Source organism: Primulina huaijiensis, chromosome 6, assembly GCF_012295235.1.
Source record: "Primulina huaijiensis isolate GDHJ02 chromosome 6, ASM1229523v2, whole genome shotgun sequence".
NCBI classification, from domain to species: Eukaryota; Viridiplantae; Streptophyta; class Magnoliopsida; order Lamiales; family Gesneriaceae; genus Primulina; species Primulina huaijiensis.
The window spans coordinates 9,390,284-9,456,303 of record NC_133311.1 but is presented as its reverse complement, the minus strand read 5'-3'; the positions used below and the strand labels follow the sequence as shown (position 1 = coordinate 9,456,303).

General features: G+C 39.5%; 4 protein-coding genes across 4 annotated transcripts; 3 read left to right on the top strand and 1 right to left on the bottom strand.

Moving 5' to 3' along the window:
• Window positions 1-8,634: 8,634 nt before the first annotated feature.
• LOC140979070 (uncharacterized) lies at window positions 8,635-9,459 on the top strand. Its single transcript, XM_073444424.1, has one exon. The coding sequence runs from the start codon at window positions 8,635-8,637 to the stop codon at window positions 9,457-9,459; it is 825 nt and encodes a 274-aa protein (XP_073300525.1).
• A 63-nt stretch (window positions 9,460-9,522) lies between these two features.
• On the top strand, window positions 9,523-10,945 carry LOC140979068 (uncharacterized). Its single transcript, XM_073444423.1, has 3 exons — window positions 9,523-9,777; window positions 9,895-10,057; window positions 10,941-10,945. The coding sequence occupies exons 1-3, from the start codon at window positions 9,523-9,525 to the stop codon at window positions 10,943-10,945; spliced, it is 423 nt and encodes a 140-aa protein (XP_073300524.1).
• Window positions 10,946-27,151: 16,206 nt separating this feature from the next.
• LOC140979340 (uncharacterized) lies at window positions 27,152-39,092 on the top strand. Its single transcript, XM_073444693.1, has 12 exons — window positions 27,152-27,465; window positions 27,536-27,600; window positions 28,319-28,417; window positions 28,979-29,111; window positions 29,858-29,917; window positions 30,092-30,151; window positions 30,879-31,001; window positions 31,804-31,875; window positions 37,586-37,723; window positions 37,893-38,048; window positions 38,555-38,659; window positions 38,771-39,092. The coding sequence occupies exons 1-12, from the start codon at window positions 27,241-27,243 to the stop codon at window positions 38,804-38,806; spliced, it is 1,272 nt and encodes a 423-aa protein (XP_073300794.1). The 5' UTR covers window positions 27,152-27,240; the 3' UTR covers window positions 38,807-39,092.
• A 241-nt stretch (window positions 39,093-39,333) lies between these two features.
• Window positions 39,334-40,140, bottom strand: LOC140979569 (protein RALF-like 19). The gene has a single exon (XM_073445023.1). It carries the CDS (start codon window positions 39,927-39,929, stop codon window positions 39,585-39,587), a length of 345 nt encoding a protein of 114 aa, XP_073301124.1. The 5' UTR covers window positions 39,930-40,140; the 3' UTR covers window positions 39,334-39,584.
• Between the last annotated feature and the right edge of the window lie 25,880 nt (window positions 40,141-66,020).

Sequence of the window (66,020 nt, the reverse complement as noted above, 5' to 3'; positions counted from 1 at the left end):
TTATATATTTATATAGTTATATATATAATCATAGGTACCATATATAAAATATCGGTGAATTCGGTATTTTCTATAGTGGGAACTATATTATATTAGGTGTGTGTTTAAATATTTAATTTTCTTGGAACCATTATTTATGGTGGTTTCCTTTGTTTTACTTTTAGTTAAACAATATTGCATAAACCAAGAATAAATCCTCGAGCCTTGACAAAATTTATAATTTGTAAACTTCGTTCTTGCATTTGGTAATCTATAAATTAATAAATTTAAACTTAAAATAACCTTTCTGTGGATCGATCTCGTACTTACGAAATTTATTACTTGCAGACAACCTACACTTGGGTGAATTATAATTTAAGTAGTAGCACTAGTGTGTGTAAAAGTCGGCTTGTGTGGTGTTTTGAAACACCTAGGAGTCCTTTTTATAAATTTAATTGGTATACTAATGAGCTTTGGTTTTGGGTCTCTAAATATAGGAGAAATTAGGCCTACTCAATTTAGTTAAATTGAGCCCAATAACTCTTATTTATTTAAAACATAAAAGTTTATAAAAAAATTTTTCAAAAATAATAATTTTGATCTTTTAAAAACTTTTCGTTTGCTCAAAACAGGCATCCCGAGTACAATCTTGCTCGACTTGTAAAATAATTCGAACTCTGTTATTTTTAGAAAAATTAAATCATTTTTAATCATGTTAAGAAGCCTTGAAAATATTTAATGAAAAATATTTATTATTGTCTTGGTCGTCCCCGGTCTCATTTCCCCTACCTATTATCGAATATTCGGGTAAAATCCTTCAGTTTCATGAAATCATGTCATATAATTGTTTAATCATGCAATCATACTTTTAATCATTTAATAAATATCATGTAAGCATTTAAAATCAATTTAATTCAAATAATTTGCATACATGTGGTTTACGTAGGTTTGGTTTTTCGGACATTACAACTGCAGAGCATGCCTTTACCCGGACACCTAAGTTGCAGCAGCATCCCAGGCTTTGATAGCCGCCTACCATGAAAAGACTTTCTTCTTTAAGGCCACTTTACGGACAACCTTTATCTTTTCTTCAATCGCCCTCTCATCGGCCTTTTTTTTTCAAAGGACTTCTGCTGAAACGTCCACTACTTTTTAACTTTAAAATCCTACTAATTTTTTTTTAAATCTTCGAAATTCATGTACCAAAAATACTTAACATTTCCATAAATCAAAATAATTTAACAATTCAAATTTCATGTGCATAAAAATCCTAAATCGTTAATTAGAAAATTTCAACTTCAACCTTTAACATGATCAAACTAACTTCAAAATAAAGTATAAAAATATCTAATAAATTATTAACAAAATCTTTTAAAACTTTGACTATCAAGCTAATGCGGAAAATAAAGTCCCTCGGGAGTGTACTGCCAGACTCGATCAACTCAAGCGTCAGCGCCTCCCTCAATATCATCATCACCTACAGCATTCAAACCTAGTGATTCTAATGACTCAACACGTTCTAAACAGGAGTAACAATTAATACATATACAAGGACATGCATTAAAATCATACTTTTATTTAAAATAACTTGTAAGAATGAATAAATCGTAAATCGTAAAATCGTAAAGCTTTCAATCATTTATCATTTTGGGGGAAGTTTGATCCTTGAAGGTGACTAGAATTTATCTTCTGGTCAACTGATCAGTCTTAGCTCACCATTGGGCATGGCGACGGGCACTAGACACCGAAGTAAAATGGAAATACGATCGTTGGGCTCTTGGGCCTTCTACCGTAAACGGGCTCCATCTGGGGCATTCTCCCTCACGATATTCTAAAAAATCATATATCATATCCTTTATGTCACAGTCAATTCACATCCTTCAATATATTTTTCTTTTCTTTTTAATCATAAAATATCGTGTCCTTTCCACATTTGTAAAATAACATTTTTAACAGTAAAAATTGCACAGTTATACCATAAATCTTGAAATTCCATTATTTCATCATAAACATTTCAAAATATCATTTAGCATGCATTATGATTCTTTGGGACACTGCCAGACCTTTTGTACAACCCGGGATGCAAAATGACCATTTTACCCTTGAACTCAAAAATTCCCGATTTTGGCTTTTTCTTACTTTTATTGACTCGAGCCTATGTCAAATCATCGTATAAGCTTAAATTTGTCCTCTAATATTTTTCTTAGACGTAAACCCGAGTCTTTCGATTTAATAACTTAATGACTAAATCATGAAGCGTTTTTAACCCGAATAAATTCAAAATTTAATATTTTTTTCCCAAATATTAAACATAAACTTTTCATCTCTGACACCTTAAAATACACCCATAAGAATTTCTTAGACGTAAAATTAAGCTCCTTAACTAATTTCTCAATTCATTTTAAAATTTAACCGTATGCCCCGGTTTTAACCCGAATCCACTCAAAACTTAATCAAACTTTATCAAAATTGAACCATAGCTTATTAACACCTAACTATACCTTATGCAACCCAAATCAAACCATTTAAGACCATCGGAATAGCTTAGAACGCCTACAGAATTCTCTGCACAATTGATCAAACCCTAGCCCAAGCCAACTTTCAATCCATCGAGCCTAGCCATTAACCATCATATCTAGACCCTATGTACCAATTCTAGGACCTAGAGTGAACCCTTAGAACTCTACAGGACCAGCCTATACAGGCCTAGCACTTGCAACCTTAAACCCGCGCCCCTACAAGCCTTAAGAACAAAGTGACGTGCAACCTTTATCCTCCCTTTTCAGCCCTTGCACAGCCCATATAGGACCATTAATAGACCCTATGAGGACACATGAACATGTCCCTACAGCAGCTAACAGCCTGCTTCTTCCTAGGACAAAAAACACAAACCCTAGTTTCTAAAAACCCAATTTTTGTTCAGCTCTTGCATCCCTATTGTCCAGCCCTTAAACATGCATCTATGAACCCTTAAATATGTTGAAAATCGTCCCTTCCCATAGCCCTATCATGGAAGCCCCTTTGTGCATCATAAGCATGATTTTCAATGCATGAAAATCAAAGTTTTAAGATGCACAAGCCATAAAAACGAAAATAAAAGGAGGGTTTCATATATTTCATGCAAACGTGATTAAACACACGTAATATGATTTGAATGGTGTAAAAAGAAGGTTTAAAAACGTACCTTTGCATTTTAGAACGCTCGAATATGCGATCGTCGGCGTGGGGTGCGAAGAAGAATGAACGGGCTACGAAAACTCCTCGTTTCCTCCTCTCCTAGTTTTCAAAAATTCAGTGTGTGTTGTATGTGTTGTGTTTGGCTGATAGGGGCCTCCAAAGCCTAGGTTTTCTATTTTATAGATTTTTATTTGCATGTTAATGGGCTTGGGTTTTGGGCCTTTGAGTTTAGAATCAATTGTGTCTACAAATCCTATGTAAATTAGGCCTAATAACACCTATTTAATTGAAAAAATAAAAGTTTATAAAAATTAGTTTTCAAAAATAATAATTTTGATCTTTTAAAAATCCCTCTTTTGCCCAAAATCTGCTTCCCGGATAAAATCAAGCTCCTCTTGTAAAATAATTTGAACTCTATTATTTTTAGAAAACATTATTCATATTTATTTTATCTTGGTCGTCTCCGGTCTCCTTCCCCGAGCCTATTATCGAATATTCGGGTAAAATCTACAGGTTTCATAAAATCATGCAATTAGACCCTTAATCATATAATATGCATCATGTAAGCATTTAAAATCAATTAAATAAAATAATTATGTCATTGACTTCATTCGCATGCATGTAGTTTACGTAGGTTGACTTTTGGACGATACATCTGCATTTCGAGGTCACATGCAAAAGACAAAGAAAGCATAAATAACCTTACATAAAATTGAAACTCAAGAAGGGGATACATTTAGAATTACCAGGTTGGGAACATAAGCTGCAGAACTCGCTATATCGCCCTGTCCGTAGGGTCCTCAGCCTGGTCACTTAACCCACATGCCACTAAATTATATGTTGAGATAAGCAGGGAATAGGAAAATTTCTGCTCTTCCACAAGCTCTTGACTCCAGAGATAGGGCTCCTGAGTCTTATAGTTATTAGGAAGCTCGGGTTGGACAAGTATCTTGGGGAGAAAGCCAACAAGGCATTTCGGAAAGATAGTTGATTGAAGAAGTAGCGTCCTTTCCATCCCTTCAGAGAAGAAGAGATGTCATCTAGGAATTGATTATTCAGACGGGCAAATAAAGAGAAGACATTATCTCCAAATTGACACGAATAGAAGTAATGAAGAATCAGGGGACTGATTAGGAGATTGTGCATTTTGAAGATGACATAGGCCGAGGCCATTATCCGGTAAGAGTTGAGGTGAAGTTGGTTTACATGAATCCAAAAAAAAAACGGGCCACCTTGAAGTAAAAAGAGGGGATCGGAAATTGAAAGCCACTGCGGACCTGATCCTGAAAGAATGTTTAAAAACCTTCCGGAGGTCGATCAACCTTGTCTGAAGGCCCAGAGATAAGGATGAAATAAGAGGAGGGGATAGACCCAGGGACTCAGAGGTCCTCATCGGCCCTTGGACGCAGAGTACTTGCCATGGTAGAGAACCATGGGGCACTCGAGGTGTTAGGCTGGGATTGACTGGGAGCCTGGGCCTTGCCTTTACCTTTTTTTAGAACCCGGGAAGCCCCAGCATCTAGGTGAGTGGTTTTTTATTTTTTGGTTTTTTTAAGGGGGAATGCTAAAACAGGTTTTTTAAAGGTGGCGGAGGAGTTAGGGGGGAGAATAGGAGCACACTGTCGCAAACTCATACTCAGATAAGTCACACACGTTCGCTCTGAAGGTAGAGGAAGTTGAATTTGACATATTGACATAAGAAATAAGGGAACCTACGATGATAAGGAGAAGAAGTCGGACGGAGGACGCGGGGATTGCTAGAGAAGGAGCAGGAATTGCTGGAAACTCAAAGAATTATGCAAAAAAAATATGAAATGGGGTGAAATGCTCGATATTTTTTTTTGAGAAGAACATAATCTCAACCGTTGATCTCAAGAGTAAATGGACGATTGAGATGTGCTTTGGAAGTTGTGTCGGGTATTCGAAAAGATAGGCTCAGAATACGCATTGATGCCTGTTGATCTCCAGCATGCTCGAGAAAAAATCAATCTAAATAGATATAATCATCCTACTAAACTCGACCCAATTTACCTAATCGATTTGATACCCCATGGATGGGCCTACTACCCCTAGCCCATCCCTAGCCCAAATAGAAGACAGGCCCATCAAGAGCCCATTTATTCTTCTATAAATACCAGATTTGAGTGTTTAATTCATTCATTCACTATATTATTTTTTAGTAGCACCCTTAGCTGCTCTCCACTTATATCCTCAGTGTATGACTTGACCGTCGGAGGGACTATGCCGAGACACCCTCCTGGCCCCCTTTTGACCGTCTTATTCGTGATTTCAAGCTCAGAACAATTTCAAAACATGCGCCTGGACTTTTGACACTTGCTAGAATCGGACCCTAAATTTCTGTGAGTGTCACTTGGCACCGTCTGTGGGAATCTGAGTTGAGACGTAGAGATGGTACGGAGGAGAGGGAGCAAAAGAGTTAACTCAGCATCATCGCATCCTCAGATGGGACCCAAACAGTCTCATGCTGAGGTGAGGAAGGACGAGCTGCGTCTGGAGATGAGGCAGGAACAAACCCGTCAGGAGACAAGAACTGAACAACCTCGTCATGAGCCCAGGGCCGAGCAACCCCATCCCAATGAGAATGTGGGGAACTTGACCCTGGAATAGTTGGGCCAATTTATCACTATGACAATGGATGAGGCCATGAAGAGGAAACAAGAATCTATATTTGCTGAGGAGTAGGCCACTCGCCAGGAGCGAGAGGAAAATGCCGAGGGCCACCAGAGAAGGGTTGAAGAGACACAGACCCTCCAAAGTGGGGAAATTAGTGAGATGGGGGAGATTTGGAAGGAAATACGGATGTTGAGGCAACAGGTGGGAACCAGAGCGCTGGCCCCCAAGAGAGGAAGTCCATTTTCACTAGCCATTTTGGAAGAAGGGCTTCCTCCAAATTTCCGACAGTCGAATGTGGGAGAATACGACGAACATATTGACCCCGAGGAACACTTGGGGAGGTTTGAGAATGCGGCCTTGTTACATCAGTACTCAGATGGGGTCAAGTGCAGGGTGTTTTTGGGCACGCTGGTGAGGTCAGCTCAACAATGGTTTAACACCTTGCAGCCTAATTCCATATAGTCTTTTGAGGATTTTTCTACAGCTTTCTTGCACCGATTCGCTAGCAGTAAGAGGCACCAAAAAAATATTTGAGCCTATTCGTGGTAAATAAGCAAGAAGCTGAAACTTTGTGAGAGTTCGTTCACCGTTTCAACAACGCAGCGCTAGAGATACCAGCGGCCACTCCATGATAAGGGACTTTACTCAGGGACTAAGACGAGGGGAGTTTTTAAGTCATTAGTCTAGAAGCCTTCGTCAAGCTATGATGACCTGTTAGCTCGGGTGGAGAAGTATTTAAATTTGGAAGATGCCCAACGGTATATAAGGATGGAGCACCGGCCAGGAGGAAGTAGGGTGGAGGGAACGGAAAGAGGTGGTAAGAAGAGAGGTGTGGGTGAGAGATAGGAGGATAAAGTTAGAAGTAGAGGACAATTTTCATCTCATGTTCCTCTGAATAGGAATCGTGATAAGGTGATGGAGGTGAGTGAGTCAGAGGAGAAGCGAGAGAAGTCACCAAGGGTTGAGGGCAACGCTAGATTGCCTCCGCGAGACAGAAGAGAAGGATCCTCATCCGGGAGTGGACCGTGATCTTGCCCATCCCCGAGGCGAGGTCGAGGTCCTCCATGGATAAACCAAAGGGTCGACGAGCAGAGAAGAGAGGGTCGAGGTCAAGATGTCCCTCGGGAGCTTGTCGAACCAAGGAGGGGAGTGAATGAGGACAATCACCCTACGAGAAGAATGATTCATATGATCTCGAGGGGTGCCACTGATGGAGATTCCTGGAGAGCTCGGAAAGCACATGGGAGAAGGTTGGAGAACGTCGAAATATCTAAGCGTGCGGACTTACCCCAGGATCCTGTCATCAGGTTTGGGCCGGAAGACCTCCGAGGCGTTGTGGCTCCACATAATGATTCCTTGGTGGTGACAGCCACAGTTGCCAATTATGACGTGGCACGGATCTTTATTGATAATGGAAGCTCCGTGAATACCTTGTTCAAGAGCACTTTGGATCAGATGAAGGTGGAGGGATTTGAGTTTGAGCCAATCTCTACTCCTCTATATGGGTTTGCACGACATGCCATCCCGCCGCTGGGTCAGATTGTCCTTCCTCTATCTTTGAGATTGTTATCCTTTGCCCCGAATAGATCGGTTGGTGGACTCCACGGCTGGACATCAATATCTGTGCATGTTGGATGCTTATCAGTGGTGCCACCAAATCCCCTTGGCTGTGGAGGACCAAGACAAAGTGAGTTTTATCACATTTGAAAGGACTTTTTGTTACGTGGCCATGCCCTTCGGACTCAAAAATTCCGGAGCCACGTATCAACGATTGATGGATAGAGTATTTTTTGAGCAGGTTGGAAGGAATATCGAAGTGCACGTGGACGACATCATGGTAAAGTCGAAGGACACAACCCAGCTCATACCTGATTTGGTGGAGACATTTTCCACCCTCAAGTCCTATGGACTGAAGTTGAACCCTCAGAAGTGTGTCTTTGGGGTGAGGGGCGGGAAGTTTTTGGGTTACATGGTGATAGAGAGGGGGATTGAGGCTAACCCCGAGAAGGTTTGAGCTATTCAAGACATGGTTTCTCCTCGAGGACTCAATGATGTGCAAAAGTTAACAGAGAGGACTGCTGCGCTAGCAAGGTTTATCTCGAGATCTATTAACAGAAGCTTACCGTTCTTCTGGAATTTGCGAAAGGTGAAAAAATTTGAATGGGATCCGGATTGTGAGAAAGCTTTCGGAGAGTTGAAGAAGTGCCTTGCTGAGCTGCCTGTCCTGGCCGAACCGACAGCAGGTGAGCCTTTGTTGGTATATCTATCTGCCACCGAGGGAGCTGTGAGTTCGGTCCTTGTCAAGCTAGAGGGATCAACTCAACAGCCAGTCTATTATGTCTCGCATGCACTCAAGGGGGCAGAGACAAGATACTCAGGGTTGGAAAAATTGGCTTTGGCCTTAGTGATGACAGCGAGACGTTTGAGATCCTACTTCATATCTCATCCAATTGTGGTGCTCAGCAACAGTCCCTTGGGGAGGATCTTAACTCATTCAGATATGTCTGGCAGTTTTGTTAAGTGGACTACTGAGCTGGGAGAGTATGACATCCAGTATGAGCCGAGAACAGCTATTAAAGCACAAACTTTAGCCGATTTTCTGGCTGAGACCGTGCATCAGGAGAATGAGGACCCTTGGAAAGTGTATGTGGATGGTTCCTCATCAAAGGATGGCAGTGGGGTGGGAGTAGTACTGATTTAGCCAGCTGGGGAGGAGGTGAAGTTAGCGGTAAGGTTGGACTTTCGAGCATCCAACAATGAGACAGAGTATGAGGCTGTGTTGGCAGGACTTCGAGCAGCCAGAAACGTGGGAGCTACCCGGGTACTTATTTTTCTGACTCACAGATGGTATCACAACAGATGAAGGAAATATATGATGTGAAAGATGAAAAAATTATTGAGTATGCTCAAGAAGTAGACAGAGTCAGAGAGAAATTCACAGAAATTACGTTTGAACAGATTCCCAGGAAAGAAAATGAAAAGGCGAATACTCTAGCCAAAATGGCTGGAACATTGGGAAGTTGGAAGACTAGGGATGTGGTATTCCAAGTCGAACTTACACCTCACACAAGTTCTCCTGCAGTTGAACAAGAGGAGGAGGATTGGAGGACTGGCATAATTGATTATTTGAAAAAGGGAAAGCTTCCCGATAACCCTCGCGAAGCTCGTAAGTTGAAGATAAAGTGTTCGCGTTATGTGATAGTCGAAGAAGTGTTGTACCGAAGGCCTTTTGTAGGGCCTCTTCTTCGGTGCTTGAGTTATCAAGAGGCTGATCATGTGCTCCGGGAAGTTCATGAAGGTTTTTGTGGAAATCACCTGGGAGCTTATGCTTTGGCTAGGAAAGTGTTGCTTGCGGGTTACTGTTGGCCCTCAGTGTTGCATGATGCCCAAGATCTAGTAATGTCCTGCGATAGTTGTCAACATCATGCTCGGTTGCATCACCAGCCGGCCGCGCTGATGAAGACTATTCTAGCTGCTTGTCCATTTGACCAGTGTGGAATCGATATTGTGGGGCATTTCCCTATAGCTCCTGCTCAGAGGAAGTTCCTATTGGTAGCAGTTGACTATTTTTCAAAATGGGTGGAAGCAGAGCCTTTGGCTAGGATCACTGAGAATGAAGTCCTGAAGTTCTTGTGGAAAAATATAGTGTGCAGATATGGGGTGCCTTGAAGACTGATATCTGATAATGGAAGACAATTCTAAGGAGCTAGGATCCAAGCCTGGTGTAAAGAGATGAAAATCCAACAAGTCTTTACATATGTAGCTTACCCGCAGAGTAATGGGCAGGTGGAGGTGAATAATCGGACGCTGGTGCAGGGTCTGAAAGTTCGACTTGGCAATGCTAAGGTAAATTGGGTGGACGAGCTACCAAGTGTCTTATGGGCGTACCGAACCACTCCGAGACAAGGAACTAAAGAAACTCCTTTCAGTTTGGTCTATGGTAATGAGGCAGTGCTCCCAGCTGAGATTGGATTGGAATCGGCAAGGGTAAGGTTTTAAGATGAAGACAACGGTGCGAGACGGGCCACTGACCTTGACCTTTTGGAAAAAAAGAGAGAGGCCGCAAGCATTCACATGGAAACTTATAAAGACCGCATTGCACAGTCTTATCATTGGAGGGTCATTCTGAGAAGCTTCCAGGTAGGCGACTTGGTCATGAGGAAGGTGCAAGAAGAGCAGAGAGAAAAGTTGGACCCAAAGTGGGAGGGTCCTTTCAAAGTGATCGAGAGGCTGAGCTCTGGAGCCTATAACTTGGAGACTGCGCAAGGCAAGTGTAATGCCCGAGATTTAATTACTGTAATCAGAAGTGGGTTAGTTAACAGTATTGAGATTGTAGGAGCTCGAGTGGGGTAGTCGGGCGTCGATACATCATAAGACTAATCGTCTCGTACAGAACCTTTGGTGCCCGAGCGGTAGAAAAAGACAGCCCGAGCGTCAGTTCTGAACACGGTTAGTACTTGGACAGAATGTCTGGCGCCCGAGCGACAGAAAATTACCGCCCGAGCGCCAGTGTGTCACAACTTGAGTACTCAGGAAGAAGGTTCCGCGCCCGAGCGGTAAATTGTGACTGCCCGAGCGCCGCCTAATATGCATGAAAATAAGACAAGTGTCCTTGCCATCCAATTTAAAGCCAAAATCTTCATTTCATTTCCTTCAGACTTTCGGCAAGAATCGAGAACAACATTCAGAGCAATTCTCATATTTCTTCTTTGCCTAAACTTGTGATTTGTGCAAGATCCAGCCGTTAGCATTTCAATCCGAGTTTGGTACTACGTTTCTATCGACAAGAGCTTCAACAGGACGTAAGTTTTCTGATGTTTTAATATGATATGAAAATATGATATTGAAGGAATCAGATATAATGGATATATGGTGTTCTTGATATGTTAGACATTGTATAATTGAAAACGGATTGAAGAACGGATACCGTATGAAATTGTTATGAATTTCAGAACTGATTTGATTGAGATTATACGGATTTGGTATCAGATTAGATTATGGATTGAGGTTATGAGAGTATATGATGTTGTGATATTGACTCGATTGATGATTGAGTTGTCGGTATATTGAAATGACAACGTTACAATGTCGAAATGTACTGTACATGGAATGATATATTGATATTGTACCTATTTGATACGTTGTTTCAGATTGATATTGACAGCTTTGAATTCCAGACTTCGACTTCATCAGATCGACAAGAGAAAGGTATAAATCAATGTTAACCGGGAGCTCGACTTGGGTCAGACAAGACTTGAGTTTCCCTAAATCACATAATTGTATGTTATTGGTTTCAGACCTTTATATTGTTTGAATGAGTATGCTTAGTCTATTGATTTATAGAAAAGCAGAAAATAGCAGATAGCTATTGAGTGAAAGTCACTCACAGAGGTGCCAGATTATGACAGAGTAGTCACTGGCCCATTGCACATTGTCAGAATAGGCATTGACGGATATGCTAAGTCTATGGCGGATATGCCAAGACACTGGATATTTGATTTATATCGATGTTGCTTAGGAGTGGATCGATTCCTATCGCTAAAATTCATTATACGTGTTAATATCCAGGAGCCGAGATCCCGAGAATAGAGATGAGTCGAGTCTGAAATGACGAGTCAAAGAGTTTTATCTGTATTCACTAATGTGACATAAATTATGATTCATGTTCTTTGATACATGGTTTATGCTTTTACATATGATTTTATGTATTGTATTGATTCATTGTTTATACTGGGATTTTATTCTCACCGGAGTTATCCGGCTGTTGTCATGTTTGTATGTGTGCATGATAACAGGTGGGACAGTATCAGGGTCAAGAAGAGGATGAGAGAAAGGACAAGTTAGCGTGGTGATCCGGATCAGAAGTAGTTAAGTTTCAGCACTTGATATATAGTAGTTGAACCCTAGTTTCGTTTGTTGTATGTTGTACAACACTTGTACTTTTATACTGATATGTATAATAGACTGATTCCATTACGTCCCACATTTAAAAAAAAATTTAGACCCTGTTTATCTTAATTGATTGAATTATTCCCAAAGAATAATTAAGAAATGAATTAACGTCCGGGTCCCCACAGCAAGTGGTATCAGAGCAGTAGGTTCCTGAAATTAAACTAGAACAGAGCAGGTGGTCTAGAACTGTAGGTTCTGTAGACTGAAATAGAAGCTAGTGAGCAAGGTAGATTGAGTTTTCTTTCCTGCTTTTGATTGCTAGTATGATTATTGCTTTTATTATTACATGGTTACCTGATTATCTGATTTGATTGGTAAACTGTATTACTTGAGAATGAATCAGAACCGATTCTTGATCAGCAGTAAGATGATCGGAAGGGGGACTGAACTGAAACAGATTTGTGTTATTTGGTTACTAATCCTTTTGATAATCAGATATGCCTCCCCGAAGAGTACAAGAACAGGGCCGTACTTCGGCTAATCCGATGGATGTTACAGCAACTCCGATGGAAACGCTACTGAAGAGATTTCAGTCGTTTAAACCGCCAACCCTGAAAGGAACAGATAGTTCTGTTGACTGTGAGTGTTGGTTAGATGACATTGAGATGCTGGTTGATTCGTTGGATTACACTGATGAGCGCCAAGTCAAACTGATTGGACACCAATTGCATGATGTTGCAAAGAATTGGTGGATCACGACAAAGAGAGCTTTGGAGCATCGAGGTACGAATATCACTTGGAATGTCTTTAAAACTGAGTTCTATCAGAGATTTTTTCCAGTGTCGTACAGGAAAGACAAAGGGGCAGAGTTTGCGAATTTGAGACAGGGTCAGTTGAATATTGAAGAATATGTGGCCAAATTCTCTACATTGCTCTGATTTGCTCCTCATGTTGCCGAGAATGATGAAGCTGTTGCTGATCAGTTCATCAATGGCCCGAATCCCGAGATTTTTACATTGGCGAACACAGGGTGACCGAATAACTTTGTTGATGCTCTGAACAGAGCAAAAAGAGCTTAAGCTGGTCTGATGAGACAGAAAGGAGCTTCGTATGTTCCTACAGCACCGAGACCACAACAACCACCTCCCAGATATGAGAGTGGCAGCAGCAGTGGTGGGAAGAAGGATTATCTGAAAGCTAGAGGAAAACAGTTTAAGAAGTCTGGCAAGAGTTCTTCTAGCTCCAGTGGTTCACGACAGAGCCAGAGTTATACCGGAGTTTACTGCAGAACCTGCGGAGAGAGACATCCCACTGAGCAATGCCAAGGAGTGATTGGTAGTTGCCGTATCTGCAGACAGCAGGGACACTTTGCCAGATTTTGTCCACAGAGAGGTTCCCAAGGATCCCAGGGAGCAGAATCAGTTGGATCAGTGGCTCAGACTGATAGACGATCATCAGCTGTACATTCTTTCCAGCCACCACTATCCACCCAGTCACAGCAGAGGCCAGGAGGAAGCCAAACAGTTAGCCAACCTCCTAGACAGCAGGCCAGAGTATTTGCTTTGACAGAGGAGCAGGCTCAGGAAGCATCAGACGATGTTGTTGCAGGTAACTGTTCTTTATGTGGTTATCCTACTTATGTATTGATAGATACTGGTGCATCTCATACATTCATATCTGAGCGATTTGCATTGAGTCATGCATTACCTGTTGAGTCTTTATCTGCTGTAGTGTCTGTTTCTTCTCCGTTGGGGAAAGGTTTGATATCCGTGAATTCGATTAAACATTGTACACTGCAGTATGAAGGGCATGAGATTGAGTTAGATTGTATTGTGCTTGGGTTGTCTGATTTTGACTGTATTATCGGTATTGATATGTTGACCAAGTACAGAGCTACCGTTGATTGTTTCCTCAAGATTGTGAGATTCAGACCTGACATGGCTGACGAGTGGAAATTTTACGGTAAGGGTTCTAGATCTAGAATTCCTTTGATATCTGTTATGTCTATGACTTGATTGTTACAGAAAGGAGCAGAGGGGTTCCTTGTCTATTCAGTTGATTTACTGAAATCGAGTCCATCATTGGCGGACTTGCCAGTGGTGTGTGAATTTGCTGATGTCTTCCCAGATGAGATTTCGGGATTGCCTCCGATTCGAAAAATAGATTTCAGCATTGAATCGGTACCATGTACAACTCCGATTTCTAGAGCTCCGTACAGAATGGCACCAATTGAATTGAAAGAATTGAAAGATCAGTTGGAAGATTTACTGGCCAAGGGGTACATCAGACCGAGTGTTTCTCCTTGGGGTGCTCCAGTACTGTTTGTTAGGAAGAAGGATGGGTCAATGAGACTTTGCATTGACTATCGGCAACTGAACAAGGCTACTATAAAGAATAAATATCATTTGCCTCGTATTGATGATTTATTTGATCAGTTGCAAGGTTATTCTGTTTATTCCAAGATCGATCTGAGATCTGGATATCATCAGTTGAGAGTCAGAGATTCTGATATCTCGAAGACAGCATTCAGAACAAGGTATGGACATTATGAGTTTATTGTCATGCCGTTTGGTTTGACGAATGCTCCAACTGTTTTTATGGGTCTGATGAACCGTGTGTTTCAGAAGTATCTCGATGATTTCGGGATTATTTTTATCGATGATATTTTGATTTATTCGAAGAATATGATTGATCATGCTGAGCATCTGAGAATTGTGTTGAGAACATTGAGAACTGAGAAATTGTATGCAAAATTGTCGAAATGTGAATTCTGGTTGAGACAGGTTGTATTTCTGGGTCACATCATATCCGGAGATGGTATATCAGTTGATCCCAGTAAGGTTGAGGCAGTGATCAGTTGGCCGAGACCGACATCAGTACCAGAGATTCGCAGTTTTATGGGTTTGGCCGGGTATTACCGTCGATTTATTCAAGATTTCTCCAGTATTGCTAAACCGATTACGCAATTGACTCAGAAGAACTCTCCATTTTTGTGGTCTGAAGACTGTGAGTCCAGTTTTCTTGAGTTCAAGAAAAGACTGACTAGTGCACCGATCTTGACTATTCCATCAGGTACTGGTGATTTTATTGTGTATTGTGATGCTTCTCACAGAGGATTGGGATGTGTTTCGATGCAGCGGGGACAAGTCATTGCCTATGCTTCGAGACAGTTGAAACCACATGAAACTCGCTATCCAATTCATGATCTTGAATTGGCAGCTATTGTATTTGCACTGAAGATATGGCGGCACTACCTCTACGGTGAGAAGTTTGATATTTATTCTGATCACAAAAGTTTGAAATATCTGTTTTCGCAGTCAGAATTGAATATGAGACAGAGAAGATGGCTTGATTTGCTGAAAGACTTTGATTGTGAAATCAAATATTATCCGGGAAATTCGAATGCAGCAGCTGATGCACGGAGTCGAAAGGTGTGTTCTTTATCCTTATCGACGATAGGTGTTTCCAATTTGATAGAAGATTGCTGTTTGTCTGGATTGATATTTGAGACAGATCATAGACCATTGAGATTATATGTTGTTCAAGTCGAACCAGAGCTGATTTTGAGAATTAAAGCGGCTCAGAAAGTTGATCAGAATGTGCAGAATTCTATATCGATGGTCAGAGAAGGGCATCGATCAGAATATCAGGTATGTGACAATGTACTGTATGTGAATAATCGATTGGTTGTGCCAGATGTTTCAGAGTTGAGACAACATATATTGTCAGAAGCGCATAGCAGTCGATTTAGTATTCATCTTGGTGGCAGAAAGATGTATAATGACTTGAAAAGACAATTCTGGTGGAAACAAATGAAAGCTGATATTACAGAGTTTGTATCCAGATGTCTGAATTGCCAGCAGGTGAAAGCAGAAAGAAAGAAACCAGGAGGTCTACTGCAGAGTTTGTCTATTCCTGAATAGAAATGGGATCACATTTCCATGGATTTTGTGACGTAGTTACCGAGATCCTCCCGAGATTGTGATGCGATTTGGGTTGTGATTGACCGATTAACCAAATCCGCATGTTTTATTTCATACAAGATGACGTATCGACATGACTAGATGGCTGAGATCTATGTCAGAGAAGTGGTCAAATTGCACGGAGTGCCGAAGTCGATCATATCAGACCGTGATCCTCGGTTTACTTCGCACTTTTGGCAGAGTTTACAGCAGGCTCTTGGTACGAAGTTGCATCTGAGTACCGCATATCATCCACAGACCGACGGACAGTCAGAGCGGACTATTCAGACACTGGAGGATATGCTAAAAGCTGTAGTGCTTGACTTTAGCACTAGTTGGCAAGATTCATTGCCACTTTGTGAGTTTTCGTTCAACAACAGCTATCAGACGAGTATTGAGATGGCACCGTTTGAAGCGTTGTACGGAAAGAAGTGTAGATCCCCTCTGTATTGGGATGATATCTCTGAGGTACCTAAGATTGGACCTGATATGATCAGATATGACTGAAAAAGTGAAGCTGATTCAGAAGAGAACCGTTGGTATTTGAGGCTGGAGACCGAGTATTCTTGAAGATTTCACCTTTCAGAGGAGTTGTCAGATTTGGCAAGAAAGGAAAGTTGTCTCCACGTTATATTGGGGCGTATGAGATTCTCGAGAAGATAGGATATCGTGCCTATCGTCTCGCATTACCGCCTTCTTTATCTGGAATACATGATGTCTTCCATGTATCTTTATTGCGGAAGTACATTCCCGATGCTTCACATGTTCTTCAACCAGATGAGGCAGAACTAGACGAGACTCTAAGTTTTTTTGAAAAGCCGATCCAGATTCTTGATCGCAAAGAAAAGCAGCTCAGAACAAAGACTATTCCGCTTGTGAAAATTCAGTGGTATCGTCATGGCATTGAAGAAGCAACTTGGGAAACTGAATCAAATATGAGACAGAAATTCCCAGCATTATTTCATTGATGTGAGTTTTCGATTCAGCTTTTGTTATACATTTCTTTCTGATATGATTTGATTGCCTGTGATTTCGGGGACGAAATCGTATCTTAAGGAGGGAGAAATGTAATGCCCGAGATTTAATTACTGTAATCAGAAGTGGATTAGTTAACAGTATTGAGATTGTAGGAGCTCGAGTGGGGTAGCCGGGCGTCGATACATCATAAGACTAATCGTCTCGTACAGAACCTTTGGCGCCCGAGCGGTAGAAAAGGACCGCCCGAGCGCCAGTGCTGAACACAGTTAGTACATGGACAGAATGTCTGGCGCCCGAGCGGCAGAAAATTACCGCCCGAGCGCCAGTGTGTCACAACTTGAGTCCTCGGGCAGAAGGTTCCGCGCCCGAGCGGTAAATTGTGACTGCCCGAGCGCCGCCTGATATGCATGAAAATAAGACAAGTGTCCTTGCCATGCAACTTAAAGCCAAAATCTTCATTTCATTTCCTTCAAACTTTCGGCAAGAATCGAGAAAAACATTCAGAGCAATTCTCATATTTCTTCTATGCCTAAACTTGTGACTTGTGCAACATCCAGCCGTTAGCATTTCAATCCGAGTTTGGTACTACAATTCTATCGACAAGAGCTTCAACATGATGTAAGTTTTCTGATGTTTTGATATGATATGAAAATATGATATTGAAGGAATCAGATATAATGGATATATGGTGTTCTTGATATGTTAGACATTGTATAATTGAAAACGGATTGAAGAACGGATACCGTATGAAATTGTTATGAATTTCAGAACTGATTTGATTGAGATTATACGGATTTGATATCATATTAGATTATGGATTGAGGTTATGAGAGTATATGATGTTGTGATATTGACTCGATTGATGATTGAGTTGTCGGTATATCGAAATGACAACGTTAGAATGTCGAAATATACTGTACATGGAATGATATATTGATACTGAACCTATTTGATACGTTGTTTCAGATTGATATTGACTTCTTTGAATTCCAGACTTCGACTTCATCAGATCGACAAGAGAAAGGTATAAATTAATGTTAACCGGGAGATCGACTTGGGTCAGACTTGACTTGAGTTTCCCTAAATCACATACTTGTATGTTATTGGTTTCATACCTTTATATTGTTTGAATGAGTATGCTTAGTCTATTGATTTATAGAAAAGCAGAGAATAGCAGATAGCTATTGAGTGAAAGTCACTCACAGAGGTGCCAGATTATGACAGAGTAGTCACTGGCCCATTGCACATTGTCAGAATAGGCATTAGCGGATATGCTGAGTCTATGGCGGATATGCCAAGACACTGGATATTTGATTTATATCGATGTTGCTTAGGAGTGGATCGATTCCTATCGCTGAAATTCGATATATGTGTTAATATCCAGGAACTGGGATCCCGAGAATAGAGATGAGTCGAGTCTGAAATGACGAGTCAAAGAGTTTTATCTGTATTCACTAATGTGACATAAATTATGATTCATGTTCTTTGATACATGGTTTATGCTTTTACATATGATTTTATGTATTGTATTGATTCATTGTTTATACTGGGATTTTATTCTCACCGGAGTTATCCGGCTGTTGTCGTGTTTGTATGTGTACATGACAACAGGTGGGACAATATCAGGGTCAAGAAGAGGATGAGAGAAAGGACAAGTTAGCGTGGTGATCCGGATCAGAAGTAGTTAAGTTTCAGCACTTGATATATAGTAGTTGAACCCTAGTTTCGTTTGTTGTATGCTATACAACACTTGTACTTTTATACTGATGTGTATACTAGACTGATTCCAATACGTTTCGCATTTTAAAAAAAAAATTTAGACCCTGTTTATCTTAATTGATTGAATTATTCCCAAAGAATGATTAAGAAATGAATTAACGTCCGGGTCCCCACAGCAAGGCTTTGAAGAGGCCCTGGAATGATTATCATCTTAAGAAGTATCGTTCTTGATTCTATCGTTGATGTATTTTATTTTTCGAAATTTTCATATGTAATCAGTTGGAATTCAATAAAATCAAGTTCTTATTTTCAATTCATGAATAATGTTGTATTCTAAGGTTGATAAAATTTAAATTTTCCTACTAAGGCATCGCCTAGTAGAGGAGCAGCGTGCAGGAGAAGAATTAAATTTTCCTACTAAGGCATTGAATAGTAGAAGACCAGAGTGCAGGAGAAAATTAAATTTTCTTACTAAGACATCGCCTAGTAGAGGAGCATCGTGTAAGAGAAGAATTTAATTTACCTACTAAGGTATCGCATAGTAGAGGAGCAGAGTGTAGAAGAAAAATTAAATTTTCATACTAAGGTATCGCCGAGTAGAGGAGCAGCATGTAGGAGAAGAACTAAATTTTCCTACTAAGGCATCGCATAGTAAAGAAGTAGAGTGCAGGAGAAAAATTAAATTTTCTTGCTTAAGGTATGCCTAGAAGAAAAGAAAGAGAGGTGGAGATTTTATTTGCCATAGTGGTTTAATAATATCATAGATAAACTCAGAAGAAGCAGTAAATTCAAATGCAAAATACTCAATGTTGCATAAAGCGAGTTTCATACATGCCAAAAGTGCGCAAAAGAAAATAACCAAATATAAGCATCACAAAATCCATAGTTGCATAATATACAAAAAGTAAAGCAATGCAGTACGTGACAAATATAGCTTGAGGGCATACATCGTCTGCATGAATGAGAAAATAGCATAAATAAAAGAGCATGGTCTAGAGATCAGGAGAGAGACTCGCTACAAAGTCCTCAAGGCTGATGAAGTAAGTGGGAGCGCTGGCCCGAGGGTGGCCGTGAGCCTTGAAGAGGTGGACTGCACCCTCAAAACCCACCTCCAAGTAGTGAAAAGCTCTCGGGCAACAAATCTCGACGAATTCTTCAGATTTGATAAATTCTTCCTTAAATGAATATGCTTCTTTCGCATACTGCACTTTGGTATCTTTAAGCTCACAGCGCACTTGAGCTACTTCAGCTTGGAAAATCTTCGACTCCTTCTTCAGTTTCTGGATTTCCTTCGCCTGGTCATCTATCACTCGCTGAAGCTCCCCCTTCTCCTCCTCTACTTCTTTGTTCTTCTTTAAGAGCTCGTCGTATCGGGCCTGTAACTCTTAAAGCTCCCCAGCATGTGTCGTTTTTGCCTCGTCTAGGGTCGCCTGGAGTTGGTTGCGGAGAACCTCACCTTCACGTAAATTGCGGTGGGCATTGGACCTTATAATGTCAGCGCGCTCAGCTAACTTCCCAAGATACAGGATGCCCTGAATCAAAAAAAAAAAAAAAAGTAAGAGAACAAGAGAAATATCAATCATATATTGAATATCAAGTTAAAGTTGAAAGGAGAAGTATACCTCAGTGAGACTGCTGTATGTCCGGCGGGATAAATCAGACCATCCCAATGAACTCAAGAAAGTCGCATCTGTGGAGGAGGAGAGTTGAAATAACAGCTTCTGAGCTATGTGAGTAGGGCCTCGGCCCACGATACCTGACTCCGGGTATACAAAGGATGTATCCTCGGCCGAGAAGGATGCTCATCGTCTGATCCAGACGCCTATGAGGACGAGGTGATTGAGATCTTGGAGATCTTGCGCTTCCGTGCTTGCTGGGCCGGGATCAGTAGACGTCTTCTCTTTGCCAGATGGAGGATGGGATTCAGCCTGATGAGGTGGGGAGGAGGCTCGCTCCTGGGTAGAGGAGGATGAGCTTGCCTTCTTCAACTTTGCAGGGGTAGGCAAGCCAGCAGGTTTCGTCGCAGTGGTAGAGCACGTTCCCGTCATCCCTGTCTTGACTGCAGAGGCAACTGAGTTCTGGGGTACTGATGATGATCCCTCAGTCTTCTTCTTCGCAATCTCACGGAGAAATAGGGCATTCATAACTCTAATATCCGCAAGCAAAGACAATGAACCAGATGAGAATATTATCAAGGAACGTAATAAGCAAAAGAAAAACAAGAAACATGAAAGAATGAGAATATCTACCAGCATTCTCCTTCAGCTTAATTTTTGCTGGACTTAACCCGGCATTGCACTGGAGATCCTCTGATAAGAGTTGGGTAGCACTAAAGCATCGATCTCCTAATACTCTCATTATGCGCAGATATTCCTTATCTTTCTTGTAACCCTTGGAAAGCTTAAGCTTGTTGAAAGCAGGGTACCAATCCGTGAAACAAGTCAATTCTTTAGGGAGCTGAATAAAGAAGAAATATTTTTTCCAGTCTTTCACATGACTGGAGGCCCCATCAAAAAATTTATGGCTAGACCGGGAGGTCACGTAGAAAGGTCTTTCTTTCGACTTGGATAAGACTAAGAAATAGGAGAACTGTAACGCCCCGGATTCGACGATTGTCCTCACTGTACCAAGACGAGTCTTTCCAGCGTGCTTATGTCCTCACTCACACGCATCCTAGGAAACTTCCAGGAGGTCACCCATCCAAGAATTGCCCTGAAACGTCTGCCTTTCGTTTTCTTAAAATGTGCTAGAATTTTTTTTTTTAAACCTCCCTAGCATCGGCCGAACCACAAAAATTACATAAAATATTTTGGACATCATTTTAAAATAAACACAACTAACTATATATTTGAGAAATACAGCTCATACTATAATCTCTAAAAAATCACTCATAAATAAATAAAAGTCATAAAAATATTCTTAACATAACTTAAAATCATAAATAATAACTAGTGCGGAAAACTAGCGTCGGTCATCGGGTTATGTGCACCTTCAGTCCAGTCAGATCAACCACCAAGACCTCCATAAACATAATCATCATAATCACCTGCATCAATCACACCTAGTGAGTCTAAAGACTCAACACGTCATATCCTTGATAACAAGTAATACGTAATACAGTTCACATACAACAGTGAAAAATATTTGTACTTAAAATATCGTTTTTATGAAGATGCATAAACTTTAACCATAAACGTTTTCAAAAATATTTTCATGATGCATAAACTTTAAATAAAACATTTTCATAATGATGCATCCTCTTTGAACATAAACATTTTCATAAATCTTTTCATAAACATTTTCATATCAACATAAACATATTCATATTCATATCCATATACATATCCATATTCGTATCCAAATTCATATTCATGTTCATATTCATGTTCGTGTATGTTGAATTCAGATCGTGATTGTGACTCTTATTCTTAATCTTAATGGGCGATGGATCCATCTAAAGAAACCACAGTACTGGGCGGCGGGGGACACCAGCAACACTCTCACCGGTCAACTGGGCCCTGGCCAACGTATTAACATACCATGGCATTGGAAATACGATCGTCGGGGCTCCCTCTGGGGCCTTTTCCCATAAATGGGCTCCCTTTGGGGCCTTCTCCCCTCACGACATCTCCAATCATATTCATCATATTCGTATTCGTATCAACGGAAACACGATCGTCCGGCTCCCACTGGGACCATAACCCTCACGATATTTCCAACATATTGCAGTAGTCACAATCCCTTCACGTCCTTCAACATGTTATCATCACTTAATAAAAACATCATATAATATCATTTTTATTTTGAAACCAAGCATGCAACATGTCTTTTAAATGCCCATATTTAAATCATAAAATCATAGATATTTAAAATTCATAACTTAACATATTAAAAATCATAAACATCCATAAACATTTTAAAATAAACATTTTAACATCGTAAATGTTTGAAATAAACATTTAAAATAAACATTTTAGCATATTAAATCATAAAACATTAAACATATTATCTTAAAAATCCATAAACAATTAAAATTGACATATTAACATATAAACATCCATAATCATTGAAAATAATCATATTAGCATATAGAATAGCATTTAGGACACTGCCATGACGTTTACTAATTTCTAGGTGGTAAAAAGATCGTTTTACTCCTGGATGTAAAATTTTTCATTTTTGATATTTTCTTAATTTCATTGACTCTAACATATCCCAAATAATTATTTAAGCTTAAACCTAATTTTTCATTATTTTATAAAGCTTAAAAATAGGCTTTTCAATTAACTCGTTAATTAGTGTTCCGTGCGGCGATTAAATCCCGATTAAATCCAAAACTCGTTATTTTGATCCCATATTTTTAACATAACCTTTTTATGATTTAATCTACCCTTCCAAGTCATTAACCGCCCTCTTGAACCCATGAATCTATTTTTTGTTCTTAAAATCTCGTTTTTGACACCTTATCGAACACACTGAGCCATCTTATAATTTACTCGAGCCACACCCAAGCCACCTTGAGCCAAAACCTAGCCAACCCATCTAGGGACCCTACTGTGCAAGCCCAGCCCGTAAAACCACCCATGGCCCGCTCAAAAACTTGCTGGACAGAAGACCCATTTGCATGTGCTGTGTGTGCGTGAGTTCCCTTGAACCATAGGACTCCCACCTAGTCTAGGACCCTTCCATCCCTTAACCATTTGGCCCCTCATGACCTTAACCTCCCCTGGACCACGCCCAGACCCAGCCCAGGCCAACCCAGCCCCTTGAACTCGCGCCCGAAGCACTGCACCGGATTTCATGCAGCTTGGCCGAGAATCACACTTATACTAGGACTCTAAGTTTTCTTGCGTAGCCTCTTAACCAACGAACCAGCCCTTGAACCAGCCCCTCAAGCATCTTCTTAGGACCCTAATGACTTGACCTAGCCCAGCCCGAAGCCCCCAGACCGAGCCCCTTAATCATCTGTACGCTGCTGCACCCAATGGCACATCTTGTGCTGGTGTGCGCGGGTCGAGTCCTAGCTTGCTAGGACTCCTCCCTAGCCCCTTGGCTCGAGTCCTAGCATGTCTAGGACTCTTCCCTTGACCCTACCACGTCCCTAGCCAGGCCATGGTCCCAACCGAACCGAGGCCAAGCCCTTAACTCCCAAAAACCGAACCTTACAACCACCATCCAGAAAGTTGGCCCCAGCTTGTTCTCTCGTGCATGTGCAGCCTGTTTGTGCGTGTCCTATGCCCTTAAACTCATGTAAAACATGCCTTTTATCATCCTAATTCATGGCAGCCCCTTTGACAATATAACAAACATGTTTTTGGGTGGAAAATCAAGAGTTTAGAACACATATATGCATAGTTACGAAAATTGTGAATTTTGTGACTTGTTTTCATGCAAAAATTCATTAAATAAAATACTATGATGTGATAGATGTTTGAAGGAAAGAATATGGCGTGCCTTTGCGTTGTATACGCTCGAAAATCCGTTGACGACGAAGAACGGAACACAACCTTGGCTTGTTCTCCCTTGGACCCCTTCGAATTTCTTCAAAAATTGTGGTGCCGTGTGTGATGTATGGTGTGAGGGGTGGGGACAGTGTTTTTATATAGATAAAATGGTTAATTAGTTTATTAATTAGGCTTAGGCCTATTAAGCCATTAAATTAAGCCCATTAGTCTAATTAGGATTCAAATAAAAATATCCACAAGGTTTTGGTAAAAATAAATTTGTGAATTTATTAGTCGGGTTGCCAAAAAGCTCGTATTTTTCTTGAAAAACCAACACCGATAAAATTTACGTCTCGGCGTATAAAATCACCTCAAACCCCATAGTTTCAAAAATACTAAAAAAACAACACCCATAATTTAAATAATTAAAAACAATTATTTAATAAAAACATTTTACAATTTTTCAGCCCTCGGTCTCCGTTCCTTGATCGCAACTCGAATAAACTTTAAAAATATATTTTAAACATGCGAATATGCACAACATAATTAATTAATGCAATTAAAACATTTAATTAAAATACAAAAGAATTTAATAATTGCATGCACGTTGTTTGCGTGGACCTTAAAATTTTCGGGGCGTTACATGCCCCAAGTCAAGCACGCTTAACTTTCGAGTTTTTATGTGATGAGCTATCGAAAAGAAGATGCACCTTCTTGATATGAGTAGCACCTATCAAGTCTTTTAAGCCCTCTTCAACTGCACAGTCACATACCTGCACAGTTTCGGAATCCCTCTCCTTCCGGTGTAAGATCCGTTAATTCATGTTCCTTCCGCCTAGAAGCCTGCCAGGAGCCACTCCGTGCAACCTCATGGCACCGGTGATCACCCCTTGCCCTTTTCGGCCCCGGGCCTCACATGCCCACCAGCTTCCGCTTGGCTCATCCCCGAACCACACCGTACTAGGAGAGGTCGGCTCTGATACCAATTGGAACGCCCCGGATTCGACGACTGTCCTCACTGTACCCAGACGAATCTTTCCAGCGTGCTTATGTCGTCATTCACACACACCCTAGGAAACTTCCCAGGAGGTCGGTAACCCATCCCAGAATGGCCCCAAGTCAAGCACGCTTAACTTTCGAGTTCTTATGTGATGAGCTACCGAAAAGAAAATGCATCTTCTTGATATGAATAGTACCTATCAAATCTTTTAAGCCCTCTTCAACTGCCCAGTCCAATACCTGCACAGTTTCGGAATCCCTCTCCTTCCGGTGTAAGATCGGTTCATTCATGTTCCCTCCATCTAGAAGCCTGCCAGGAGCCGCTCATTGTCCGTGCAACCTCATGGCACCGGCGATCACCCCTCGCCCTCTTCGGTCCCGGGCCTCACAAGAACTTGGTGCAATTCAGAGGAAGGTCTATGGCCCGGAATAACACGACGAAGCAGCATATCGAGCGGAAAGCGTTGGGAGTGAGTAAACCTAGATGCACCTCGTAATAATTGCTCAACTCCTGGAGAAATTCACATAAGGGAAAACAAAAACCTGCATCGAAATGGTGTTTGAAGAAAGTAAGTAATCCTGGGGAGCTAGATATGGTCGGTCCTCTGGGCTAGGAATGATAATATGGTGCGAGGAAGGAATATGCCACAAAGTCATAAGTTTTGACTCGCTAGTAGGAGGAATGTGGGATGAAAAGTGACCGTATCATAAGTTGTCTGCGTTAGATATATTTATCTGTTGGGTCACATGACGAACTTCTTTACCAAGACGGCTATGGGTGGTGACTTCCTCCTCATGAGAGTCAAGGGTAAATTCAGGATCTTCTACGGAAGTCCTACTCTCGCTAGACCCGCTAGATCTCTCGGAATCTCTTGAAGAACTAGACTCGGACGTGGAAGAAGACATAAGTGTTGAGGATAATCAAATAAATAGAGGAGAAAACTAACACGAAGGAAGCTTGAGGAAATACTCGAGAGAAAAGACTAAGGGAACGAGCGTGTACAAGCAGGGCGTCTGGGACACTTGTGCGGGCGAGGGCGCGTCGAGCATGCGCGCCGGGCGAGCGTGCGCCCTCGGGCAAGCGTGCAAACTCGTGCGAGGGGCGAGCTGGCGGTGAGGCGGTGCGCTGTACGTGAGGGCGTGCCAGGCAAGCGTGATGCGCCCAGGGGAGAGCGCTTCGGTAGAGCGAGCGTGGCGCGTGCTCAGGCGAGAAGCTGTACGCGGGGGCGAGCATGCGAGTAGGGCGTCTAGGGCGCTCGTGTGGGGCGATGGCGTGCAGGGCGAGCGTGCGCATTCGGGCGAGGGGCGAGCTGTTGGAGAGGCGGCGCCTTGTACGCAGGGGCGCTCATGCGGGGTGAGGGCGCGGGGCGAGCGTGATGCACGCTGGGGCGAGCGCTTCGGCGAGGGCGAGGCGCGCAGTGGTCGGGGAGGGCAAGGGTGCTAGCACGGGGTGAGGAGGAGACGATGAGGGCGAGTGTGCTAGCGCGGGGCGAGGAGGAGATGGCGAGGCGAGGGTGATGGTGAGGCTGGGCGCCGTCGAGGCAAGCGCTGTTATGGTAGCGCTGTGAAGGGATGTGGCGTGTGTGAGGGTGTGGCGAGGTGGAGCGATGGCTTGCGCGGGTGACGACGAGGTGGTGATGAGCAGCGCTAGGGTTGACGCGCAGGTGAGGCGTGGGCGGGGGAGAGCTGGTGAATAAGTTGAAGAGGAAATTCTGTATGGGTGAAATGAGAATGAAGTGAGGAGGGAACCTATATTTATAGGGAAAGTTCAGACCAAATATTTGCTTTCAAAGCAGGATTACGATGTGATTTGTTTCCAAATTTTTGGAAACTGACGAGCGGCAGGGAGAAAATACACAACTCGCGCCCGATGAACCGAGGACAACACAAGTAATCGAACTTCGAACCTACGATTCAGTTCGACTCGGGAAGGGGAGACTGGTGATACCCTATGGTTGGGCCTACTACCCCTGGCCCATCCCTAGCCCAAATAGAAGACAGGCCCATCAAGGGCTCATATATTCTCTTATAAATACAAATTTTGAGTGTTTAATTCATTCACTATATTATTTTTCAGTAGTACCCTTAGCTGCTCTCCACTTATATCCTCAGTCTCTCACTTGAGCGTCGGAGGGGCTACGCCGGGACACCCTCCTGGCTTCTTTTTGACGGTCTTATTCGTGATTTCAGGCTTATGACAATTTCGAAACCTATGTCTGGACTAATGACACTTGATGGAATCGGACCTAAATATCACGTGAGGATCAGATATCATTTATGTTTTATTTTATGTTATTTGTTTTAGAAATGAAACAAAATATATTATTGTAATATATAGTGTGAGATACCGGTCGTTTGCTGAGTATATAAACCCCCATCATCCACCCGAGAATTATCCGCAGAAGGGCTCTTCCCCGTTTGACGGCCTGCAATTTCCCTTGAAATCGAGCTGAAACATGTCGAGAGGGCCAGACAAGCTGCTGAAGAGCATCAAACAATTCACCGACCTTCAATATAAGCATTTCACGCGCCATTATGCGCCGCAACTGATTGACATTCTTGATTTCCCTGTCAAGGTGGTGCTTTCACCTTTCACGCTCGCCTTCGGCATAGCTGGCTCTGCCCCTCGCGGGTTTGGCGTCCCAGAACTCATATCCAAGCTCTCTTACTCTGCCATTTTCGTATGTTGGCATCCCTTTGTTTCTTGTTACTATTGGGTACTCGTGTGTTCAGAAGGATGTGTTTTCTCAGGTTGTTGCGACTCTTGGAACTTATGATCTTGCGTTTGAGTTGGGAAAGAAGGTGTTGTGCCAAAGGTGATTTTTTTTTTATCGCCTGTAACTTTTGATGGCATGGTGTTGGGACTTCTCGTCTCACATTAGGGGTTAACGAAACATACCAAGTTAAATTTCACGAATTTAACATCGGGGCAATCATACAGGAAGTAAAAAATCTTTGATGTGGGTAAGTGGGAATACAGTTCTTTTGCCCTTTGCTCAGTTAGTTTCTACATTTTATTTGTTTCTATGTGTGATGTGGAAGAGAACTCTTTGGGTGTAAAACTTTGGAGGAAAAAAACATGTAAGATTGTCTATCCTTAACCCATACTCGTTGACACCTCTTAAGGTAAATAATCAGGAAAATAATTGCAATTATGGATCCATTGGACTAACGAATCACAAGGTTGAAAAGCAGACGAAGCCAGCTGAAAGTTTGAATTTTTTTTGAGAAGCTTATGTCCATTGATCATACATTGAGTTTCTCAAATTCGGTATATATTAGCTACTAGAATTTGGAGCTACTATCTTCTTGTTATAAACCCATTCCATTATGTATCTGGCTATTATATTTCCTACTTCAAAGTCCATATGCTTAAATCCTTCACATTTGAATTTTGTTGCACAGTTATTTGATGAAGTTCTAATTATGCTCTTAACTATTCATGTTTTTATGCTGAGCCGACTTTAAGGTTTAACATAATTGTCACGTCTAAAAGTTAGCTTCATAAATTGATGACCAGCGTTTGAAATGTAGGAATTGTCGGACATGCAATGGATGGCAGGCTATGCAATGTACCATGTGTAAAGGCTCAGGAACATTGCAGTTCCAAGTCAAAAATTATACTTTGAGAAGGTAGCCTATAATGCAATCAATACCCATCGGAGGGTATAATTATTGTACTTCTGAAATTTTTTTCAACCTTATTGCAATTGTTAAGGACCTGTGTTTTACCGTAAATTTTTTCAACCTTATTGCTCTCAACATTTTTAATGGGCATATGACTACATTCTTGACCTCTTTTCTTTCATTCTTTTATTTGGGTTTGTAGAATAATATGGAAAAGATTTTGTAAATATTTTATCAATTAGTTGTGATTTTGATATATTGTCAAATATTGTAAACATGGTATAATAATATTCTGATTTTTGTAAGATAATATATAGTCTTCCGATTTTGTGGGATTAGATTAGTTCATTGTACTCTATATAAGATGTAATTGTATCTATGAAATAAAACACAACAGTTATCTCCAAAAACCTTGTTTATTTCTGCAGGGGTGAAGGGCAGGGAGCAAAGCTGCCTGTTGCTACTTTATTATTATCATTATTATTATTATTTGTCATTTCTATGCTGTGACTTGTTTCCATATTTATGTGAAACTTTGGATTTGGTTTGGTATGAAAATTTCTGTAGTGGAGAGAAGGCAACAGCTGAAAGTATTGCTGATGCAATTACTGAGAATCGAGCTGAGTTGGTGCACCTTCCTTCGAGTGTTGATCTTAGTTTGCCATTGCCGTCTAAAGAATGCCCAAGTTGTAACGGATCAGTAAGAACTTTCAAATATACTTAAACAAGTATTCGTTAAGTTTTCCTAGTATCGCTGTTGTCGTAACATTACTCCTTTCTGTGTATAAATATGAAATTTAGAGTTTCATATTCTTGAATAATGTTGCTTTGGTAGAGTGGTTCTCTTTTTTATTGTTTACTAAAGAGATCATTTCAACCTTATTAGGTTCTTAAGAGATCATTTCAACCTTGTTAGGTTCTTAAGAGATCATTTAAACCTTGTTAGGCTCTTGTAATTCTTTGCTAACTCAGTTTTAAAATTTTGGGCATTATTGTTAGAGCCAAATTACTATGCTTGTTTGGTTTTGTGTTTACGAAAATGAGTGGTGTTGGAAATTGTTTGTCTCAGGAAATATAAATTTACTATGAATATCAATTAACGTGAGATTGTTTGGTAGTGGTGGGAGATCATAATAAAAATCACTTAAATTTTTTAATATTATGTTCTGGGTTGGAATTCAGACCATCATAGAGTATTTTTTGGGAAGTGATAAATTTTGTATTAAAAGTCTTTATCTTGTGGGGAAATGAATTAACATGTAAGAAAGTATTTGTTTTCATTTTGGGTGATGAAAAATGAGGATGAGAAATTTTTTTTAGAAAAAAGTGTATCTATTTGATGATTCTCCATGGATTTATTTCCTTGTGAGACTTTGCTGCCTAAGGTTTAGATACTATGAATAAGTGGGGTTTGATTATTTCACTAAGCACTTTGTTATTTTGTAGGGAGTGATGAAGTGCCCAGAATGCAATGGCAAGTCACCAATTAGGATCTCTGCTGATGATGTAAGATTTTTTTTGCACTATTTTCTTATTTTTATGGTGCTTTATTGAAGAAAAGCAATTTATGGCATCTGAGTTTTTAATGAATTGACATAATGTAAGATAGACTGCATGCTTATTTTGTCAGTCAGATTGGTAATAATTTGTGTTTATATGTGGCTCTTTAAATTTGTTCAGATCATGGAACCTCCATGGAGAGCATATAATATCTTGCGCAAGATGGACTATCCATATGAGGTCAGACTATTTTCGCTGTTCTCTTTTCTATGAATATGCAAGTTTTATTAGCTTATTGTTTACTTTTCTCTCGGTATGAGAAATCCATTTGAATTTTGGATGATATCAAACTGCAGTTTACTTACGGCTGTAGAGGTTGATTGTTATTCAATCTATCTGTCCTGCATTTCGCTGTTCTATGTTTTAAATTGCAGATGTCCTTTTTATTTGTTAATGAATCTGAAGCTATAGTTACTGCTGGTAAAATACTTGAATTTGGGACTTACTCTGTGGCACTTTTAGGCGCACAATCTTATACAAGATAAATTATTGCCGCAGTATGGTTTTTGTTCTCTGATTGATCGTGTAGAATTTCTTCATGGAGGAACAATGAAGGCCATGTTTTGTCTATTAATATTTTATAAGAAACAATGGAGCCTGATATACCTGTAAGATTGATGTGATATACTGTGTTTTTTTACTTAAAATCTTTAAATAACTTAGATGTAGACAAGTGGAGCAGAAGACAGTTAGAGAGAGATTAAAACAAAACAACAAGTAGATCCTTTTAAAAATTCAATTTGTAAGGGTGACCCCCGTCTGCATACATCAATATTTTATCTCTTTCACTCGACACATTCCTGGTAACTACCGCCTTTCTAATATATCTCAATTTTCTGTATTAATTGTTATTACCAAGTATCATCATGGAAAGTTTGTCTGAGATTTTGTTTGTTCCTTTGTGCAGCATATAATTGACAGTATGAAGGACCCAAGCATTGCTGCATTTTGGTTGATAACCTTGCCTCAGATTGTGGGAGGTATTGACTTTGATGATGATGTTAAGCAGAAAATATGGTGGCAATACAAGGTCCAAGTTCTAATTCGGTTCCTTCATTTATTTTACTTGGTTCTTATGTATAAATAATGTATCTCTTGCTCGCATAATGATCCAGATCTAGCATGATCAAGCTAATTGTGTGAGAATGAAACTTATTGTCTGATTAATAGTTCACAGTCCTGGACAGTCTTTGGCTAAACTGCAAGGAATTACAAGTGAATGTATTAAGAAGTTAAAAGAATCTTAAACAGGGAATGCATGTTAAAATTCTTATGATCTGGAACAAAACTTTATAATTTCCTGAAAATAGTTACATATTTCAAAACATGTAAAGTACAATGATCCTCTTTAAATCCCACTGAATTCTATTTTTGTTATTGTGGGCTTTCTCACCTCACCCAATTCTCTCCTAATCCTTGTTTGCTATGCTGCATCATATATTTTAAGAAATCCCTGTGTAAAATATAACTTGTTTTTCGACCACCAGGTACCAGAGTTATCATCTAGGTGTTATTCATGTGAGTGATAACATGTTTTCTTTCTTTTTCTTAATTTTTAATTTCAAAGATAACTTTGTCCATCTTTCCAAGCGCAGGGAAAATCTAGTAATGTTGTCACAAAATGCCTTTCATCTTGACTGATTATTTTTGGTGGACTATAATGTCAATTTGCTTCCTTATCCAGTATCCACTGTCAGGATTACCATTTTATGAAACCTTATAATTATCATGTGCTTAGACATCTCATTTGTTTGATGGATCTATGTTATAGGTTTTTAGTGTGTTTCATATGCGTTGCTTGATCATGTTCTATATATATTGTCATCACTTAGGAATCTATGCGGTATGATCAACTCCGAGATGCAGTGGCAAAACGAAAGCTAGGGTGGGAGTATTTGCAAGAGGTGGGATAATTTTCTTATATTCTTCTTTAAATTTGCAGTGTGCACACAAAATATGAAGCTCCTTGTTAGATGATTAAGCTTTGATTCATGAAATTCACAAAAGTGAAACTTGATACCATGGTTTCAGCTGCTTTCCCTGTTATATCAGCTATCATATTTGGCATGATTTTTGTACTGCTAACCATGGTATGGAGTTTTTTGGATGGCCTGGTATTAAATAACATCAGCAATGATATCCAAGTAAATCAAATAGGTGTGGGTAATATTACAATTTAAACACTGGTAAGCTGTACTGTTTCAATTTCCCCGTGGATTTATTTTGTTATTTATTTTAATTTTTCATTTAAACTGCCAACAAAGAAGATGTGGCAAATAACCATAATAGAGGTTGTTGAATCGGGTGCTGAAAATGTCCAGATCATATGTGAACCATATTCTTTGAAAATATGTTTTGGATAATTGTCAGCATGTTTTGGCAGACACATTTCAGCAACTCGAAATATAGATTAACTCTTTATTTCAAAATAATTAAATAAAGGGACAGAAAGGGGATGGACTTCAGAAATTGTAGCTTGTGCTACTGCAATTTCCATCTCTTCATAACCACCTGACTCATCCATTTTTAAAATTAAAAAAATAGCTCCTATTTTTCCACAATTATATATCAAAATTAAACCAAAGTATCATATTTTACTCTCTATTTTTGTAATCTCATTCTTTTAGGAATAGAAAGATTTCCTTATTATCCTTATTTTTTAGTGGAATTGATGATGCTACATTGAATTATCCTAGTGAATTCTTTACTAAGATCTATATTAATTTTTAGCATACGTGGATCTGAATTTGAAAAAAGTAAATGATGATATGAGCCTGAAATCTACCATTTGAGAATGAAATTGTGCTCCCTGCAGTCCCAAAGCGGCAAGTTAGTTGATTTATAAGTTGCAATGCTAAGTGTTGAATATTGATTATATTATTTATTTATCTCATTAGTATTTCCGATAGGAATGGATATCTTTATTTCTAGTCTTCTAAACTTAAATTAGATTAGATTAGATAAGTTCATTTAGGGAGGTTTGGTAGCATAATTCTCTATAAATCTGCCCTGCACTGTATATTTTTCATCTGTTAAGGAATATGATTTACGTCTCTTTATTTGCTCTATTTTTCTATTCTCGAAATGGTATGGAGAGCCAAACATCACCAATATCTAAATACGCCTCTTCTAATTCCTCTTCTTCCGTTAGCTCCAACACCAGCACCACACCGGTGCCGGCGGCCCATGGACGGGGGCGATGCCTCTCCTATGTCAATCACATGTCATAAATTAAATGGGTAAAACTTCCTCCAATGGTCACAACATATGATGATGTCCATCTATGAAAGAGGAAAAGATGAACTCTTATTGGAGGCATCAACATGGCCGGAATCCTATGACCCAAAATTCAAAGCATGGAAGTCAGAGAACAACTTGGTTATGTCATGGCCAATTAACTCCATGATAGGAGGAAATTTTCTTCTTTACGAATTTGGGAGGCAGTGCGAGATACTTACTCGTCCAGGGAAAACACAACAGAGCTCTCAACAGAGAGCCTTTTTCATGATCTACGACTGGGCGATTCTACGGTCACTGCCTATTTCACTACACTCACCCATCACTGGCAACATTTGGATTTGTTTGAAATTCATGCCTAGAAGAGTCCCACTGATGAGCAGGGATACAAATCCATTGTTGAACAGAAACGTATGTTTAAATTCCTATTGGGCCTCAACAGTAATCTCGATGAAATAAGGGAGATGATTCTTGCCAATTGCCCAGCCTTCGGGCAGCCTTCTCTGATGTTCGTCAAGAAAAAGCAGTAGGAAAGTAATGTTGGGTCCTTCCCTCAGTGCCTCTAATCCCGTCGATGGTTCCGGCCTGGTCACTCACCGTCCTCTTAAACAGAAGAGGCTATGCCACCCACTGGTGTGGGTGGTCCACAAAGATCCCAAAATTATGGGAAGCCTCGGAAAGGGCGCCTTTGGTGCGAAAAGTTCAAGACACCAAGCCATAATATCGACCCTTGCTGGAAGATTCACGAGAAGCTTGCTAACTTGAAACCATCTCCAGATAGGTGTGCACATGCTGCTATGAATGATACTGCTTCATCCGATCCTCCATTTACAAAGGACCAACTTGATGTGCTTCACAAGTTGTTTGGTCAAACTTCATCCACCTCGAGCCCCTTGATTATTAGTACAGGTACTGCTGCCCATTGATGTGATTTTCTTTTTGCTTTGCTTTCACATAGAGATTTAGGCACATCATGGATAATCGACTCTGGTGAGTCAGACCACAATACTGGAAATTTCACATTTTTTGCATCCTAAAGTATGTTTCGGGGCACTCTATCTGTCTGAATAGCTAATGGGTCTTGCTCGAAGGTCTTTGGTTTGGGTCCTGTTCAACTTTCTCCGGATAATTGTTTAAAAATTGACTTATTTGTGCTGGACCTTAATTGCAATTTATTATCTATCAGTAAGCTCAATCTTGATCATCAGTGCACCTAGTGCTACATTTACGGTTGACTCTTGTATTTTTCAGAAACTAGCATCGGGGAGGTCGATTGGCTATGCCGAACATGTGTTGGACTGTTCTTCCTTAGGACGAAGGACGTCTCTAGAAATTAGGCCATGAATATTAACCGTCATTTGTCATCGAATTTTGTTTCTGCTTTTTAGTCAAATATAGTGAGATTCAGTTATGGCACTATCGGTTAGGGCATCCAAATTTTTTGTACCTTGAGAAATTGTTTCTATTTTTATTTAGTAATAAAAATTTACATATCCCGTCAAATCTCAAAACACACAGAATACCTTCACCCCACAATCATATATACCATCCAAACATTTCTCCCTCATCCACGGTGACATTTAGGGAGCTTCCAATGTAAAAAATATCACAGTTATGCGTCGTTTTATCTTGTTTGTGGATGACCATACTCACTTTTCTTTGGTATGTTTAGTGATACCTGGTCACCTATGGAATTGTTCACCAGAGCTCATATGTTGACACTTCTCAATAGAATGGGCTTCTGAATGTAGGAACCGCCACTTGCTTGAAGTTGCCAGATCCTTACTGTTTACCAACAATGCCCCTCGCTATTTCTAGGATGATGCAATTCTTACTGCAACATACCTCATTAATAGAATGCCATCTCCAGTCTTAAGGTACAAAACCCCCATATTCAATCACTTCTTGACTTTTATCTTGGCACACATCTACTTCCTAACATTTCTCTACGTTTTTGGGTGCTCCACATTTGTTCACTTTCACTCCCAAAACCTTTGCAAACGTAAGCCTAGAGCTGTCAAGTGCATTTTCCTTGGTTATGCTCCAAATCAGAAAGGGTATAGGTGTTATTCTCATGCAAATAAGCAATTTTCCACATCCATGTATGTTATCTTCTTCGAGATTGAGCCTTTTTATCCCAATTCCTCTCCTCAAGGGAAGAGCAGCAGAGTTGAACCTCAAAATTGGGAAACCATCAATCCCACTGTTACTTTATATGAACCATCTGGAGCTCCATGTCATCATGATCCTTCTTGTGAACCCGAGCACAACAACACACTTGATCCAACAACAAATAATGACCTCGATCAAACCCCTTCCAACGTGCCACTTTAGGTCTATTCTCGTAGGAAGTCACTTCAATCGAGGAGTCAACAGGATCTTGTACAAAACCATCCAGCCAATAGCTTCTCTGCGAGAACAATTAATGTACTACTGAACTTGACAACGACTCTCATGTATTTGAACACAATGATCTAGATGATAAGATCAATTGCACTAAAAAAGGAGCTATAACTTGTACAAAACATTCGATATGTAACTTTGTTATCTTTGAATATTTATCACTTGCATATCAAGTTTTTGCATCCAGGATAGATAAAGTTCAGATTCCATCTCCCATCGAAGAAGCCCTCCAAGACCCAAATTGGAAAGCCGGCACTCATGATGAAATACAGGCACTCGCAAAGAGCAACACTTAGGAGATCACCGAGCTTCCACAAGGAAAGAGTTGGATGCAAATGGATATTCACAATTAAACACAAAGCCGACGGAAATATTGAATGTTTGAAGCATGACTTGTAGCAAAAAGATACACAGTCTTATGGGATAAGAGACTTTTGCCCCTGTTGCTAGACTCAACACCATCCGAGTAACTCAACACCATCCGAGTACTTTTGTCAGTGGCAGCCAACTTAGGTTGGCCGTTGTATCAACTTGATGTGAAGAATTCATTCTAAATGGAGATCTCAAGGAACAAGTATATATGGATATTTCACTAGGATTTGAATCAAAAACAATGATCAACAAAGTGTGTAAGCTACGAAAGTCACTATATGGTCTCAAACAATCTCCTCGAGCTTGGTTTTACAAGTTCACCTCTGTTCTGAAAAGAGATGGATACACTCAGTGTCAGTCTGACCACACCCTGTTTGTTAAACAATCAGAAGGAGGTGAAATTACTGTGATCATTGCTTATGTTGATGATATTGTCCTTACAAGAAACAATGAGGATGAAATGGCTTGCATCAAAATTTTGCTCTCAAAAGAATTTGAGATGGATCTGGGACATTTAAAGTATTTTATGGGAGTGGAAGTAGCCAGATCAGCCTTTGGAATATCAATCTCTCAAAGAAAGTATGTACTATACCTCTTGAAGAAAACAAGTTTGCTGAGGTGCCGACCAATGGATCCAAACGTCACAATAGGGATGAGAAAGGATTGTCCTCAAGTTGACAATGGAAGATATCAACAATTAGTTGGCAAATTAATCTATTTGTCGCACATACGACCAGATATTGGATATGTTGTTAATGTTATGAGTGAATTTATGAATAATCCAACCGAAGAACACATAGAAGAATTTATCGGGTATCATGCTACCTAAAAAAGACTCCTGGGAAGGGATTACTATTCAGAAAAACATCAAACATGAATGTCAAGGCGTACAGTGATGCTGATTGGACAGGCTCCCAAAGTGTTAAATGCGCTACCTCTGGTTACTGTGCCTTTTTTGGGGGAATCTAGTCACCTGAAGGAGTAAGAAACAACCAATGGCGGCTAGTAGTAGTGCTGAAGCATAATACCTCACACTAGCTCATGGAATTTGAGAGGGAATGTGGCTTAAAAGACTTCTCAGTGAATTAAAATTGGAGGATGATCATCCCGTGGATCTAATGTGCGGCATGCAAAAATCCCGTCCACCATGATCGAACCAAACACGTTGAAGTAGACCAGCATTTTATAAGTGGGAAACCTGATAAGAAATAATTGAGCTTAGCTACATTTCTACTCGAATGCCGCTTGTAGACATCTTGACGAAAGCTCTTTATCGGCCGATCTTTGAAGACTCGAGCTCCAAGCTAGGCATGATCAACATATATAGTCCAACTTGAGGAGGAGTATTGAATATTGATTATGTTATTTATTTTTTTCATTAGTTGTTACTATAGGGGTAGTTGCTATAGGAATGGTTATCTTTATTTCTAGTCTTTTAAACTTTAATTATATTAGATTAGATAAGTTTATTTAGGGAGGTTTGGTAGGATAATTCTCTACAAATCTGCATTCTGTATTTTTCATTTGTTAAGGAAAAAGATTTACGCCTCTTTCTTCTTTGCCCTATTTCTCTATTCACAATGCTAAGATTGCTTTTTCCAGGCCTTGATCTGCATAGATCCCATTCGTGCCAAGGATGATCCTGTTATTGTGAAAAATGTTCCATACTTCAAGGCCAAAAAGGTATTGGAGACAGAAGTCATGAAACTTAATCCTCCATCACGGCCGCACAATTGGGGGGTATGTTTATCGATCCTTGATGTTTTTTTATGGTTCTAGTCCATGTATTTCCGTGTTTGTTTCAGCCTTGACAATTGGGCTCAAATCTTCTTTTACAAAGCTAGGCATGTCTATTTTAGAGCAAGGAAAATGAAAATATATATAAAAAAATTCCTTGATCATTTTGCAGGAATTGGATCTTCCACTAAATGAAGCTTCTTGGACAGAAGAAGACCTCAAAGATCCAAAAAAGCTCTATGAAAAGACCATTCTACTGAATGCGCAAAGGGAAATAGCCGATAAAATTTTGGATGGACAATGGGAAGCAAAATGGCGTGAGGAAAAGGTTGGTCTATTACTGAAAAGATTTGGTGCCCTCTGATGATGCTATTTCTAACAATGGAATTTTAAGTTCAATCAATTTCATAATGGCCTACGTGAAAATATTACACGCAAATCCATTTTTAAATTCTACATATAATATATCTTGTGTATCAATTTGCTCCATGTTCTTGTTTTGAATCTGGTCATGTCCAGCAAATTTGCTTCTTACTAGATCATGTATAATAGAAGGAATAGGTAAATCTAAAGATAAGATGTTTATCCACTCAATCTTTTGTCGTATTTGCTTGGTTTTCTTGGAAGGATAAAGAATAATGTTTCTCTGGTCAGAGATTTTTTATTGTAAATATCGTTTTTTCTGTTTCATCGGTCATTATTCTTCAGATGTCATGGCATGTTTTTCCTTCTTTTAAAAGCTTACCACGTGACAATGATTTTTTGGCTGTCATCGTTGCTTACCACGTGACAATGATTTTTTGGCTGTCCTCGTTGCACAACTATCATTTCCAGTTGAATGAGATGCTGAAAGAGAAAGTCGAGCCGTACTTACAAGACACAGACAAAACCATCCTCCCCCAGCCTATAGTTCTGCAATCACAGAACGAAGCCCAAAAGGTTACCTTCCTTCTCGTATCCATTACTCTACGTATGTTATGCTCATTGATAAACTGTATTGATACCGAAAAAGCATTCATGTAATGTAACTCTATTGTTAATCATCTGCAGAGGGATCAGCGCAGACGACGTTGGTGGCTATTTTGACCGTGTCTTAGCAGCAGATGATTGGTGCAAGTATACTTTACAAGGGCACCAGTCAACTTTAGGTCCCTTCGTGGTTCGTGTAAGATTGGCCGTGGCAAAATTTTCGTTCTAAAATTTTATTTCCAGCAAGAAGGCTGGTGTCCAGACTGAGATATACACAAGAAAAAAAACAAAAACACCATGCATGCTCCAATTGTTATGTTTGCTTCTCAGTTGTATTGATAATTAGGCATATGCAGCCGACTGAAAATTGAATAATTTGAACGGATTTAGAATTGTTATTTCAGTCATTTGAGAAAAAAAAAAAGAAAAAGGAAAAAACCATTGGTTCTGTCGATCATTTTGGTTTTAACTAAAATTTTCACCCCTATCAGTAATTTGCATCAAAAACTATTTGGCAATTGGTAGTGTTGGTGTTTTTTCTCGGGTAAACAGCACGTTTTTATATAAATGAATAGTATTACATTTATTTTATTTCATTAGCACATCATATAAAAAAAACACATATAGAAACAAAAAATGGATGATTAATTCCCAAAAAAAAAGGAACCAAGAATCAGCCTCCCCTTGTACTTTTATTCCTAGGAATGTCATATTAATTAATAAGTTCACATCCTAATTAATGATCATAAGAAGTTACTTGATCAAACACAAATATAAATAAATAAAGACAAACTAAATATATTTAACGTATATGTAATATGTATATCATGTCGTCCTTTAGTCCTGCATGAATCCTTGAATCATATCATCCATGCATTCATTTACCTACGTTCATTCAACGATTGTTCCTTGCGCAGTGAGTGGCCCTGGTGCAGCCACGCCTATAAGGGTTGGCTCGCTGGTGGCCTCGGCAGCTGCTATAGTAAGACGCGCCACGTCTGTTGCATGGCACTGTGTTCTTGTTCAAGGCTCCGTAGCTTATGTATCTGCTCTGCGCTAGCTGACGCCGAGCAGATTCCGAATCCATCATCAGCTCCTCGTCCATGTCCAAGGCGTCTGCCACCAGCCCATGTCCGTCGGTTTCCACATCGAACCCCAAGTCGACGGTGTATTCCTTGGAATGTGCAGCGATGGCGGCCAGGGATGCCAACAAGATAACAAGCCCGACCCGGAAAGCCATTCGAATGATTAGTTGATCTTGATTGAAGAATTCAGATGAGTTTAGGGATTTTCAGTTGAATTAATCTGTTTTATTTCGTTTGTTTTCTTCTCAGCCCGCCTGCGGAAAGGGGGGAGAGAGTGGAAGAATTTGTGTTGTTTGTATAGGAGTACCGGAGGAGAATATGAATGTTGAGTTTGTGGTTGTGGATTTAGGCGATTTGTGTAATGGGAAACTGGCAAAAGTTAATGGCCTGTTTTTTCCATGTATATTATGGGGCTTGGAGCAAATATAGGAAGTCGTGTGTTCGAATAACATAGGTTGAAAAATATTCATTAGTTTAAAGAAATATATCTCATTATTCATGGCAGAATAATGGGAAATTTAGGTATCCAAATTTTTTTTTACTCAAGTTTAAGGGCAAATAGCATTTAGTGCCATAAAACCCCGACAAGCGCATAACCCCTTACACAAAACTTTTAAACCACATGGCTAAAACCCCCTAAAAAATGGTGCAAATGTTCATTATTTTTGCCTCTTAGAGGCGTTCAAGTTGGTGAATCAGATAAGCGTTTGACTAATGTCATGAGTTCGATTCTTCCTATCAAAATTTTCTCGGACGAGTCTTTGGCACAAAGTTTACTCAGTGAGGTTTACGTGTCAAACGTGATTTGCAAGCTATTATGTTAATCTTCTAGTTTAAACATGCACATCGAAAAATAATGGTTACATGTTTCATCGTCATTAAAAAAAATGCTCCTTATTTTCGAAAATACGAGGCTTAAATAAATCTTTGATTTTATATGATGGATTTTATGTTTTTTTCGAAATATCATAAAATGAGCCCCTAATTTATTTCAAATATTAATCTATTAAATATTAATCGATGGTTTACAACCTAAGGTACTGCTTGATTTGTGTGATGAGATGAAAATGTGATATAACTAAGGATGATAGATATGAATAACTGGTGTAACGTCCCGAAAATTTGAAAGTCTACGTAAACCACATGCATGCAAGTTATTAAATTTTTTTTGTATTTTATTAAACTGTTTTAATACATTAAATGCATGTTTATTTCATGAATTTGTGTTTTAATTCATGATTTATTTAAAGTTTAATGCAATAGGATTTTAAGTTGTATTTTGCGCTCGAACGAGGAAAGGAGACCAGGGATATTCAGGAAAAATATTTTTATTGAATAATTATTTTTAATTATTTATTATGAGGTGTTTTTATGTATGATTTTTAAAAATGGGTCTTGGTTGGATATTTTTACCCGCCAAGTTATATTTTTAATCGGTACGCAATTTTTATCGATTCAGGTGACTTTTTGAGGGTCCGGGCAACATTTTCAATATGTTACTCATCTCATTTCCATGGTCAAATTGTCCCCAATATGTTAGTCCTCTAAGGGGTGAGGCCAGAACACGGTTTTATACCAACCGATGGGGGCCAGACAGAACATGGTTTTATACCCACCAATTGGGGCCAGACAGGATTACAATTCTCGTTCCATTTCAAATCAAGTTGTAACAGTGAAACACAGAATTCAGATTTACCAGACAGAACTTATCAGAGTTTCATATATCAGAATTTCTGACGGATTTAGCGGAATCAAAGAATTTCGAAGAACAGAAGAAAACATATAATCGATCAAAATTTTAAACAAAACAGACTGACTTTTTCCGAAAAAGGGGACACACATACAAGCATGTCATATTATTTATATGCAAGGTTTAAAATATAAGAATATACGTAACAAAAACCCACTTACCGAATTTGCAGATTTTTGTATAGAGTTTCCTCTTGAAAATCGAGCAGAACCTCGACGTAACCTCGGCAAATGCAGTCCTTGATCGATCAGCACTTCGACGTAGGATAGCAACCCTGGACTGCACAAAATTTCTTTCTTCTCCCTTGCTTGGCTTGGCCGAATTCTTGAGAGGTTTTTGGTGAAGGGTGAGGCCGAAACTTCAAGGCTTTTTGGAATGGTCTTTCTATCACCCTTGAGCACTATTTATAGAGAAATTTTTGTCTCCTTGCCTCCCCATGGCCGTCCCCTTGTGCTCCAAGAAATGGAGTAATGATGGTCAAAGCATACCAAACACCAAAGGCCATCTCTTGCATCATAATTGTGTCTTGATCTCCTAGCTTCTATCTTAGCTCATTTATGGATTATCTCAACGGTCATTTCTTGCATACTTAATTTGTCTTAACCTTTAGCTCATCCCTTAGCTTCTTCTTTGGTCATCTCAAAGGTAATTTCTTGCACTTTTAACTTGTCCAAGCCTTTAGCTCATCCTTTAGCTCCCTTTTTGGTCCTGTTAGGACAAGCTTGGTTGAGCTGCTTTGAGCTGAAAGATCGAGTCCTTGAGCTGGGGTTTTACTCCTCCAGTGATAACTCTTCGATGGATGTGACTACTTACAGCTTGGCCTCCCGTTGAGTTAATCTCCGAGATTTGAAGCCATTTCCTCAAGTTAAATTAGCTGAAATTTAAGTTAATGTTCAAGTTCATAGTTAGAATGAAAATTATTGGGCTTAAACTAAGCTAAATTTTAAGTTTGTATTTCTTACGTGATTTGCTTCGGATCGAATTTTTCGGGTTCTCACATCCCTCCCTCCTTATTGAATGTTTCGTCCCCGAAACTTGGATCAGCTTGAGCTTTGGAATAAATGAGGATATTGCGAGTGCATTTTCTCTTCAAGTTCCCGAGTGGCCTCCCTTTCAGTATGATTTGACCACTGCACTTTGCCATATGGGATTGTCCGGTGCCTCAACACTTGGTCTTTTGTGTCCACTATTTGGATAGAGACTTCTGCATATTTGAGTTCTTCGTTAAGGTGTCCTTCAATCATCAGTGGTGCAACTTTGAGTACATGACTGGGGTCTGGGACATATTTCCTCAGTTGCGAGATGTGAAAAACGTTGTGAATCCTGAACATTTCAAGTGGCAAAGCTAGACGGTAGGCTAAGGTTCCCACCTTTTCCAATATCTCGAACGGTCCTACATATCTCGGGTTTAACTTTTCGGATTTGCTGAACCAAACCACTCCTTTCATGGGAGTAACCTTGACATAAGCTTTTTCACCAATATCCAATTCCAACGGTCTTCTCTTTAAATCAGCCCAACTCTTTTGTCTATCTTGGGCTGCCTTGAGTCTTTCCCTGATTATGGCTATTTTGTCAACGATTAATTGAACAAGCTCTGGTCCAGCAACAGCCTTTTCTCCGACTTCATCCCAGTATAGAGGAGACCTACACTTTCGGCCATACAGAGCCTCATACGGAGCCATCTCGATGCTACTGTGATAGCTGTGGTTATAGGCGAATTCTATCAGGGTTAATTGTTTACTCCAGTTTCCAGTAAAATCTAGAGCACATGCCCTCAGCATGTCCTCGAGGGTTTGAATTGTTCTCTCGTTTTAGCCATCAGTTTGTGGATTATAAGCCGTACTGAAAGTTACTTTGGTTCCCATGGTCTTCTGAAAACTTTTCCAAAATCTTGATGCAAATCTTGGGTCTCTGTCAGACAGTATACTTACTGGGCCTCCGTGTAGTCTTACTATATTGTTCATATATAAGGTAGCTCACTTTTCCAAGTTGTAATTCATCCGTACTGGCAAGAAATGTGCAGACTTGGTCAACCTGTCAATGATTACCCAAATTCCATCGTGATCTTGCCTTGATCTTGGTAGTCCCACTACAAAATCCATGGAGATGTTATCCCACTTCCATTTTGGTATTTCCAATGGCTGTAAAAGTCCTCCAGGCCATTGGTGTTCTGCCTTGACTTGTTGACAGGTCATACATTTGGAAACAAAGACAGCTACGTCTTTCTTCATTCCGTTCCACCAGTAATTATTTTTCAGTTCTCTGTACATTTTGGTGCTTCTTGGATGTACTGAAAATCTTGATTTATGTGCCTCGGTCATCACCTCTTCTCGAATTCCATCGATATCGCGCACATACAACCGTCCTTTCATCAAAAGGATACCATTCTCATCCATTTGAAACTCTGGAACCTTTCCTTCTTGGATATGTTCTTTAATTTTAATGATAGAGGTGTCTTGACTCTGCTTTAATTTAATGGTTTCCCGAAGTCCTTGTTGCGCCGATAGTGAAGATAAACTCATTTTTCCAAAATTTCTTCGACTCCATGCATCTGCCACCTTATTCGCCTTACCCGGATGATAACTGATTACCAAATCATAATCTTTTAGAAGTTCCATCCACCTTCTTTGCCTCATATTTAATTCTTTTTGGGTGAAAATGTATTTGAGGCTCTGGTGATCAGTAAAAACTTCACATTTCACTCCACAAAGGCAGTGCCTCCAGATTTTAAGTGCAAATACCACTGCGGCTAACTCCAAGTCATGAGTGGGGTAATTTTGCTCGTAAGGTTTTAGTTGCCGGGAGGCATAAGCAATTACCTGACCTTCTTGTATAAGTACACACCCTAATCCTCCCTTTGACGCATAACTATATATAGTGAAATTCTTACCATCCGCGGAAAGAATTAGTACTGGTGTGGATGCAAGTTTTGTCTTCAGGGTTTAAAACTTCTTTCACATGCCTCATTCAAAATGAATTTCGAATTTTTCTGAGTAAGTTTGGTGAGTGGGATGGCTATCGAAGAAAATCCTTCCACAAATTTTCTATAATAGCCAGCTAAACCAAGAAAACTTCTTACTTCGGTTACTATTTTAGGTTGTGGCCAATCCTTGATGGCCTATACCTTCTTAGGGTCTACTGACACCCCAAATTCAGAAATTATATGTCCTAGAAACGCCACACTTTTCAGCCAGAATTCACACTTCTTGAATTTGGCATATAGTTCCTTTTCTCTCAGTGTTCGCAACGTGAGACGCAAATGTTCTCGGTGTTCTTCGATATCATCAATAAAAACAACCACAAACTTGTCGAGGTATGGTTTGAACACTCGATTCATCAGGTCCATGAATGCTGCAGGAACATTTGTTAGACCAAAAGGCATTACTGTAAATTTGTAATGTCCATATCTCGTCCTAAAAGCAGTTTTAAGGATATCCTCAGTTTTGACTTTCAGTTGATGATAACCAGATCTTAGATCGAGTTTTGAGAAAACTTTGGCTTCCTTTAACTGATAAAAAAGATCGTCTATTCTTGGGAGTGGGTATTTATTCTTTATGATGATCTTGTTTAACTCCCGGTAGTCAATACATAGCCTCATGCTTCCGTCTTTTTTCTTTACGAACAGCACTGGGGCTCTCCACGGAGATGCACTAGGGCGAATCTGCTTCTTGTCCAGTAATTCCTGAAGTTGTTCCTTTAACTCTTTTAATTCAGCTGGAGCCATTCGGTATGGTGCCTTTGAGATTGGTGCAGCACCAAGGAACAAATTGATTTCAAATTCTACTTCCCTATCGGGTACCTCTCCCGGTAATTCCTCGAGGAAAACATCTGGAAATTCTTGAACGATTGGTATATCCCCCAACTTTGGGACTTCTTCTTCTTTGATCTCAGTGATCATTGCCAGATAAATTTCTTCTCCCCCTTTTATGGCCTTCCAGGCTTGTGAGGCGGATAACAGAGATTTCCTTTCCTTGGATTTTCCGTGGTATATGACTTCCTCTTTAGTCGCAATCTGAAGTCTAATTTCTTTCTTTTGACAGTCCACCATGGCATGGTTTTTAGCTAACCAGTCCATTCCAAGAATGATGTCAAACTCAACCATATTGAGTTGAATCAATTCCACTTCAAAAGTTTGTTTGCTGATACCAATTTTACAGTTTCGATACATTTTGTGTGTCTCAATTATTTTACTCGCTGGTGTTGTCACTCTTAATGGTTCATTAAGAGTATCATGTTAAAGTTTAAGTTTCTTAGCAAATCTTCTAGACACAAACGAGTGTGTAGCACCACAATCAAACAAGTTATATGCAGGCATTTCATTGAGTAAAATAGTATCTGCCACCACTTCATTGGTGTTATCATCTTCCTCCTGGGTTATTGCGTACACCCGCGCATTAGTTTTGTTTTCCTTCGATTTGATGGGTCCCGTCCCTTTGTCTTTGTTGTCTGGGCAGTACTTAATCCGGTGACCCACTTTACCGCATTTGAAACACGCACCTGTTTTCCGATAACATTCTCCAATGTGCTTCTGTCGGCATGTATCGCACCACTTTCCTTCGATATTGCCAGCACTGTTGAAATTTACTCTTGGAGGTCCACTTGAATGATTCGAATTCTTGAATTTGGGACCATTTTGAGCAGATTGGCTGACCAATGGTCTCTTGTTCCTATTTTCCTCTTCACGGCGCTTGATATCTGTTTCCGCGCTCATCGCCGCGCCCATCAGATCAGCAAAATTATTCGGCTTGAATACTGTTAAAGCCGATTGAATCCGGCTGTTCAGTCCTTTCTTAAAGCGATGCATTTTCAATGTTTCGTCAGACATGATTGATGGGACATAAGTTCCCAGATCGTTAAATCTTGAAGTGTATTCCATCACAGTCATGTCTGGGGTCTGCTTGAAGTTTTCAAATTCGTTCAACTTCTGCAGACGAAACTCGGTTGGGTAGTATTGTTTCAAAAATTCTCTCTTGAAACTCTGCCATGTGATTTCTTCTACTTTAGCTAGAGATGGTGACACAGTTTCCCACCACTTTCGTGCTCTGTCTTCTAGAAACGGTGTGACAACTTCTACTCTCAATTCTTCAGGCACTTCCAGTAGGTGAAGTTGGGATTCGACATTTTTGAGCCAGTTATGACCGACTTCCGGGTCTGGGTTTCCATCGAAAGTCGGAACTCGATTCCTTCTCAGAGATTCATAATGATATTTAATTCCATGCGGTTGGGGTTCCGGTGGTGGTTGGATAGCATTGGCAAGGGGGTTCACGATTCCTTGCAACGTGGCGGCTACAATGGTAGATATTCCTATCATATCTTCTTGACTGAGATTCACTCTCGGTGGTGGTGGCGGATTTTCATTTTGGTTGGCGCCACGAGGGTTACGGTTGTTTCGGGGTGGTCTGCCTGCCATTTCCTATAAAAATATATTTTATTAATTTATTTTCCATGATGTAAAATCAAAATAATTTCATAAATTTTGAAATTCATACAATCAAAAGTTTCAAAATAAAAGATTATTCAAAAAATTCTAGATACAATCGATGCTTAATCTAGAGTTCTCTCCCTACTCATCTATGACCTCACCGTTTCCTACTGCCTCATTAATCTCCTCTTTTTCAATAGGATTTTCTTCTTGGTTAGCTTCAAGTTCTTCCAAGAGTTCCTCCATATTGATCATGTTATTCTGTAGCTGATCAATATGATTTTGCAACTGTGTGTTGTGGTGGTCAAGGTTGTTTACTTGCTCTTGAAACTCCTGTATTGTCGATTGGCTTACTTTTTCATCGATTTCTTGTTCTTCTATCCGTTCCTCAAGACGGCGTTGTGTTTTGAGAAGGCTATCATCCCTGATTTTGAGTGTAAAAATCCTATCTTGAGCTTTGTTTAACTCTTGCTTGGTGACCTCGTGACGAAGTTCCGACTATTGATGATAGGCAGCATAACGTCTAACGTCCTCGCGTAGTCTCTTCTCTTTCTCTCTGGCTTCATGAAGATCCTCCATCATGCATACATTATTCCCATCCAACTGGTAGTTGTATCTCTCAAGTTTTTCATTTTTTTCTTTCAGTGTTTTAATTTCTGTCTCCTTTTCTTGAAGTTGTTTTTGAAGTTCATTTATAATGCCTTGAAGATCCATGTTTGTTTTCCTATAGAAAAAATTACAATTTTACTGATAGTATACTCATCCAATTTTAAATATGCAATAAGATAATACAAAGTTTCATTTAAAAATAATTCGGTACATAATATTTTCTTAATCGCAATTTCACTACAATCCAGATACTTATTAAAATCTTGATACTAATCTAGTCTATCATCTCTCCTCCGTCGCTGTCGCTGTCATTGTCGTCTCCGGCCACCTCCATCGGTGCCTCCTCCTCCTCTGCCATGTTCTCTACCAATAGATGCAAGTAGTTGTTCTTGTCTTGAAGCTGATCCATGGTTCTGTGGGGCCTTGAAATGTACCGCTCTTGCTTGGCGCTGAACTCCTCCTGACGTTGAAGAGCCTGAGTAGCACGTCCTCCCTCTATCTCCACTCTCTCCAGAAAATCCCTGTTGAGTGAGGCTAAGCGCGCGATGTGAGCTGAATCAGTCGGCATCTGTAGAAGTTGGCTCTCAGCCAAGTCCAAGTGATGAGCTAATCGCTGTACGTCAGTCTCCAGTATGTGCCTAATCTCACTTAGTTCTTGCTTTTCCAGTCTTTCCTTGGCCAGTTGCGCTTTCAAGGTCGCGATTTCCCTAGTGAGCTGACGCATTCGAAGGGCAGCCTGAGCACGGGTACGTGGGGCAGCCATTTCCTAGAATAATTGGAGGTGATATAAATGGTAGAAAGGAAAAAATAATAGAAACAAAGTTGTCGTGGAAAATTTTCGATTCTATGGATTTTCGGATCGATTGAAGGGATAGATTTTTGAAGTTGTTCGAAAATTTAGGGAACAAACGGAAGTTGGACTCAGGTTGGGATACACTAGGCTTTTTCCAAAATTTGACTTCATCAAATTTTGTCTGTCAAAATCCCAGCGAGATTATGAACCTGGCGGCTTTGATACCACTTAAATGTCACGCCCCATGTCCGAAGCGCCGGTGACATCCGGCATTGTTTAACAATTACTTGAAAACAATTAAGCCTCGTATCGAAATGCCAAAAACCAGTCTTTTTCATAAATTAAACATTGTCTTTATATTGACAAAAGAATATAAAACAAATACATCAGAGTTGCGAATGCGGAATTAAACAAAGGAAACAAAAAAACTTAATTCTTGGATCTTGCTCATCGTCTACCATCCCCAGAAAGCTTCCTGCTCTTCCTCGTTCACTTGTTGTTCATTCTTATCTGAAATTTGTAATAGGTGAGTGTTCTGGGAAACACTCAGCAAGTGGAGGGTCGATCGATTTCTAAAGATACATATAGATCTTAATCTTTAAAACATTTCTTTAACAAACTTTCAAAACTTATTACTTTTAACTTACAAAAACGAATCGAATATGAGACAGAAGTCAACAGATGATTCACAGCATTTCAGAAACAAATCAGATCATTTCAGAACAGACACAACACTGTTACTCATCTCATTTCCATGGTCAAATTGTCCCCAATATGTTAGTCCTCTAAGGGGTGAGGCCAGAACTTGGTTTTATACCCACCGATGGGGGCCAGACAGAACATGGTTTTATACCTACCTATGGTGGCCAGACAGAATTACAATTCTCGTCCCATTTCAAATCAAGTTGTAACAGTACAACATAGAATTCAGATGTACCAGACAGAACTTATCAGAGTTTCATATATCAGAATTTCAGACGGATTCAGCGGAATCAAAGAATGTCGAAGAACAGAAGAAAACATATAATCTATCAAAATTTTAAACAGAACAGACTGACTTTTTCCGAAAAAGGGGACACAAATACAAGCATGTCATATTATTTATATGCAAGGTTTAAAATACAAGAATATAAGTAACAAAAACCCATTTACCGAATTTGCAGATTTTTGTACAGAGTTTCCTCTTGAAAATCGAGTAGCACCTCGACGTAACCTCGGCAAATGCTGTCCTTGATCGAGCAGCACTTTAACGCAGGATAGCAACCCTGGACTGCACGAAATTTCCTTCTTCTCCCTTGCTTGGCTTGGCCGAATTCTTGAGAGGTTTTTGGTGGAGGGTGCGGCCGAAACTTCAAGGCTTTTTGAAATGGTCTTTCTATCACCCTTGAGCACTATTTATAGAGAAATTTTTGTCCCCTTGCCTCCCCATGGCCGTCCTCTTGTGCTCCAAGAAATGGAGTAATGATGGTCAAAGCATACCAAACACCAAAGGCTATCTTTTGTATCATAATTGTGTCTTGATCTCCTAGCTTCCCCCTTAGCTCATTCATGGATTATATCAACGGTCATTTCCTGCATACTAAATTTGTCTTAACCTTTAGCTCGTCCCTTAGCTTCTTCCTTGGTCATCTCGAAGGTCATTTCTTGCACTTTTAACTTGTCCAAGCCTTTAGCTCATCCTTTAGCTCCCTTTTTGGTCCTGTTAGGACAAGCTTGGTTGACCTGCTTTGAGCTGAAAGATCGAGTCCTTGAGCTGGGGTTTTACTCCTCCAGTGATAATTCTTAAATGGATGCAATTACTTACAGCTTGGCCTCCCGTTGAGTTAGTCTCCGAGATTTGAATTCATTTCCTCGAGTTAAATTAGCTGAAATCTAAGTTAATGTTCAAGTTCATAGTTAGAATGAAAATTATTGAGCTTAGATTAAGCTAAATTTTAAGTTTGTATTTCTTACGTGATTTGCTTCGGATCGAATTTTTCGGGTTCTCACAATCATCTAGTTAAACTTTTCATAAACATACTTCATCATACATACTTGGACATACATAACATTATCATTTTGCGTAGAGATATGTTTCAAAGCAAGTGAGCCATAACATAAATGCGTCTGATCAGACTAAACCACAGTACTGGGCTGGCAGGGATGTCCACTACCACATACATGAGATCCCCGGTCATGCTTTACTGGGTGGATTGGTCCTTGGTCATGCTTTACCACTTTCCAATCCTGATCTAAACCCAGTCATGCTTTATCGGGGTGGAAAGGTCCTCGGCTACATTCACCGACTTCCAAACCCGTTCATAATTGGTCACAAGACAATTAGTATACCTCAAAAACATAAAAATATTTTTTTTGCACGTCGAACATACTTAAAAATGTCAAGGGCTTCATTTGAATGCTTTGGACATGCTGCCCTAACCACAACAGCAAAGATTAAGAAGATCTCAACGAAGCCTGCAGCCAAAACTTGAGAAAACGTGAAGAACATGCATAAATTTTCACAGCTTGAGCGATGTCACGGTCAAAATCATATCTCTTTCATTTGGTATCATAAAAATATGAATTTTTTGTAAAATCGAAGATAACACGATGTACTACAATTCATATGTTGAAAGTATGTTCAGAAAATCGATGGAAAAGTCGTCTGATGTAAAAACAAATCTTTCCTTGAGTGATGTCACGATAAAAATCATATCTCTCTCATTGCCTATTAGAAAAATACGAATTTACTGTCAAATCGAAGATAACACGACGTACTACAATTCATATGTTGAAATAATTTCCAAAAAATCGACCAAAAGTTGCAGCACTCGAATTGACAGCTAACAACTGTTCTGCGTTCTTAAAAGAAATCTTCACTTGAGCAGTCACACAAAAAAAGGCCGTATATCACTCGTTTCTGGTCCAAAAATTACGAATTTAGTGTCGAATCAAAGATAACGCAATGTTCTACGATTTTTGTGTTGAAAATATTTTCAGAAAACCAATCGAAATTACACAGTACTAGAAATGACCGCAAAAACAATTTTTGAGATCTAAATTTTGTTAGAAATCGTTTCAAAACGTATTTTGTAGAACCCGAAAATCAGATTACGTATAAGCCATGCATAATTACCATTATTTAAATTAAAAAATGAATTCTTATAAATATATGAAGTGTTTAATTCATTTTTTCTATAATTGTTGAGTCATGATTATTTATTTTAAAAGTAGATGTTTAGTTTATCTTTTCAGGATAAATACGTGAGGCCGGACCGGAGTTGGAGAATATAGATAAGATTAATAATAAGAAAAATATTCCTAAATTTAATTTAAGCTAATGAATGATTTATTTTAATGAAAAAGAATGTTTTTAGGATTTATTAAATTAATTGAAGCTAAATTAGTAAATAATTCTTTTAGGTCCATTATTTAATTAAAGTTTAAATTAAAATGTGTAAACAAATAAGGATGAATTAATCTAGGTATAATATATTGAAGAAATTAAATATAGCATTTAAATACTTAAATTATAAACCATGCAATGCCATGCAAGAGTTTAGTCTAAATTAATGTGTAAATTCACTAAAATGTCTAATGGGTATTTAAAACCTTAAAAAATTAAAATGCAAGATTTAAACCATAACATACCATGTAAAATTAGTAGGAAATTGATCAACCCTTTTAAAACAAATTCAATTGTGGAGTAAACCCATTCAAGTCACTCCTAAATGGCTTCTATAGTGTATTCATTTTCCACCTTTAAGTCACCAATTATGATTAATTCAAATACCATATTACACCCCATTTCTTCTCAACTCATTTCCCTATCAGATCAACGTGTAAAGAATGAAAAATAAGAAACAAAAATTAACGGCAGCAAGGAATGAGAAGCAATACAAAACTATTCAACTCCTTTACTTGTAACTCCCACCTCAATGCATATTATGGCACCTTTAACACCTATTATATCATTCACTTTCATAACCTACATCTCCTACAACCATATGCTCAAAAATATCCGAAGAAACCAGCTGATAAAATTCGTGAACATCAGCAGAAATAAGAAGAGGAATCCAACTACGTTCCGCCGCTCGTATTCGTCGTATTGATTTGTTTTTGTCAAAACAAATTCCAGGCATGTATATGTTGCTTCTTTGCTCTTCAATCAAGTCCTATAGATATTTTAAAACATTATATACTCAGGATTTGTGAGGCAAAAACAAAATTTTGACAGCATGTATTTAAAAATCTGTACAGCTTTCTCGGCCTTGGCTTGTTGCTTCACGGGTGTTGTGTGTTTTGGTGATTTTAGGATGTTGCTCGATTCCAGGCATACATGGCTGCTTCTAGGTATTAAGTAGAATGTGTTAGAGTGTTTTTGGTTCAATTTTTTCGGTCCATACACCCAAGAACAAGGACATGACAGCAAGTTCTTCTTATGTACAGAAATGAACCTTGGTTGCTGTCATTGAGTTGTTTAAGTGGGAAGTTCGAACCTTGGCTGTCCTAGGACCGTAGCCATTGTTAGAACCCTTCCTTAACATGTCTAGGAAGTGACCAAATCAACCCTTCAAAGATTGGTACACGGATCCATCAGAATTTCACAACAACAACACAAATGCATTTCGGTTTCTTCAAATTCTGTGTATATGCACTTTCGGTTTTTGGATGTTGTGTGGATTATGGTTGGCTCCTAGCCCATATCCATGGTTCATACAACACTTCATCATGTCTAGATCGAGCCATGGTTGATCATATAGCCATTGGAATGATCTAAGACGACAAAACAATTCAATTTACACCCTGCACAGAATATGCACTCTCGGCTAACATGTTGTATTGTCCTATGTGTTGGCGCGGTTTGTGGCTGGCTTTTAGCCCTTAGCAATGGTCCAAGCCATGCCTTAGGATGTTGGTAAGAGTCCTTGGGTGGTGGTTCAAGCCCATAGTCATTTATTTCAGGATTTTCACTACAAACACACAAGATGCTACTGCTGCCTTTTTGACAGCAGCTTTGGGTCACGGTTTTGGTGGTGGTTTGAGTTCTTGGTTGGCTTTTAGCCCATGGCCTTGGACTGGACACTACCTTAATGAGTTAGAAAAGTCATGTTTTTGGCCGTTTGTGATTTGGTCGAGTTTAGAGTCGTACGTGAATTTACGGTGAAAGGTGCCAAAATGACTCTCGAAAGAGTGTTTTATGTTTTTGGATTCCTTTCACCTATTTTCGTGTTTTGCAATTCTTATGCATGTTTTTCAGTATGTTTGGGGTATTTTTAATCATGGTTAAACGTCGGATTAATGTTGGCTCGGGTTAGTACGATACCATGATTAAAAATCAAGTGGTTGGTCCTAATAGTCTCATTTTTTGTTCTATTGTTAAGTTTTGGTCAAGATAAGATTATTTGCATGTGTCACATATTAAAATTAAGTCGCAGCAAGCCTGGGAGCGATCCAACTCATCCGGTAAAATAAGGGTATAATTATATTACGTGCATAAAATATAAAATGTTTATTTTTGAGATATATGCTATATGTCTTGTGGCCACCTTATGCTTATGGGTTTGGAAGTCGGTAGGAACAACCGAGGACCTCTCCACCCGGTGACTTACGACCGGTTTACGATTATGTATGGATACGGATATCCAGTCCAAGGGCTGTGGTGATCTCTACCGCCCAGTATACTGTGGTTTAGTCTGATCAGGCGCTCACGTTATGTTATGGGCCACTTGCTTAGAAACATTATCTCTACCAGAAAAATTATGATATGTTATGACAGAGCTCTATTGAGCAAAGCTTTTACGTATGATTTTTAGATATGCACGTAGTTATAATTATTCATGATACGATTTTCACCGTACGCTTTACGATACTTTATTTTTACGTTGCATGCGATTTTATGATATATTTACTTGTTATTCACGATATATACATGTTGAGTCTTTAGACTCACTAGACTTGATTGTTGTAGGTATTGATGAGGTCGAGACCGCGGGCGGAGACCAGTGAGCGATCTTGGGACAGCAGTAGTAAACCCGAGGACCTCATGATTTAATTTATGCACCTTTTATCATTCAAACTCGATTTTAACATGTTGGATTAATTTTAAATTGTTGTTTGAAATACAATGTTGACTTCCGCTGTTATTTTAAGGTTAAAATTATTTACATGTTTATTTTATAAATTGGGCAAGTTATTTATTTATTTAGAAAAATTTTAATAATTCCGCAAAATTAAGAATACGAAATACGGGCCTTTACATATTTGCTCAAACTTTGCACATAATAACCAAATTTTCACGCATAACATACATCAATATCTACTATGACAAGATCGATGCATTGAGTAAAAGATTATACATGCCTTTGATCTTTAAAACTCTTGAAACGACGATACCGAAGCTGAGAGAATGCGAGAGCCGATCCGGGACGACTTGAGGCGCAATTTCTTGGTACAAAAAGAATGTGAAGTTGCTGGAAAAATCGAAGAGGGAGGTGGTGGTGGCTGCTGAAAAGAATTGGCTCAAGAACCCTACCTCAACTCCCAAAGTGAACGTGTATGTGTGTGTGTAGTGTGTGTCCGTGAGTGTAGTTTAATTAGGTGAAAAATATTGCTTAATTAACTAATTAATTAACTAATTAGGGGGCTAAAAGTGCTTATTTAAATAATTGGCAATAAAAATAATACTACTATAATTATTTAATATCACTCAAAGATTAAATAAAATAATGGAGTACCAAGTTTCAAGATTAAAATCTCCAAATTTTCAAATTGGTATTTGAAAAGCTTGAAATCTTAAAATCACCTAATAAATTAAATTAGGCTTTAAAACCCTTAAAATTTCATAAATCAATTAAAATACTAATTTTCTCGACTTGAAATAAAATACCACATTTTCAAGAATCGCCTAAATCGTCACCGGTCTCTTTTCCCGATCCCGCCTCGAATATTCGTCTGAAACATAAAACTCAAGAAAACATTTTAACGTGCATCAAATAAACATGTAATAATTTAAAATAATGTAAATTCATAAATCATGCATCGCTAAAATCATTTTAAAAAATTAAATAAATAAATTAGCAATTTAAATAAATGCATGTGTTTTACGTGTACTGATTTTGGGCTCTACAATTCCTCACCCATTTAAATAAATTTCGTCCTCGAAATTAAATCTTACCAAACAACTCCGGGTAGCGAATCCTCATATCTGCTTCGGCCTCCCAAGTGGCCTCTTCCACTGATTGATTCAGCCACTGGACTTTGACCAACTTGGTCACTTTGTTCTGACGTCTCCGCTCCTGTCTGTCTAGAATATGGACAGGTCTTTCCTCATACGACAGATCTAGAGCCAACTGCAACGGCTCAAAACTTAAGACATGCGAGAGATTTGCTATATACTTCCTCAGCATCGAGACGTGGAATACATTGTGTACTTCGGCAAGATTCAGCGATAGGGCTACACGATAAGCTAGTGTCCCAACTCCGTCCAGAATTTCGAATGGTCCAATAAATCTCGGACTCAACTTGCCCATCTTCCCGAACCTCATAACACCCTTCATAGGTGCTATCTTCACGAATACGTGATCTCCTACGGCAAACTCGAGGTCTCTCCTTCTCTTATCAGCATAACTCTTTTGGTGACTCTGGGCGGTCTTCATCCTGTCTCGGATCTTGAACACCACGTCTGCGGTCTGCTGAACTATTTCTGGGCCAAGTTCTGATCTCTCACCGACTTCATTCCAATGAATCGGTGATCTGCACTTCCTTCCATACAGTGCTTCATAGGGAGCCATACCTATCAATGATTGAAAACTGTTATTGTAGGTAAACACCACTAGAGGTAGCTTCGATTCCCAACTCCCATAGAAATCGATCACACAAGCTCGCAGCAAGTCTTCCAAAATCTTAATCACACGCTCAGACTGGCCATCCGTCTGAGGGTGGAATGCCATACTGAATAGCAACTTCGTCCCCATGGCTGAATGTAAAATCTTCCAAAAGGACGATGTGAACCTCGGGTCCCTGTCGAACACAATAGAAACTGAGATCCCGTGCAATCGAACTATCTCCCTGATATAGAGCTCTGCATACTAAGTCATGGAGAAAGTCGTCTTCACCGGTAAGAAATGGGCCGATTTAGTAAGTCGATCCACTATAACCCAAATGGAATTGGACCCTCTGAATGACCTCGGAAACCAACAACGAAATCCATGGTGATATTCTCCCATTTTCACTCGGGGATAGGGAGCGGCTTAAGCATTCATGTTGTCCTCTGATGGTCTGCCTTCACTTGCTGACAAGTTAGACATTCAGATACAAATCGCCTGATGTCTCGCTTCATACCTTGCCACCAATACAAAATTTGCAAATCCTTGTACATATTGGTACCCCCTGGATGTATGGAATACGGAGATGCATGTGCCTCTGACAAGATATCCTCTCTGATCGAATCAACACTAGGCACCGACATTCTCCCTCAGTATCTCACAATACCATCAGACACTGTGTAGAGTACACTGCCCTTGGGTTCATCCTTCAGTCTCCATTTCTGTAACTGTTCATCTGAATATTGACCGTTACGGATTCGGTCTAATAAGGGAGACAGGACTGTCAGATTAGACAGCTTGGGAGCTCTGCCCTTAGGATAAACTTCTAACCCAAACCTCTGAATCTCTGACTGAAGAGGTCTCTGCACTGACAGCTATGTTACGACTCATACTTTTCTGCTCAAGGCATCTGCCACAACATTAGCTTTCCCTGGATGGTAGCTAATTTCACAATCGTAGTCTTTTACCAACTCCAACCACCGTCTTTATCTCATATTCAGCTCTTTCTGGGTGAAGAAATACTTGAGACTCTTGTGATCTGTAAATATCTGGCATTTCTCGCCGTACAAGTAGTGTCTCCATATATTCAACGCAAAGACGACGGCAGCTAACTCGAGATCATGAGTCGGATAATTCTTCTCATGATCTTTTAACTTTCTGGAGGCATATGCTATAACCCGACCATGCTGCATTAATATTGCACCTAACCCGAGCTTAGAAGCATCGGTGTACAACACAAAATTACCTTGCCCTGATGGCATGGATAAAACTGGCGCTGTGATAAGAACTTGTTTCAAAGTATCGAAGCTCTTCTGACACTCTTCACTCCATACGAATTTAGCATTCTTCTTAGTCAATGAAGTGAGTGGCACTACTATCGAAGAAAATCCCTGAATAAATTTCCTGTAGTAGCCGGCTAAGCCTAGGAAATTGCGGATCTCTGAAACATTCTTCGGTTTAACCCATTCTTTAACAGCTGCCACCTTAGCTAGATCCACCTCAATACCACTGCTATATATTATATGACCCAAAAATGCTAATTTCTCCAATCAAAATTCACACTTACTGAATTTTGCAAACAACTTGTGGCTCTGCAAAACCTGCAACACTGTACTCAAATGCTGACTGTGCTCCTCATAGCTCTTCGAGTAGATAAGAATGTCGTCATTGAACACTATGACGAACTGATCTAGATAGGGCTGAAATAATCAATTCATCAGATCCATATAAATTTCTGGAGCATTCGTCAGTCCAAACGGCATCACCAAGAACTCGTAGTGCCCATATCTAGTTCTTAAGGCTATCTTGTGAACATCTGCATCTTTTACCTTCAGTTGATGATACCCAGAACGCTAATCTATCTTGGAGAACACTGTAGCTCCCTGCAACTGATCAAATAAATCCTCAATCCTTTGTAATGGGTTTTTATTCTTGATCGTTACCTTGTTCAGTTTCTGGTAATCGATAAACTACCTCATGCTCTCATCTTTCTTCTTTACAAAGAGCATTGATGCGCCCCAAGTTGAGAAACTAGGGCGAATGAATTCCTTGTCAAGAAGCTCCTGAATCTGCTGTTTGAGTTCTAACATCTCTGCTGGCACTAGATGATACGGTGCCTTGGAGATGGGCACAGTACCTGGCATGAGATCAATAGCGAACTCCACCTCTCTCTCTGGTGGAAGGCCTGTGACGTCATCAGGAAAAACATCAGGAAAATCTCTGATTACTGGCACATCAGATATCGACGGAGTGGGTGCGTCAGGTGCGGAAATAATACTGGCCAAGAAAGCCTGACACCCCTTGTGAATAAGACTCCGAGCCTGCACGCAAGAGATCATGCGAGGGAAATTTCTCCATCTGTCCGGTTCAAAGAGAAATTGCTCCATGCCCAACGGTCTTACAAACACTGACCTTTTTTGGAAGTCAACAAGAACTCTGTTCTTCGTAAGCCAGTTCATTCCCAATATAATGTCAAATTCTGGCATCGGCAGTACAATCAAATCGGCATACACTAGGTGGCCTTGCAGGTCAAGATCAATGTCTCTGACCACGCTAGTAGCTGATAAATCTTCCCCTGATGGGACTGTCACTGAATAGTTCACGTCGTCCCCAATTGACTTGATGTCCAAATGATTAGCGAACGTCTCCGAGATAAAAGAGTGAGTGGCCCCGGAATCTATCAAGGCCTTCGTGGCAACTCTCTTTATAAAAATATTTCCTGAGAGACTTAGCACAACACACAAAAACTTATATCCCAATCACAAATCTTAATCTCATGCATACTTTGAAATTTCTAGCCCAAATCACCAAAAATACAAAACAGCACACTTATAATTCCAACACAAAATTTGAAGAATGCATGGCAAAAATAATACGGTGTTGAATTAAATAGGTTACCAGTCAGAACGGTCGTATCTGGGTTCGCCTCCTCAGCCTGCATGGCGAACACTCTCCCCTGGGTCGGCTTCCTCCACTGTGGGCAGTCCTTCAGCATGTGGTCACTGGCTCCAACCTTGAAGCACTTGCTTGAACCCCATAGACATTGCCTCATATGATGGCGGTTTCATTTAGGGCACACTGGATACTCACCAGGCTTCTGAGGAGCTTTCTTTTGCGGAATAGTACCCTTGCTTTCGGTGGTCCCTGAAATGGCCTCTTCCCCTGCTGCCCCTGGAAAAGCCTCTTAAACTGGTGCTGCTGTTGCGCTACTGCTGAGGTGCCTGATAGGGCCGCTTGCCCTACTTGTCGTTCTCAATGTCTCTCTGATCCTGTTCTGCCGCCAAGGCTCTCGACACGGCTACAGCATAGGTCGTAGGACTAGCAACTCTCACATCACGGCGCAAGATCGGGTGCAAACCATCAATAAAATAACTCAACTTCTCCCAGGCATCATTTGCAATCAGGGTCACGAAGTGACACCCCCTCTCAAACTTTCTGACAAATTCTTCCACACTGCTGTCTCCCTGTCACAACATCATGAACTCCCTGGTCAAGCAGAAGCATACTTCCTCGGTGAAGTACTTGGAGTAGAAGACTTCCTTATAACCATCCCAAGACAAAGTCTGCAAGTTCACTTATACGGACGCGCTCTCCCACCACAGTCTGGCATCTCCTGTGAGCAGGAAAGTTGCACACCCGACCCTGTCTGCGTCCTGAAGCTCCATAAATTAAAAATTACCTCGATGGACTTAATCCATCCCTCAGCTATCATCGGGTCAGTAGTCCCCGAGAACTCCTTTGGGTCCATCCTCTTGAATCTCTCATAAACAGCCTCTGGTCTGGGCCTCGCCCCTGTATCCACTCCAGCATTGTTCCTCGCAAACTGTGTGAAGAACTGAGTCATACCTGCAAGCATCTGTGCCTGCATATCTGGCGGTGTGCGAGGAAGAGTGGCCCTCTCCTCATCTCGAGACTCTCTGTTCTCTTCACCCACTTCTCGTGCAATCATACATCTATGAGGCATACTGTTCCAAAATGTACCTAAGGTTTTATTTAAAATATGTGTTTAATGATTTTTATGCATTTAATACATGATTATTGCATGATTATGCGTTTATTTCATTGGTTGTTTAAAGTTTCATGTATTAGGATTTTAAGTTGCATTTCGTGCTCGAACGAGGAACGGAGACCGAGAATAATAAGGAAAAAAGTTTTGATTAAATATTTATTTTTATTATTTAATATATGGTGTTTTTAAGTGTGATTTTAGAAAATGGACCTTGGTTGGGTAATTTTACTCATCGGGTTATATTTTTAAGGTGTTTTTAAGTGTGATTTTCGAAAATAGACCTTGGTTGGGTATTTTTACTCGTCGGGTTATATTTTTAACATGTACGCAAAATTTAGCGAATTGGGGGACGTTTTGAGGGTTCGGACTATATTTTTTAAAACTTACCAAAACGAAATATTTTTCGGCAGTGGTACTGGGCTTGATAGGTTTATTTCATTGCTTAATAGGTTCAAATTTTTTTTTAAATCCATTTATTTTTATTATGGCCCATTAGCACTTTGTATTACGATTTTAAAACCCTCATTAGCAAACCCTAAACCTATTCTAAACCTAGCAGCTATCCCCTATCCTCCCAACAGCAACCTCCTCTCATATTTTTAGAAGCAAGCCGTCGGCACCCTTAGCTTTCAAAGAAAATCTTCCCCTGCCTCTTTGGTGCGAGCCCTACGCACGTATCTTCAAGTTTTTGAGCAAATAAACGTTAAGGCATGCCATGTATCTCTTTTCTCATCATTTACACAATTTATATGCTGATGTATATGTATTTGCATGAGGAATTCTTTGGTCTATCATATAGTATCATTTGTGCAAAATGTTGACATGAAATATGCATCTTTTGACTCATAACTCATGTTTTTCTTCATTATGGGGAAATGGGCTGCTATGTCTGGTGGTTAGAGGGCTGTTTATGTCAAAGAAATAGGTATCAAGGGGCTGGAGTCGGCTGAGGGTAAGAATTTGTGAGGGCCGATCTGTATTTGTTGGTTGTTTGGCTCGGGTATGGCTAGATCGAGGGGTTTAGGTGTGCAGCCATGAATGGCTCGATTCCAGCGAAGAAGCTGACCCTCTTGGGTTTGTGACAGGGCTGGGAGAGGGCTGTGAACAGCTGGTCGTGGTCTAAAAGCCGATCGAATGAGCTAGGGTCGATTATTTAGAGCCCAAGGTGCACTAGGGTTTCATTCTTCTTGGTGCAGAAATTTTCAGCAAGGGTCAGGGGGATTTTGAAGGTACTAAATGGTGGGAAATGGGTTGTGAGGGGTATGGTTAAGTATTATTAAGTCACGGTTTAAGTTGGGAAAAATTTGGTTAGGTTTCGGATTGATTCATGTTAAAACCAGGGCCCCGGTCCAAGTTTTAAAACGAATCAAATAAGTTTTGGAACAGGCTCAATTTTACGTCTAAGAAATGCTTATTATTATGTTTTGAGGTGTTTTAAGGAGTTTGGTAGGATTCGGGTCGAAATTTTGAGCTCTAAGGGTAAAATGGTTAATTAGGGTTTTCAGGGCAAAATGGTCATTTTGCACCCGGGTCGAGTTTTTAGTCCTGGCAGCGCCTTAAACATGATTTGTCATGTTTTAAATGCTTATGTTATCACGAATATGACTTTTTATGTAAATTGCTTGATTTTAATAAAAATTTATGTTTATGCATAATTTTATTAAGTGATGAATATGATGACATGTTTTGAAGGATGAGAGATGGTTGTGACTAATACGATGATACGATAATACGATGACATGTAAGTCCAAGGCTCAGTGGATGGTTAATACATTCGTTGATGTCCTCGTCGTCGGGTACCGCGGTTATACGTAGATGGATCCATCGCCTAATACGATGATACGAAAGTCACAACTAATGAACGGAATTCAAATTAAGAAAACGAACACATATATGTTGAGATGATGAGATATGTTATGAAAATGTTTATGCTTTGACAGGTCATGGTTATGCTTGCAGCTTTTTAAGATTATGAAACGTATTTTATTATGGTACTTTTAACTGTTGCGTGCTATGTATATGTATTTGTTATGACGTTATAGGTGTGTTGACTATTTAGACTCACTGGATGTGCATGATGCATGTTTGCAATTTGATCAGGAGATTGGAGGTGCCGAAGACTGAGTAGGCGGAGTTGGATGTGCGCACGCGAACCCGAGGACCGTATTTTCCGCATATTATGTTTTGAGTTAGGAGTTGATGGATATTTTCATACTCATTCAATTTATTATGTTGATGGTTATCAGGATTGTTAGACGTTTCATATTTGCATTATTTTAAAACGTAAGACTAGAGTTGATGATTTGTCCTTTTTAAACTACATTTTTTCATCTGTTAATGATTGCTATTAATTCAAAATGAGTAATTTTTAGTCGTACTGCATGTATGCATAAAATGGTAATTTTCGGAAATGAGTTTACAAAAAAATAATTCTAGTAGTATTTTAAGTAATAGACGTTTCAGATGAATAAGATGACATGTTTTTGAAGGAGGTGAGGATGTTGTGACTAATAAAAAAACGAATATGAACACGAACATGTAAGGCCAAAGCTCAATTGACGGGAGAGAGTGTCGCTAATATCTCCGTTGCCAGGTACCACTGTTATACGTAGATGGGTCCATCGACCTAGAGCTAATACGAAAGTCACATATATTGATCTGAATTCATTAAAGGAAAATGAATACGTATATGATGATATGATATGACATGATTTGATATGACCCAATATGTTGATGTTTATGTTTATGCTTTGAAAGATCACGAAACTTACTTTGGTTACAATACTTTTCACTGTTGCATGATATGTATATGTACTTGTTATAACGATTCAGGTGTGTTGAGTCTTTAGACTCACTAGGTGTGATTGATGCGGGTGATCATGTGGATGAGGAGAGTGGATGCGCTGAAGAATGAGTGGGCTGAGTTGGGGTGCACGTGAAAACCCAAAGACCTTGCATTTCTTACGCACAATATGATTTTTGAGACATGGGTGAAAACAATATTTTTTTATGATTTTTTAATACGTTGATGATTTGACAGATTTTTTGGTAACATGTTTTAGTTTTTCTTTAAAACATTAGACTCTGAGATTGATTATATTTTCAAGATTTGATAACTGCAGTTATTTTATTTAGTCGTTGGATTGTTTTTATACAGTGTAGGTTTCGAATTTTCCTTGGATTTATGTGGTAATGGTTTCAGCCATTGCTTTTAAAAAACAATTCAATAGTATTTTAGCACCAGACGTTTCATATATATTTGGCTGAGACTCGGTGAAAAAAAATTCAGTAGTTTAGGAACGGATTGTTCATTTGAAGAGGCCACAGAAGCTTCCACTGACAGTGCAAGTGTTGTACCAGATGCTGAGGACATTCAGGACAACGCGGACCTTAGTGAGTATGACTTGGACAAATCCTTTAGTACAAAGTTCTATACAGAGCAGGCTCTTTCACAGTGTCACTATATGCAAACCGAGACTTTATTGAAGAAAAGAATGTCGACATGGAAGAATTTTCCTGATAACACCTGATGAACTTCCTCAAATTGCAAGGGATGTTCTCTAGTGTATCTGCAGTACTATTATTTTGGCGAAAACCCGTGTTGGAGTTCTACACCAACATATCACCGGGAGTTGGTGATGAAAGGTCTGAAAAGTTTGGAAGGGTATTTGTTAGCAATAGGGTGTACAAATTCAACCCCAGTATCATCAACTCTTATTATAGCACCCCCGAGATTGATGATGGACCCCAACCAGACCTTAATGAGGTAACCTCAGTGCTGACAGGTGGGTTGATTCAACAATTTACAGGGCACCTAGAACGCCTCTTTACCGCGAATCTCAACTCTCTTTAATATGTGCTTCATAAAGTTGTCATTCCGAACTGGACAGCCTCTACTAACTCCACAGTGGTAACAAGATCTCAAGCCTTGATATTATTTGCAATAGGTACTCGCACACTTGATTTCGGACAGCTGGTATTCAAGAATGTACTCCATTTTGCTGAAGGAGGCCTAAGAAATCCGAATTGTCATTTCCCTCATTTATTTACGGCATCCTTGAATATCAAGGATTCATTCACGACATGGATGAGAGATCACTAGATGTCAGCGAGTTGCTAAAGATTTTCCCAGCCCTGCTCAAAGGAAATCGAAAAATAGACCTTCCATGGTCTAAGTCTCGTACTGCCCCCGCTGTCTCTGATATCCCTCAAGGCACTTCCGATACTACTACACCTACGGGATATGTAATTCTCTCCACGACTGCCATCCAAGCCAAGATAGATCATGCTTTGGCCAAGATAATTCAAGCAAAATTTGATCTGGTCTATTATGAGAACCTAGTGGCTGACTACCAGCTGGCTCTAGAGGTAGCTGTCCATTCTAGATAAAAAGGGAGAGATGAAGCTGGAGCAGCTGGAGAACAAACTGAGCAGAAACTGATGAAGCAGGACCTTCGGTAAATGAAGGAGTTGAAGCTGACAGTGATAGTGATCAGTGATTTACCTTGATGCACTGTGATCAATTTTCTCTCTTCTCTGCTTTTTTTTATTTTGTTTTGATGTTATGTATGATCTAGCTAAAAGTTATGCAGTGAATGTTTGTTTCTCTCCTGTGTTGCCTCATGTGTATGCTAAAATGATCAAATTTAGGGGGAGACATGTTATCATCACATTCAGGGGGAGATGAATTCTCATATACAGGGGGAGACAAAAAGGAATCAACATGGAAAATGGTGCTTGTGCTTATTTTGTCCACAAAGGCGAAAAGTGGGAGATTGAAAAGAAAATTAGTCTTTGTTTCCAAGATATAATGTATTCTTTGAAATAATCTTTTCCTTAAATAGATTTTCCTTATTGATAACATTATGTGAAATATTTAATTAAGGGTTTTATCTTTCTAGATATGATATTTATGAAAATGATTTAATGATATGGTATTATAATTTAAAAAAGATTTTATTTCTAATAAAACTATTGGTTTTCATATCTTGTAGGATTTTTTTTGAGATAAACCCTAAGACGCAAGGAAACTATAAATAAGATAAGCAAGCAAAGGAAAAAGACTTTTGGCATTTGACTGTTGCTTGGACGTTCGATGGCTGCTCACTTTTGCACTCTAACACGCCGTGAAATTCATATAAAAAAATCCACAAGGAAGTCGTTATTTTGGAGAGCGTTGTGTTTCATGTTGCCCGTGATTGTTAAAGACATCTACAGACAACATGCGTTGAAGTGTTGGCTGAAGATCGTGTTTTTGTTAATCTCGTTTTCGGCATCGCGTTCTTGCTTTCTTGAATACGTTTTTAGTTAGGTTGTTTGTTTTAGAAAGTAATTTAATTTTTCAACGTGTTGAAAAAATTGATTTTCGTTAAAATCATTAATGTTGTTTTTTTTGTAAACTGAAATTGGTTTTCAAGTGATTATTGAAAAAATTGATTTTCGTTAAAATCATTAATGTTGGTTTTTTTGTAAACTGAAATTGGTTTTCAAGTGATTATTTGACATGAGGCACCGCACAAGTATTTATACATGTGCATAATTAATCCTGAGTTATTTTGATTTAAGTTATTTATTTGTGTGTTAGTTTATTCCGCTGCATGTTGTCAGTACATGTTACAACATTTGGGACAACATTTAAATCTGATACATAAAAACCTTTTAAATTTTATACATTTTATGTAAAAAAAAACATATAACATACCTACATGGGAAATGTTGGGTTGCGGAGTACTGCCCACCGTCTTTTTAACAAACCAAATGCCCTTTAAAAAATGTTATATGCACGACAACATTTAGAGTTGAAAAATTGTTTTTAATTCTATAGACTAGGAGCGCCAATTACCCAATCATTCAAATGA

Coding starts and splice junctions, on each gene's coding strand:
- LOC140979070 (XM_073444424.1), top strand. CDS start 8,635: ATGGTATCACAACAGATGAAGGAAATATATGATGTGAAAGATGAAAAA.
- LOC140979340 (XM_073444693.1), top strand. CDS start 27,241: ATGTCGAGAGGGCCAGACAAGCTGCTGAAGAGCATCAAACAATTCACC. Junction 27,601..28,318: donor AAGAAGGTGTTGTGCCAAAG/GTGATTTTTTTT, acceptor TTTGAAATGTAG/GAATTGTCGGACATGCAATG. Junction 31,002..31,803: donor AAATATGGTGGCAATACAAG/GTCCAAGTTCTA, acceptor GTCATCACTTAG/GAATCTATGCGGTATGATCA.
- LOC140979569 (XM_073445023.1), bottom strand. CDS start 39,929: ATGGCTTTCCGGGTCGGGCTTGTTATCTTGTTGGCATCCCTGGCCGCC.
- LOC140979068 (XM_073444423.1), top strand. CDS start 9,523: ATGAAAATCCAACAAGTCTTTACATATGTAGCTTACCCGCAGAGTAAT. Junction 9,778..9,894: donor TTGGATTGGAATCGGCAAGG/GTAAGGTTTTAA, acceptor CGCATTGCACAG/TCTTATCATTGGAGGGTCAT.